Source organism: Oncorhynchus masou, chromosome 3 (assembly GCF_036934945.1).
Source record: "Oncorhynchus masou masou isolate Uvic2021 chromosome 3, UVic_Omas_1.1, whole genome shotgun sequence".
Classification (NCBI taxonomy): domain Eukaryota; kingdom Metazoa; phylum Chordata; class Actinopteri; order Salmoniformes; family Salmonidae; genus Oncorhynchus; species Oncorhynchus masou.
The window spans coordinates 22,027,703-22,099,791 of NC_088214.1; the positions used below are offsets into that span (position 1 = coordinate 22,027,703).

The window sequence follows — 72,089 nt, forward strand, 5'->3', positions numbered from 1 at the left end:
AGCGCTCTAGAGGAGGAAGGGTCTGACAGCGCTCTGGGCAGGCGGGGAGACTCGGCAGGCGGCGCGCTGGGCTGGAGGGAGGCTCTGGCAGCGCGGCGCTCTGGGCTGGAGGGAGACTCCGGCGGCGCTCTGGGCTGGAGGGAGACTCTGGCGGCGCTGGGCTGGCGGGAGACTCCAGCAGCGCAGTAGGGAAGGAGGAGACTCTGGCAGCGCTCTGGGCTGGGGGAGACTCCGGCAGCGCCTCTGGGCTGGAGGGAGACTCCGGCGGCGCCGAAGAGGCGAGGCGCATTGAGGCCTGATGCGTGGTGCCGGCACTGGGAGCAGCTGGGGAGGACACGCACAGGACAGCCTGGTGCGGGGGCTGCCACTGGAGGGCTCGTGCGTGGAGGTGGCACAGGATGGGCCGGACCGTGCAGGCGCACTGGAGATCTTGAGCACAGGGCTGGCCCAGGACGTGCCTGGTTAGGAATGCTCCAGGAGCCCTGCCAGTGCGGTGAGGCTGGCACCATCTTAGACTAACACGCACTGGGCTATGCAGGTGACCCAGGTGCCATCAAATGCGACACGCTCCTCGGGGTGCCATGCTTAAAGCACCAACACAGCAACGCATTTCTCTCTCCTGGAGATTTCCCCAGATGCTTCACAGTCTCTGCTTCATCCAACACCGGCTCTGGTGCCCACTCCTTGGCACCGCCGACAGGAGCTGGTACTCCTGACTCTGCACCGGGCTATGCACCGGCACTGGGGCTGACCGTGGGCTTCCATCAGCATAACACGGTGCCTTCATACCGCGCCTCTCTCTCGCCTCCAGTTCTTCCGGGGCACAGGATTCTCCAGGCTGTTCCCAGGGTCCTTCTCCTCAAGGATCTCGCTCCCAAGTCCATTTCTCCACCCAATACAGCCTCTTTTGCTGGGCTGACTTCTCCTGCTGTTGCTTCCATGCCACTGCCTCTGTTGATTCTCCTGATTCCAGCGCCTCTCTGCCTTTTCCGCCTCCAGTTCTTCCTTGGGGCGGCGATATTCTCCAGGCATTGCCCAGGGTCCTTCTCCGTCCAATTTCCTCCCAGTCCAGAATTCCAGTCCTCCTCCTGCTGCCGCTGTTGCTTCTCCTGCTGCTCCTGCCTGTTGACACGCCGCTTGGTCCTGTTGTGGTGGGTGATTCTGTAATGGCTTTCTAGGTGTGAAGGAGAGTCGGACCAAAATGCGGCGTGTAGATTGCGATCCATGTTTTTAAACTGAAGACAACTAAACTAAATACATAATACAAAAACAATAAAGTGGAAAACCGAAACAGCCTAATACTGGTGCAAATAAACACAGAACAAGGACATCAGGACACTAAGGACAATCACCCACAAAACACTCAAAGAATATGGCTGCCTAAATATGGTTCCCAATCAGAGACAACGATAAACACCTGCCTCTGATTGAGAACCACTTCAGACAGCCATAGACTTAACTAGAACACCCCACTAAGCTACAATCCCGATACAAACACACCACATACAAAAACCCATGCCACACCCTGGCCTGACCAAATAAATGAAGATAAACACAAAATACTTCGACCAGGGCGTGACAATTTTTTATAATTAAATAAACACTCTCTGACCCTGATTTAGCCCAGTGCAGTAGAAGGTTAAATTAATGTATTATAGTTTATGACAGTTTGTCCCAGACGGACCACTTCATCAAGCACGTTTGGATAGGTTTACAGGGTACACTGTTGAGGGGTCCAATTACCAGGCCCTATGTTTAAATGTATCCTTAACTGTCTTAACTCTGTATGAGTAGGCTAAGTGTGTGTGATGGTGTGGGAAGGATCTGACTTGATGTGTTAGTCAGAGGAGAGACACAGTATTATCATGGCTGTTACCCTTCTCCTATTTAAGCACAGAGGCTAAAGACCTTAAGCTCTTTCTCAGCCAGGGGACTACAGGCTACAATCTGAACCTTTTCTTGCTCCTTCAATGGGTGGGCGCAAGTTATAGCCGTTTCGCAGCCAGCAAAGAGCTTTCCGTAGCAGTATACAGTGCATGTGGAAGGTATTCAGACCCCTTGACTTTTTCCATATTTTGTCACATTACAGCCTTATTCTAAAATGGATTAAATATATTTTTTCCCTCATCAGGTAGCCTAGTGGTTAGAGCATTGGGCCAATAACCGAAAGTATGCTGGATCAAATCCCTGAGCTGACAAGGTAAAAATCTGTCGTCTTGCCATAGAACAACGAAGTTAACCTTTAATGGTTTTCCTCCTCTTCTGATGATGAGTATGAAAGATCGGACCAATGCGCAGCGTGTTAAGTGTTCATTTTATTTTATTGGAACAGAAACACTAAACAAAATAACAAAGAGAGTGAAACGAAAACAAACCAGTCCTGTAAGGTGCAGCAACACAAAACAGAAAACAACTACCCTCAACCCATAGTGGGAAAACAGGCTGTGTAAGTATGGTTCTCAATCAGAGACAACGATTGACAGCTGCCTCTGATTGGGAACCATTCCAGGCCAAAACCAGAAATACAAAACATAGAACAAAAACATAGAATGCCCACCCCAACTCACGCCCTGACCAAACTAAAATAGAGACATAAAAAAGGAACTAAGGTCAGGACGTGACATAACCCACTGTTACCCCGTAGGCCGTCATTGTAAATAAGAATGTGTTCTTAACTAACTTGCCTAGTTAAATACAAGTTAAATATATATATTTTTAAATCAATCTATACACAATAACGTTTTGTAATTTTTGCAAATGTATATTTTCTTGTAACCTTATTTACATAAGTATTCAGACCCTTTGCTATGAGACTTGAAATTGAGCTCAGGTGCATCCTGTTTCCATTGATCATCCTTGAGAGCACACAGCCAAGACAACACAGGAGTGGCTACGGGACAAGTCTCTGAATGTCCTTGATTGGCAAAGCCAGAGCCCGGACTTGAACCCGATCGAAAATCTCTGGAGAAACCTGAAATAGCTGTGGAGAGACGCTCCCCATCCAAGCTGATAGAGCTTGAGAGGATCTGCAGAGAATGGGAGAAACTCTCCAAATACAGGTGTGCCAGTCTTGTAGCGTCATACCCAAGAAGGCTAGAGGCCGTAATCGCTGCCAAAGGTGCTTCAACAAATCTCAAGTTATTAATTTTTTATGCATTTGCAAAAATGCATGCAAACTGTTTTTGCTTTGTTATTATGGGGTATTGTGTGTAGATTGATTAAGGAACTTTAAAAAAAGTCAATTTTAGAATAAGGATAAATGTAATAAAATGTGAAAAAGTTAAGGGGTCTGAATACTTTCCGAATGCACTGTACGACTGTCTTACATACTGAGACTCAATACTCACATGCAGTTATTTCCCTGATGTTATCACAATCATTATTTTTCCAGCCACTCGTAAACACTGCGAAGCTGTTAATTACTATGCCAGTCATTAATAAGGATCTAATTTAAAAAGTTCCTTTTTTGCAAACACAGCTGTTCTGTGAGAGTGGCACTTTTGACATGATTGTTGGATATTTTGAGTTGACTTAAAAATGTCCCTGACCGCTTATAAATAAAACAGGTCAGTGACCCCCTCTCCATCTGTGAGCACCTGTTCAGGCTAATCATGGTGAAACAACCAAGTGAGACTTAAAAGTCTATAACCATTTACATGCAAATAAAGTAAAAAACGAAACAAAGTGTCTAGCGTCGTCCCAGACAACTTTCCACTCTGCCTCAGAGAGAGGAACTGTGTACACTGGCCATTTTGACACTTGGCAGGTGGGCCAGAGACTGGCTACGGTGGTGGGCTTAACATTTAAAGGCGCTCAGATGTCTGACAGCCCCTCCAGAGCCAAACTGCTGCCCCTCACGGCCTCTCACAGCCCCCCGCCCCCCTGGCCGGTCCCCTGCTGACGTCGGCTGTGCCGTTTACATTTATGTAGACAGGCTTATTCCATTCTTAATACCACCTACAGTAAGGAGAAGAGCAGAGGTGTCAAGCAGTAGGTGAGAGACAGGGACAATCTCACGACCGGATGACTGTTAAGTCAGTACTCTGAAGGTGTTTCCACAGGTTACACTGACAGTTACTGGCTGTATTTTTCTGTTTTCACTCTTTGTGGATTTGAATTTAATTAGTTTGATTTTCTTCATTTTTGTTGTTGATAAATTAGCATTTTATTCACTTCATTAAATCAGCTTGTCTGTACAGTTGAAGAGGAGCACATAGGGATAAGGCTGGCTACGTTTTTCAAAAAAGTCCCGTCTGTCACTCGGACGTTGGTCATCAACCTTTCTGTGACCCTTTTTCTGTCTCGATTGGGTGTCCTAACGTGATTCGGTCATGAGTTCAAAGATAGTGAACTCTAACTCAACCCCTGGAAAGCCAAGCACGATGGATAACCTAACTGACTGCACTGGTGCCGGCTTGGACCTCATTCAGAATCGCATTGAGTCTCTGAGCAGTAAGATGGACAGGCTCATCAACATCCAGGAGAAGGTCCTCAATCGGCTGGACGGAATAACCCAGGACATCGATGGTATCGAAAGGGACGTGGAAACTCTGAAGGTGGACAACGAGGAGATCCATATACCTGCAAGAGCCCTAACTCTTCCCCTGGCTCAAACCCAGGGTACAGGTGTGGTGGGCGAGGTGAGAGAGATGTGTCATGAGATGAGCTCCATCATGACAGTGCTGGACCAGCGCTCGGAGAAGCAGGCTGAGAAGCTGGACGGGATGGAGAATCTGGTCCTCAGCATCCAGCAGGTCATCAGATTCATCGGGGAGACGGTGAAGAGCTCCCGGGTTATGGAGATGATGTTTATGCGTCCTGCAGCACACAAGGCCCCCAAGTCCAAAGACAGTAAGGGCAAGGTGGACGTTAAGAGGCAGTCGTCTGCAGAAAAGAGTGAGAGCTCAGTTACTAAGAAGACTGACAAGGTGAGACTGGAAGCTCAAACTGCACTAACCAAAGAGGTGTGTTTGTGCAGGTCTATGTAGACTGTATTAAGGGTTCTTTATTAAGGCACTTTATGAACTGTTTACTTAACAAAACTCTGGATTATGTTCATGTGAATTTAATTTGTGTTGACATGATTGAACTTGTGTTCAGGTGTTCATTTAGAAAGGATTGATGTTATGGATGTTTTGATGGGCAACGTAGGTTAGATGAATTGCTGGGTTCACTGTTTCCTCATGCTCCTGCAAATTACATGTCCTTCAAAAATGTGCACATTGTATTCAGGCTCGGAGACAAGGTGCTACATGTTTCCATGTTTGGTTTTTGATTTGGTTTAGTTTTATGATGTTGGCACTGCAGAGGAAAATGATCAGAGCAGCAAAGCTGGCTAGTCAAGTGGAGATCTGTTTCCTAAGGAAGGATTGTGGCTTGGCTCATGCTGTTTTTCCTCATGAAGTGGTGGAAGATGTGTCAAAGCAATATGACTTTGGGACATAGCGATCTCCACTGCTTGTATAGTGCCATGCAGAGCATGCCATATTGTATGGAAGGAGCCAAAGCCTTGACACTTATACCCAGTGTTGGAATTGGTGGGGAACATTCCACCACCTCACAATTAAGTACAGTGGTATATGAAAAACAACATCTGTTTACAATGCCCAACCAAATTTGCCCCCACCTTTCACCACCTACAGTAATACACTTATTGCTCTGCTCATACTGTACATTAGCCTACATTCTACATTCGTCCTTGGCCGATAATGTGGCCACCGGCATCTGGGGTGCTGAGTGTAATGACTCCCCCCTCTCTCTTTCTCTCGGTCACTCTCTCTATCTCTCTCTCTTGTTTTCTGTATATCTTTCTCTCTATTGCGGTATTTCTCTTTCACCCTCTCAGTCCTGTAATGGCATGTTGAGAGGTCCCAGCGTGGATATACTCTAGACGTACTATGGTTTCAGTGATGTGTGTTGATATCTGTTACCTATATATGCATTACAATTCAGAGCATCCCCCATGTACATTGTTTCAGATAAAGCTATTCATAACTCTTTATTAGAAATCCAGTCATGGCAACAGTGTCAAACAGCCATTGATTTAAAGGGTCTAGTAAATGATTGTTCTTCACACTGTGTGCTACATTTGAGGCTGGCACAGAGGCTGGCACAGAGGCTGGCACTGCTTCAGATGTGAGTGGCACAGAGGCTGGCACAGAGGCTGGAACAGAGGTTGGCACTGCTTCAGATGTGAGTGGCACAAAATAAGCAGGAGATGATTGACCTGTATAGGACAGTGTGTTTTTAATGGTGGAGTGTTTGTACCCTGTAGATGCTTTATTCAGGTGATCGGTCTTACTTGGGATGGAAGGTTGGGCCAGTAAAATAAAATATCTTAATTTGAACAGTGTCTTGTAGCAGTTAAATAATCCTGCAGCAACAGGAATGTCAATTATTATGTGGATTATAATTCAAGGACATTTTTGTAGGGGTTGAGTCTGAAATTCTAAAGTGGAAATGAAAAATGTTTTAAGCCTAGTTAAACCTTGCATGTACTATACATTTGCATTTCCTGCTAGGCAGGAAAGTTCTCTGTGACGACAGAGTGATCAAATTAAGATATTACATCTGTATGTACTAGCAAGCATGTGAAACTAGTTAACGACTCAGTGATCTTAGGGAAGTAACTCGAAGCATTTGGTACTGGACTGATTAGGTTACAGAAAGAGAAGAATTTGAATCATAATGTCAACTGTCCAGTGCACTGGGTTAAGTAGTCCAAGCACAATGAGTAGCAATGTTTTTGTTGTAGAAGGTTAACTTAAACCCAAATCCTCTAGGCTTAAGTCCCAGTCACTTCCTTCCCACTTCAACAAGCACTTCAAGTTGTTGATTCAATGTGATCAGCAGTAACACACTGAGAGTGGTCTTAGACAGAGACACTGAAGGTCAATGGCTAGTACTGTCTGTTATTAAAGCCTTAAGCGGGACTTATAGGTACCTCAGAGCCAGTTATCATCCCATTCCATTACTGGCATGAGGGTGGATGCCAGATTGGTATCTGTTTTCATGCCCAGGGTCTATTACCTGCAAGCAGAGACCAAGTCATTTAGATGGTGAATGAGATACATTGTAGTGTAAAAGTTTCCACATGTCATGGTGTATAGTAGTGTAGAGTATGTGTACAAGGAAATTAGGAAAGCGGTCCCGTAAATAGGTACTGGTGCAGTATCTGATAATTGCAATGTATTCAGACCCTTATTCGGTGAGTTAAGGGTCTTTCCATTTCAACACAGTTCTAGCACAAAACCTCGAACTACGATACAGACTTGACATTTTCAGCTTGACTTGAGGTTAGAACTCAAACAGCAACTAAGTGGTCATATAAGTCCACACGTAAGGGCATACATACCTCTGTCTATTGGCTACTGTATGACTCAGATCACCAGGAATTCTCGTTGTCGTCAGAGCTCTCGCCAGGCGGTGGCTACAGCCTCCGGCCGTCTCCATTCACCTCTAAGGTGTGAGATGACTGTCTACCGCAGACATTTGTCAATGTGGTCCCCCCCACACACACCACACAAACCACACACATATCAAACCACACACATATCGTACCACTGTGGAAATCCCCATTCTCAAAATATCTCCTCTGCCTTACTACTGATCAGTGCTTACCTCACAACCAACAACACGGCTTGAGACATTTTGTTAAGACGTTGACCTGCTCATTAAAGGACTGGAGTGTTTACTATAGTACTGGGTAGCCCCTCGGGTTTGAAGTCTGTTTGAGAAGACTTGTTTGGTTGGTTGCGGGCAATTTCTCCGCTTAGGGTCAGTATTGCATTCCATCGCTCACGGTGACAAGTGATTAACCATAAATTCACAGCCTTGCACATATGTACCAACCTATCTACACATCTGCTGTGGACAGTCAACATCATGCTTTGACTGAAACAAGTTTGGCTTTGTAGTTTGTATTAATACAGTACCAGGATGCTAACTTGAATAAAACAACTGATCAGGCTAGGCTATATGTTTTGACGGTTACATTCATGTTCATTTCATCTTTAACATCACATCACATTCAGTCATTCATTTGATTCATTTCACATATTGTAACACGTGTTTTCATTTTTCATACTGTCAAATGTTCATGTTCATTTGTAACCTACCTCTCTCACTACCACTCCCCTTCCCCCTTACCCCCTCTAACAGTGTCATAATCCATCTCATGTTGCATACCATTCACCATTGTCCAACTAGCATTGCCATGTTGTCTGTCTCCTTAACAGAAAACTACCTCTACTAAAGCCACTAAAGGGACTCAAGGGATGATAACCACTAAATGTGAACCCAAACCTAGTAGACCGGAGGCCACTCACAGTCACAAGACAACAAAGCTCCACGGACCAAAGCATTTTCTCACAATCCGCAAACTCTGCGGAAACTTAGTACGTGTAAACTTGCTCACAGAAAACATGTTTATCATGAAGTTTCTGTGCAGTGAATATTGTAATTACATAGTGGTAGCGGTTTCAGGGAAATATACATGTTTTACCTCGTTTTGAAGAATGTTGAAATGTAAACCAAATGCAGAAAGTGATGACCTTATCTTTCGTTCTTCCCTTCCTTTAGTCAAAAGATCACAAGGGGAAGGATGGGAAGGAGAAGCCCAGTCTGAGCACAACAGGTCTGAAAACACAGAAGAAGAAGCCCCCAGATACAGCAGGTGTTCACAGTACATTCAAATGTGTCAACAATAGCTCACAGCCGTACAACACACACACAGTGACCTTTACCAGTCAAAACAAACTAACTCACACACAGCAGCACTCACAACATGTAACATGTGAGATGTAAACAACATGTGTTATGAAAGCTTAGAGAGCGGGAGAAGAAAATAGACTTCCTTGAATGATACTATCTTGGAGCCACACAAAAGATAACCAACTGGCTAGTCACAGCAGTCTTCCTGTCAGATGTAAACAACAGTATTGCGCTAACAAGTACATCATGAAACCAAAACATCAAAGAGAATAAAAAGATCAGACTGACACTTCAGACAACCACCTGCCATCATCTTAGGAGGATACTGGGAGTGTGTTGACATTCTGAGATATTGTGCAATCATCTGATTATAGTTACTAAAGTGAAACTCATGCAGTTGGTTGAATTAATTATAACTGTATCCCCTTGGCCATTCTGTTTGCTCCAATGCAGACACCATCTCCCTGAGGAAGCAGGCGTTGCTGCTAAAGGAGGTTCAGAAGCTCAACAGGGAGAATGCAGAGAGATCATCATCAGGTCACCAGCACCAGCTTACCCCTGATGGCGTCTTGGACCTGGAGGCTGGATCTGGAAGGGCCTCAGAGGGGTTGGGGTCATCACAGACTGGGTCCCTCAGCCCGAACCTGCTGGACTTGATCCTCGAGGGCCCCAAGGCCCCCGTGACCGAAGAGGAGTCATTGTCTGAGGAGGAGAGGGAGGCAGCAGGAGATGGACTAAAAGTGGAGGAGAGGAAGGAGGAAGAGGAGGTCATAAAGAAGCAAGAGAAGGAAGACCACCTTAGTGAATCGAAGTTCAAGGAAGAGGAGCGAGAGGAAGAGCTGTTGAAAATCACAGAGCAGCATGAGGAGGTTAGAGGAGCAGAGGAGAGAGAGGGGAACAAAAAGAGGAGGACAGTGCAGGCCCATCAGAAGCTGCTGATATGTCAGTGAAGGATCTCCCTCCTCTCCCGCCCTCCCCTGAAGCTCCAGGAGAGACTGCCTCTATTCCAGAGAGGTAGAGTATCCCCTCTACCCTCCTCAATCCCTTCCTATTTATTTGATTTGATGTATTTCTTTGTTTCGTTCTCTGTCTCTCCCTCTCTGTCCCTCTCATTCTCTCTCTTTATTTCTCTCTCTACTTCAGTACCATTCACTCTGTGATCCCTGTCTTTCAAATACACACACTAATTTCTAAAATAAACTCAGCAAAAAAGAAACATTCCTTTTTCAGGACCATGTCTTTCAAAGATAATTCGTAAAAATCCAAATAACTTCACAGATCTTCATTGTAAAGGGTATAAACAGTGTTTGCCATGCTTGTTCAATGAACCATAAACAATTAATGAACACACACCTGTGGAGGCACTCACAGCTTACAGACGGTAGGCAATTAAGGTCACAGTTTGAAAACTTAGGACACTAAAGAGGCCTTTCTACTGACTCTACTGACCAAAAGAAAGATGCTCAGTGTCCTTGCTCATCTGTATGAACTTGCCTTATGCATGCTGCAAGGAGGCATGAGGACTGCAGATGTGGCCAGGGCAATAAATTGCAATGTCCATACTGTGAGACACCTAAGACAGCGCTACAGGGAGACAGGATGGACAGCTGATCATTCTCGCAGTGGCAGACCACGTGTAACAGCACCTGTACAGGATCGGTACATCCGAACATCACACCTGCGGGACATTTACAGGATGGCAACAACAACTGCCCGAGTTACACCAGGAACACACAATTCCTCCATCAGTGCTCAGACTGTCCACAATAGGCTGAGACAGGCTGGACTGAGGGCTTGTAGGCTTTTTGTAAGGCAGGTCCTCACCTGACATCAGTGCCTATGGGCACAAACCCACCATCGCTGGACCAGACAGGACTGGCAAAAAGTGCTCTCCATTGACGAGTCGCGGTTTTGTCTCACCAGGGGTGATGGTCGGATTCGCTTTTATCATCAAAGGAATGAGCGTTACACCGAGGCCTGTACTCTGGAGTGGGATCAATTTGGAGGTGGAGGGTCCGTCATGGTCTGGGGCGGTGTGTCACAGCATCATCAGACTGAGCTTGTTGTTTTGCAGGCAATCTCAACGCTGTGCATTACAGGGTCCTCCTCTCTCATGTGGTACCCTTCCTGCAGGCTCCTCCTGACATGACCCTCCAGCATGACAATGCCACCAGCCATACTGCTCGTTTTGTGCATGATTTCCTGCAAGACAGGAATGTCAGTGTTCTGCCATGGCCAGCAAAGAGCCCAGATCTCAATCCCATTGAGCATATCTGGGACCTGTTGGATCGGAGGGTGAGGGCTGGGGCCTGGCCCCAGAAATGTCTGGGAACTTGCAGGTGCCTTGGTGGAAGAGTGGGGTAACATCCCACAGAACTGGCAAATCTGGTGCAGTCCATGAGGAGGAGATGCACTGCAGTACTTAATGCAGTTGGTGGCCACACCAGATACTGACTGTTACTTTTGATTTTGACCCCCCCCTTTGTTCAGGGACACATTATACAATTTCTGTTAGTCACATGTCTGTGGACCTTGTTCAGTTTATGTCTCAGTGGTTGAATCTTGTTATGTTCATACAAATATTTACACATTTTACACACAGTTTGCTGAAAATAAACGCAGTTGACAGTGAGAGGACATTTATTTTTTTGCTGAGTTTATGTTTGTCTATTCCAGTTGTGACGTCCACAACAGAAGTGCCTCCTCTCAGTCTCTGGAAGCTGCAGAACAGGACCAGATTGAAGAGTGCAGCACCAGCTGTAAGCGTCGCGTGGCGGAGGAAGACCTGGGAGTGGAGGACCACAAGAAGAGTCGGGTGGAGGGAGGAGCAGGAGAGGAATATGTGGAGGGGGAGAAGGAGCAGGGGGAGAGGCAGGAGGAGGAAGAGGAAGGAGAAAGACCCGAGGATGAGGATGAGGGATGGGGCATCTTCAAGGCAGACGGGGTGGATATCCGTGTGGAACTGAAGGAGAGGATGGGAAAAGAGAAGAAGCTGGATCAGTCTACAGAAGTCAGGCAGTCTACTGGGGAACAGTTCTTCATTGGTGAGGACCAGCATTTTTATGGGGCACTGTGGCTTTAAGTCTGGGGGAAAGGTGATAAGTACTGAGGGAGGAACTTGAAATGCGCACACTCAACTCAACGATTCCATAAATCACACATTAATCTCAGTGGAAAACTGGAGTTACGCAAACGAATATTAGAAGTCCAATAGATTTTTGATATTGTGGCTATTCTTTCTCTTTTTGTAGAAAATATTCATAATCATATTGAATTATGGTATAAAAAAGCATGCTTCCTCAGAGTAACAAAGTACAAGAGTACTGTAGTCTGCATAACCAACATTGTATCTCCTTTCTCATGTTTACCACAGTGTGTTAGTTAGCACAGGATGATAACTTGATTATGAGGTACCATTAATAGAGCCGCATGCTACCTGATTAACAATACAGCTTCTATTTCCCCTCCATGCTACTGTTTGCCAGGGCTCACTTGAAAAATAGATGTCAATCTCTATGTGACTTCCATGGTTAAATGGTTAAAAATGAAATCATTTTGTATCATATCTCCTTTAAGATAAAAGCTCTCCTCCTCCGGCTCCATTCAACCATCGGATGGTGTCAGCCAAACCGAACCAGATCAGCAACTTCTACACCATCAACAGAGCAGAGGTTCTCGGAGGGTAAGTGTACCTATCCTGTTCCTAGCGATACATAATGATTTGAACCACAAGGTAAAATTTGAAATGACTTTTCAACTGTTTAACTTCAAATTCAAGAATAATTGTATCCATCCGCTGTGACCATTGTGAGGTTCCAAAGAGTAACATAAAATAGTGCCTGCTTAGGCCGATCGCTCCCCAGAGAGCACAGGCCATCAACGACTCCTCTCCATCGAGCTCTTTCCTGCATTGTACTGAGTTATTATAAATTTGTCAATTATTAGTTGATTCTCCATTGTCTTTTGGAACCAAACTCATGGAACAAATTCTATCTCACCTAAATCATAGACAGAGAGGAACAGAGGTCCTCAACAATGTTGAGTTGTGTAACCCTCCCCTCCTCTCCTCTCCTCTCTTCTCCTCTCCCCTGGTTCATAACTCCAGAGTCAGGGCAGTTATTTTTACTGAAGGCCTTTGGGGTATGTGAAACCATACCCCCACTGCCAGCTGTGAGCTAATCTCTAAGTGTTAATCTACATTTTCAAAGAGAGGACCCCTACTCTCATTTAATGAAATAAAGGAGAAATGAACAATACCTTCACAAAATGATATTACTTTCTTGTATTGGAGGAGAACTAAGGACATACTGATGAAATAGTTTTGATAGTTCAAGTAGTTCATCTTCTGACTGTGCAATCCCCCTCCATTCAGGGGACATATTACCTGGATGAGTAACATTATAGGATTTGTGACTTACAGGTGATCGTTGTGCCAACTCTTAGTCAGAGGGAGAGGGAGTAAGGTTACGTTATAAAAAAGAAAACGAGTCAGAAACTGAAGACACCTTACTTATTTTTCCGTCTCTCTCTTTAGAGGTCGTTTTGGCCAGGTGCACAAATGCATGGAAAACTCCTCGGGTCTCACCCTGGCTGCCAAGATCATCAAAGCCCGGAGTCAGAAAGAGAAGGTACTAATTCTTAATGAGTAAATGTACTTGGAATATAAACTGAATAAACTACACTTGTTAAGGTTTAAAAATGTATCTTCAAAGGTTTTGCATGCATATAAAAAACCTCTACACACCTTGCAGCTTCCTTGAGAAATTAAATTATTTTGAAATACTTTTTGAGTATTAATTTCTTTTGTTGAAAATGTGGAATTAGACATCTGAACATAACACTCTAAAAACCTTTTCACTCTAAAGAAGTGGCTGGACGGGGAACATGTTTCTTCCTCATTTTCTGATAAATTTTAAATTTGACACAGAATAGAAGAGCCGTACACTGCTTGCTAGCTGCAAGCGAACATCTGACACCTCTCATTGTGTGGTTGGTGTGTGTTTGGCATGTAGGAGGTGGTGAAGAATGAGATCACGGTCATGAACCAGCTGGACCACGCCAACCTGATCCAGCTCTACGCCGCCTACGAGTCCAGGAACGACATCATCCTGGTGCTGGAATAGTACGTTCCCTCCACAGAACTAAATACAACATATCAGCATTATATTGTACACTATATATACAGTGCCTTGCGAAAGTATTCGGCCCCCTTGAACTTTGCGACCTTTTGCCACATTTCAGGCGTCAAACATAAAGATGTAAAACTGTATTTTTTTGTGAAGAATCAACAACAAGTGGGACACAATCATGAAGTGGAACGACATTTATTGGATATTTCAAACTTTTTTAACAAATCAAAAACTGAAAAATTGGGCGTGCAAAATTATTCAGCCCCTTTACTTTCAGTGCAGCAAACTCTCTCCAGAAGTTCAGTGAGGATCACTGAATGATCCAATGTTGACCTAAATGACTAATGATGATAAATACAATCCACCTGTGTGTAATCAAGTCTCCGTATAAATGCACCTGCACTGTGATAATCTCAGAGGTCCGTTAAAAGCGCAGAGAGCATCATAAAGAACAAGGAACACACCAGGCAGGTCCGAGATACTGTTGTGAAGAAGTTTAAAGCCGGATTTGGATACAAAAAGATTTCCCAAGCTTTAAACATCCCAAGGAGCACTTTGCAAGCGATAATATTGAAATGGAAGGAGTATCAGACCACTGCAAATCTACCAAGACCTGGCCGTCCCTCTAAACTTTCAGCTCATACAAGGAGAAGACTGATCAGAGATGCAGCCAAGAGGCCCATGATCACTCTGGATGAACTGCAGAGATCTACAGCTGAGGTGGGAGACTCTGTCCATAGGACAACAATCAGTCGTATATTGCACAAATCTGGCCTTTATGGAAGAGTGGCAAGAAGAAAGCCATTTCTTAAAGATATCCATAAAAAGTGTCGTTTAAAGTTTGCCACAAGCCACTGGAGAGACACACCAAACATGTGGAAGAAGGTGCTCTGGTCAAATGAAACCAAAATTGAACTTTTTGGCGACAATGCAAAACTTTATGTTTGGAGTAAAAGCAACACAGCTCATCACCCTGACCACACCATCCCCACTGTCAAACATGGTGGTGGCAGCATCATGGTTTGGGCCTGCTTTTCTTCAGCAGGGACAGGGAAGATGGTTAAAATTGATGGGAAGATGGATGGAGCCAAATACAGGACCATTCTGGAAGAAAACCTGATGGAGTCTGCAAAAGACCTGAGACTGGGACGGAGATTTGTCTTCCAACAAGACAATGATCCAAAACATAAAGCAAAATCTACAATGGAATGGTTCAAAAATCAACATATCCAGGTGTTAGAATGGCCAAGTCAAAGTCCAGACCTGAATCCAATCGAGAATCTGTGGAAAGAACTGAAAACTGCTGTTCACAAATGCTCTCCATCCAACCTCACTGAGCTCGAGCTGTTTTGCAAGGAGGAATGGGAAAAAAATTCAGTCTCTCGATGTGCAAAACTGATAGAAACATACCCCAAGCGACTTACAGCTGTAATCGAAGCAAAAGGTGGCGCTACAAAGTATTAACTTAAGGGGGCTGAATAATTTTGCACACCCAATTTTTCAGTTTTTGATTTGTTAAAAAAGTTTGAAATATCCAATAAGTGTCGTTCCACTTCATGATTGTGTCCCACTTGTTGTTGATTCTTCACAAAAAAATACAGTTTTATATCTTTATGTTTGAAGCCTGAAATGTGGCAAAAGGTCACAAAGTTCAAGGGGGCCGAATACTTTCGCAAGGCACTGTACAAAAGTAAATGCCCCAATCTATAGTGCCAACTGTAAAGTTTGGTGGAGGAGGAATAATGGTCTGGGGCTAGCTAGCTGCATTTGCTAGCTCAGTAAGTGAAGCTTAAAGTGCTTGTCCTTCATTTTGGAAGAAATTGTTTTGTTCAAAACTGTTCAACTATTGTCTTTGATTCAACTACTCACCACATTTTATACACTGCAGTGCTAGCTAGCTGAAGCTTATGCTTTCAGTACTAGATGCAAGAGCTCTGATAGGCTGGAGGACGTCCTCCGGAAGTTGTCATAATTAGTGTGTAAGTCTATAGAAGGGGGTGAGAACCATTAGCCTCCTAGGTTTTCTATTGAAGTCAATGTACCCAGAAGAGGATGGAAGCTAGCTGTCCTCTGGCTACACCATGGTGCTACCCTACAGACAGCGGTTGAGGCTACTGTAGACCTTCTTGGCAAAGTAGTGTTTTAATCAGTTATTTGGTGATGTGATTATTTTTAGTATAGTTTTATCTAAAAAGGATAACTTTTTAAATGTTTTACAATTACATTTTTTATGAAATTTCACTGAGGATGATGGTCCTCTCCTTCCTCCTCTGAAGAGCCTCCACTGGTGGAAAGCCTTCCTACGAGAGTGGAGGTTGTTATAGCAGCAATGGAGGGACCAACTACATTTTAATGCCCATGATTTTGGAATGAGATGTTCGACAAGCAGGTGTTCACATACTTTTTGTAATGTAGTGTCTGTCTATGGTTCTCTGCCTCGCTGTCTGTTCATTCCCACAATGTTTTCTCAACCCTCATCTTTAAGCTTAAATTCATTTGACATCATTTTTATGCCATGATGCCACTGTAGATAGATAATACATGATAGGTCAGTGCACTGTCTTGTAGTATCTTTAAATCAATGGATTTTGAGGAAACTTGAATGAAATTAAATGACAGTGAATGTGTTCAGGAAAGTACAGCAGCATTTTGAGTCTACTGATTCAGACCATGGTACATACAGTCTTTACTTCCTAGCAATCCCAAGCTCAAGTCCTGTTTCTTGGGGAATTTGCTTCATACGTTTCTGCAGCATCCTAATGTGTTTTTGTGTGTGTGATTGTAGTGTGGATGGAGGGGAGCTCTTTGACAGGATCATCGATGAGAACTACACTCTGATGGAGCTGGACACGGTGCTGTTCATCAGGCAGATCTGTGAGGGCCTGCAGCACATGCACAAGATGTACATCCTCCATCTGGACCTCAAGGTAGACTACCACACTGTGTTTGACAGGGGCGGTGAGCAAAAAAATATATACTTATTGTTTCAGATCAGTGTTAATGTGCCAGAGGTCATTGTTTTCCATAGCCACTGATGTTATTGATAGCACATCAGATTGTACACAACAGGTAACAATTCTATATACTACTGTCTTGCTATTGTTTCACCTTTTTCAGCCAGAGAATATTCTATGTGTGAGCAGAGTCACGAATAAAATTAAGATCATCGACTTTGGACTTGCCAGAAAGTAGGTTTCATATTCACATGAATCGTCCACTTGAATTAGCATAATTGTATATCATATATGATGTATCAATGCATGCAGCATTAAACTATTGTATTTGTATTGATGGATTCCCAATAAAAATAAGCATGTATTCCCCCTAGATACAAGCCCAGAGAGAAGTTACGAATAAATTTCGGCACCCCAGAGTTCCTGGCCCCAGAAGTTGTCAACTACGACTTTGTGTCATTCAACACCGACATGTGGAGCCTGGGAGTGATTACATATATGCTGTGAGTACACATGCACACTCATTTATTTATTTAACCTTTATCTAACTAGGCAAGACAGTTATGAACAAATTCTTATTTACAACGACGGCCTCCCCTGGCCAAACCTGTAAATCCGTAAGGTGCTGGGCCAATTGTGCGTTGCCCTATGGAACTCCCATAGCATTGACGCTTCTAGCACTGAGATGCAGTGACTTTAGACCGCTGCGCCACTCAGGAGCCCAAACGTACACACACACACACACTCGCGCACACACACACACACACACACACACACACACACACACACACACACACACACACTCGCACACACACACACACACACACACACACACACACACACACACACACACACACACACACACACACACACACAATAAAGACTCTTCCTCTTCTTCCACAGGCTAAGCGGTCTGTGTCCCTTCCTAGGTGACGACGACAATGAGACTTTGAATAACATTCTGGCCTGCCAGTGGAATTTTGAAGAGGCAGAATTTACAGACATCTCAGAGGAGGCCAAAGACTTCATCTCCAAACTCCTCATCATCAATAAAAGGTATCATACCTCTGCTTGATTTCAAAATACTGTGCATTCGGAAAGTCTTCATGCCCCTTGACTTTTTCCACATTTTGTTACGTTACAGCCATATTCTAAAACAGATTAAATTGTTTTTTCCCTCATCAATCTACACACCATCATGACAAAACAAAAACATTATTATTATTTTTTTTGCTAATGTATTAAAAATTAAAAAACAGATATCACATTGAATGGAGCTGAAGGTTAGGACTAATAACAAATAATAACAAGATAACTAATGTAAAACATAGTGTGTTCGTAAAATGTATATGGGTTATGAACTTTTGTGAAGAGCATGGACATCATAAATAAATGGGAGGTTGAGGGTAGAGGAAAGACAGGGGTAAAAACAAACAAAATAGAACTATCGGAAAATAGATTGTGTCCATAAAATGAATATAGTATGTATACGCTGGAAGTAGAGGACTAAGCATTGTTGTTTATTACTTTAGTCCAATTAGAGGAGGGGTGGTCGGGTTGGAAAGTAATACACACACACGCACACGCACACACACACACAAAAGTTTGGACACACACATTGCTCAGTTTGGCGGGGCGGCCAGCTCTTGGAAGAGCCTTGGTGGTTCCAAACTTCTTCCATTTAAGAATGATGAAGGCCACTGGGTTCTTGGGGACCTTAAATGATGCAGAAATGTTTTGGTACCCTTCCCCAGATCTCTGCCTCGACACAACCCTGTCTCAGAGCTCTATGGACAATTCCTTTGACCTCATGGCTTGGTTTTTGCTCTGACATGCACTGTCAGATGCGTTTTTATATAGACGTGCCTTTCCAAATCAAGTTCAATCAATTTAATTTACCACAGGTGGACTCCAATCAAGTTGTAGAAACATCAAGGATGATCATGGAATCATGGAATTTCGGGTCTCATAGCAAAGGGTCTGAATACTTATGTAAATAAGGTGTTCTGTTTTTTCATTTTAAAACATTTGCCAAAATTTCGACAAAACCTGTTTTCACTTTGTCATTATGGGGTATTGTTTGTAGATTGATGAGGAAAACAATTATTGAATATATTTTAGAACAAGGCTGTAATGTAACAAAATGTGGAAAAAGTCAAGGGGTCTGAATACTTTCTTGAGGCACAGTATATTGCACCACGTATACTGTATATTTTGCAATAAAAATCTAAAATCTATTTTTCTTCTATGACATTTCACATCTGTTTGTATATATATCTGTGTGTTTGTGTGTGTAAACACTGTGTGTTTGTGTGTGTTTTTCTGCAGTTGGAGGATAGGTGCCTCTGAAGCGTTGAGACATCCTTGGCTCTCTGACGCAGTCCTCCATCACCGTCTTCATGAAAAGGTATAGGGCACCCACTCACTTCTTATAGACAGGATAGGATGGGATCACAGCTCTTATGTTGCTACCATATTATGAAGTGGTGTGGTTCTACTGATTGGTTTGCTCTCGTTAAGAAGTAAAAAAAAAAATTGTTATTGACTTATCTTTGTGTTTTGTTTTACAGAAGAACATGTGTAACCGCTCACGCAGATCTTCATGCGTACCCACCACAGATAGTTGAGGTATGTCTCTAACCCTTCCTTATCAAACCTCACACATTTTCTCCACTATGACACAATCCTACTGCATATTTGAACATTTGTGCAAATACCTCATATAATCAAAGGGGATGTTTTACCTAAAAGATATTGTTATATCCCACGTCAGGATTCAGCTCTCAATCTCAACAAAACAGTAATGTCTTCCTAGAGATCACCAGGTGTAGGCTTGTTTCAATATTTTCCCATGACAAGAAAGTCAGATCAGATTTAGCCCAGAAATGTTGACATTGCTGAAACTGAACTGTTTTCTATCCCTTTATGTTTTGAGCAGCATGCTGGCTTAACGGAGCCAGCGGTGGCCACTTGGACCAAGCCTGCTGTACACCTGTAGAACTACCAGAGCTTACCTGTATGAACACATTTAAACGGTTAAAACTCCGTAGGTGGAGGAGTGTGTTGTGTGTGGTAGTGCAAAACCAAGAGACAGGCAATTCAACACTCAAATAGGATTTCAAAAATAAGGCCAATAATCAAAATCAACAGCTGGCCCTTTATGGCAATAACTGAATGTAATCGTATTCTTCCCCAGTGATTTATTTTCTGCCAGGGCAGAGAGAGCTTCAAACCGTCATCATTGGGTGCTGACTGGTCCAAAGGTTAGGCGTGTCCTCCTCACTGCTCTCTCTCTCCCTCTCTGAACGCCACTGCCTCCCCATGTTCTGCCACTCTAATTGCAGCCAGCTGTTCAAGATGTGAGGCTGCAGTCAATTAAGTCTCTGTGGAGAGATGCCACACCTTGTAATGAGTTGTTTATCCACCAAGTGGGGCCAAAAGCCGGCCTTTCCCACCCTTACACCCCTCGGATGCTCACACACCGCCCATCCCTGCTTCCACTCATGGTTTGTACAGGCCAATGCCCCGATAGAGTCAACTCTTGACCAGGCATCTAATCCAAGGCCATGTAGGTACACCCCTGGACATCTAGGGGTCATACAACAAAGGTTGATGTTCGTCATCTCCATGGTTCACCCTCTTCATGGGTCTGGTTCTCGGCCACCTTCTGGGGCACACACGATAACTGGTTATTGAGAGGGGGAAGGCTCTCGCCTCCATGCGTCTGTGCCTCCTCACCAGCTTTCCCGTTCTCCTTTGAATGACATCGGCTCGCCTTTTTCCACTTGGGCCTCAGGGTTTCTGCAAAGTCTTGGGTTATTATCACAGAAATGTTCAGAAATGTTTGTTTTACCTCAGTTTTACCTCAAGCCCCTTTTCTTTCACAGGGCATTTCTTTTGGTCACCTCCAGCCCTTCTTGGAAAACCATGCTTCTTCAACATTTTCAAAATAGAGCACCCCGACAGCATGCCACCTGCCTCAGCTCTGGTCAAAGGACATTTGAAGGTCCATGCCAGGAGTTTGAGGTTTCTCCATTTCTGAACATCCCTTTTCATTGGTCATACTCAGCACCACAGTGCCATCTTGGACCTTTACCTCATGAGGTAAAGGTGGTGCTCGCTGTCCCCTGGTGGTGTACCTGATGGTAGTTGACCAGTTTCTGTGGAGATGGAAGACTCTCCCTGAGGCCCCCTGGTAACCAAGAGCTTGGCAAAGTCTTGGGTTACCATATAACCATCATCCATCTTAATGAACCTGCCCTCTGACTCCCTAGCCCACTCTCCAACACTCCACCACTCCTGGGGAGGATCAGTAACATAGTTGGTTTGTCAGGCTTACCCATGTCTTGTAGCTCTTCCATTCACGTTTGACTGGGTGAATGACTGGCAGAGCTCCACTGCCTCCTTGGCCTCTTCCTGTCTTTAAAGGGGATTCTTCTTCTCTGGCTTTGACTTTTTCCTCTGCGTCGTGTCAGAGGTTTGACCTGAGGGTGAGCCAGTTGCCTCAACCGCCCTGTTGGGTTCTTTGTCTCACTGCCTTCTGTGCAAGTGATCCACCTGCTGGCAGTTCTGTCTTCTGGGTTTTGGAAAGAAGACTCACGTCAACCATGGTTAGACACTTCAGACTTTAAACCTCTTCACTTCTGAATCACAATTCAACCTTCCTTCAGACCTCTTAACTCATAACGAAACTTCACTCACCAGAGTATTGGGCTGCTTCCCTCTTGGCTGGTAGTGCCCTTCTACGAGCTCACCCCAGTCTCCCCACCAGTTTTTGATTTTGGAGCACTGGAACTTCCCTGGTCTCTGCTGAATCCTTTGGACCGCCATCTCCCTGTCACCACTTCACCACCAGGGGACCTTGAAACCTCTTCTGGGGAAAACAAAGTGGGAGAGTCATCAGTGGAATGTATTTGGACTGACATTCTTGTTGGTGTGGTTGTCCTGGGAACCCTCTGTGTAACCATGCTCTGGTCCAGGTTTTCTTTTTCGGGGTTCCTTTAATCTTCTCTGGCCATGGGTTCTGGACATACAGGCTGTTTTCTCTTCGGTCAAAGGGCTGTCCAGTGGTGTGGGTAAACAACTCACACGAAGGAGCAAACATGTCCCCTGAAATGGAGAGTGGGATTTGATTCCACCAGAGCTCCGTCTCCCCCCTAGTCCAGGACTTGCCTCAGCATGGCTGTGTTGATGCTTTTCACGCAGTTGCACCTCAGGGCTACTTAGCCTCTCCTGCTCCTTTTTGAGCAACAAGAAGATCTGCTCCCACTTGGCCCTCGAGGCCATATTAGATGTCTCCAGCCTGTGAACGACATCCTGCATTTACTGAACCTCATTGCGTTTTCCACTTATGATTGCAATTCAGAGGCTTTACATGCCAGGGACATCTTCTCCTCCATCAATTCCACCACTCTCTGCTTGGCTTCCATCGCTGACTTCTTTGCCATCTCTTCATTCCTTTTCAATTCACGTATGAGGCTCTTCACTGCCTCCTGCTCAAGCCTTCTTGCTGCCTGCTCCTCTTCCAGACAGGCCTGCACATTGTTCCTCTTCATTGCTTCTCAATTACCTGGGCAGTTCCTGCTCGGTCTGCTTGCGCTTACTGCTTACTGCTTAAACTAGGCAAGTCAGTTAAGAACAAATTCTTTTTTACAATGACTGCCTACCCCGGCCAAACCCAGACGATGCTGGGCCAATTGTGTACCGCCCTTTGGGACTCCCAATCAAGGGCGGATGTGATACAGCATGGATTCGAACCAGGGACTCTAGTGATGCCTCTTGCATTGAGATGCAGTGCCTTAGAACGCTGCGCCACCCGGGAGCCGAGAGTTATTTATGGCCGGTGAGAAACTCAAGACTACCTTCAGAGCTCTTCAGTGCTCCCTTATGTGTGGTGCTTAGTCCCCTCCGTCGCCAACCAGCTCAAGGTTGAGGGACTTGACATCCATTCTTCTGCCAGCAGCATTTTCTCTTGTAAAAACCGACTTAAAAAACCCTGTCCTCACAGCCTACAGGGCACCATAACTTGTCTAAATGGTTGTCTCAGGTTTCACTACCACATGGGGACACTCACATTCTCCACCAGTGTAACAACTCCGTAGATGGAGGAGTGTGTCACATGTGTGGTAATGCAAAACCAAGAGACAGACAAGGCAATTCAGCACTCAAAGAGGATTTATTAAATAAATAAAGTTTTCACAGGTAGCTTGGGGAATCTTCATGTCCCAAAAGAATGTTCTCACAAAGAAACGAGGCCAATAATCAAAATCAACAACTGGGCCTTATGTCAGCAACTGAACATAAGTCACTGGGGAAGATAATCTTTTACCCCAGGGCAGAGAGAACATCAAACCTTCGGCATTGGGTGCAAACTGGTCCAATATTTGCGCTAAAACGTTGGTGTGTCCTCCTCACGGCTTTCTCTCTCCCTCTCTGAATGCCACTGCCTCCCCATGTTCTGCCGCCCTAATTGCAGCCAGCTGTACAAGATGTGCAGCTGCAGTCAATTAAGTCTCTGTGGAGAGATCCACGCCTTGTAATGGGTTGTTTAGCCACCAGATGGGGCCTAAAGCCGGCTTTTCCCACCCCTACACCCCTCGGATGCTCACAAAACCTACACCTATTGAACTACACCTGTAGAACTACCAGAGCTGTGTGATGAATGGACAATAAATGTTATCTTACTTTTACAAAGTAAAAGTATGATTCCCACAGGTTAGTGTGAAAGTGTAGAGCCCTTGAAGACTGGAGGGTGTCGTGAAAGATATTTTGCTAGATATGTGAATTTAATCTACAATGCAAGACAGTATAACAGAACACCAACACCTAACTGTCCTGATCTTGTAAATACTTTGGGGATTTTGTCAGACAAACTAGCTGAACTTTTATCCGAAGTGTGTTTGTTTCCCTGCTCATACAGTTTTACTGCTCTCTTCCTTCATGTGTGAATTCATTTTGATTCACACATCAGTTATCCACAATATATGCTTCGATGTGACTCTGATCTCTTTTTAATTTCATTTTCTGCTAATGTAAAAGGGTTCCATGCTGTGTACTGTACCCCACTTTTCCTCTGAATGTGAGTGTATTCATGCAAACCGAGGGATTTTTAATTTGACCGATAGATAGACCAATGTCATATGTTTGTTGTTTGTTTTGTGTTCTCGTGACATTTGGCGTAAATAGATAAAATATACAGATGTGTGCTTAAACCCTTTAATGCCAATCTGGAGTACTTAACACTTTTTCGGTGGCATTAGTCTGGGAAGGCATTGTTATCCTGTTTTCATTTTCTTAAAATCATTTGATCTGCTGTTTTAATTGCTGTTGATATATTCTATATTGTATTTTTGGAAAAGCTGTGCTTTCTCTAAGGAAAGAGTTGTACAAATGGAAATGGTAAAAGTAAAGTGGCAAAGTAAAAAAATGCCTCCCAGCATCAGGGTCTGCATCTAAGGGTTAAGTTCCAGAGACAGCTCGTTATGATTTCACACGCACGCACGCACACACACACACACACACACACACACACACACACACACACACACACACACACACACACACACACACACACACACACACACACACACACACACACACACATTCATAAACAAACAATTGGTGTGGTCTGTTTTCAAGCTCTAGTATGTCCACTTTATATTGTTATTTATTTAAATCGATGAATTCATCAAACTAATCATAGCATTGAAGGAAAAATACCTTGTTAGAAGTGACATGTTCCTATGTCTGTAGTCATGTCCTACATTATACTTGTTCATGTGTGTATAAAAAACAAACATTTTTACTTTAAATTAAAATAATCCAAGTCTTATAATTTTTTTTCTTTGTTTTATTTAAAAACCTTTGTTTAAGATTAAGCAGGTAATTTTTATTTGGCCTTTGTTGTTAATTTTAATTGATGAAAGCATGTTTTTGGCTTGCATGTGCTCAGTAAAACCAATATAGTACATATATGACACATGATGCATCATTATTTCAATGTGTAGCGTTGGGATTAATAATTTGCATTGTTAATATTATTGTTTGTTAATGCTTGTCTGCATGTTATCATATTGTAATCAAATAAAAACGACTTTATTACCTTCCATGAAGGTTGGCTATTGGAAAGTACACTACCTATTAGATTAAAATATTGCTAGTATTGAATGTTTTAACGTTTTTATAATTTCCTCTATGGTATATATATTTTCTCAGGTTTACAGATGTATAGACCCTGAAATTGCTTTCTCTTGTCCACTGAACATTGATCGTCATTGTTTTGAAGGTTAGAGTAGAATAGATTCTGTAAAATCTTTTCTATAAAAAACAATGTCCTTTTTCTGATCCAAGCAACAGAGTGAAAAGCATTTTGAATTCGATATGCATTTGGAAGTGTTGTCGCATTAAAAATGAAATAAATATTACAGAGAAAGGAAAAACACCTTTATTATCACAAGTGTCTTTTCATTGAAACGATCTGTAAAGCAAAACTGCGCTGTATTGGCAATGTTAAATTAGAATACATCTTTAGATCTGAGTTCTGTCACTCAGTGATGGTGGGTTCCTGAATGTAGCTCCTGTAGCTCAAGGCTCAACCAATTCCTATGGGTTTCTGATAATGTTGCCCACATGTCCAGCAGAGGGCAGTGAAACTAGGAAAGAAATCAGTATCCAACTCACAATTTCAATATATACTGAACAAAAATATAAAAGCAACATGCAACAATTTTAATGATTTTACTGAGTTACATGTCAAATTAGGAAAGCAGTCAATTGAATTGGAAGAATTAGGCCCTAATCTACGGATTTCCCAAGACTTGGCAGGGGCACAGCCATTGGTGGGCTTGGGAGGGCATAGGCCCACCCACTTGGGAGCCAGGCCCAGCCAATCAGAATGAGTTTTACCCCAGTAAAGGGCTTTATTACAGACAGAAACGATGGCGCCAGAGGGGAGGGCTGCCGTCTTATCGGCTCTTAACCAACCATTTTGTTATTTTGCTATTTTGTTCGTTTTTTGCGTTGTTCGTAACTTGATTTGTACATCATTTTGATGCTACCATGTCTTATGCCTGAAAAGATCTTCTGGACGTCAGAACTGTGATTGCTCACCTCAAACTGGACGGAGAGTTCTTCAATGAGTCGGACGGGAGGGATATATTACTACAGACACCCGACCAGGCCAAGATCCCCATGATTTGCTGGAGAAGGAAACTGAGATTTCGTGGAAAAAGATCAGGGTTCCTTACAAGGATCAGGTGACGAGTGAAAGCACGTACCAACGGGACATTAAAATCTTATGTTTCACCGAATCGTGGCTGAACAACAACATTTAGAACATACAGATGGCGGGTTATACACTCCATCGGCAGGACAGAACACAACCTCTGGTAAGACACGATGCAGGGGCCTATGCATATTTGTGAACAACAGCTGGTACACAATATCTAAGGATGTCTCAAGGTTTTGCTCACCTAAGGTAGAGTATCTCATGATAAGCTGTAGACCACACTATCTACCTAGAGAGTTTTCATCTGTATTTGTCATAGCTGTCTACATACCACCACAGACCAATGCTGGCACTAAAACCGAGCTCAATGAGCTGTATACCGCCATAAGCAAACAGGAAAACATTCATCCAGAGGTGGTGCTCCTAGTGGCCGGGGACTTTAATGCAGGGAAACTTAAATCAGTTTTACCTCATTTCTATCAGCATGTTAAATGTGCAACCAGAGGGAAAAACAATTCTAGACCACCTGTACTCCACACACAGAGACGCGTAAAAATCTCTCCCTCGCCCTCCATTTGGCAAATCTGACCATAATTCTATCCCCCTGATTCCTGCTTACGAGCAAAAATGAAAGCAGGAAGCACCGGTGACTCGGCCTAAAAAGAAGTGGTCAGATGAAGCAGATGCTAAACTACAGGACTCCTTTGCTAGCACAGACTGGAATATATTACGGGATTCTTCCGATGGCATTGAGGAGTACACCACATCAGTCACTGGCTTTATAAATAAGTGCATCGAGGACATCATCCCCACAGTGACTGTACGTACATACCCCTACCAGAAGCCATGGATTACAGGCAACATTCGCACTCAGCTAAAGGGTAGAGCTGCCGCTTTCAAGGAGTGGGACTCTAGATTAGATTTAGATATAGGATTACAGGAAAAGATATAGGATTACAGGAAACGGAGGAAGATATAGGATTACAGGAAAAGGAGGACCGAGCCCCTATTCTCACCGTAGTGGAGCAGGTTGAGAGTTTCAAGTTCCCTGGTGTCCACATCACGAACAAACTCTCTGAGCACCAAATTATCCAAGCACACCAAGACAGTCGTGAAGAGGGCACGAGAAAACCTATTCCCCCCAGGAGACTGAAAAGATTTGGCATGGGTCCTCAGATCCACAAAAGGTTTTACAGCTGCACCATCGAGAGCATCCTGACGGGTTGCATCACTGCCTGGTATGGCAAATGCTCGGCCTCCGACCGCAAGGCACTACAGAGGGTAGTGCGTATGGTCCCGTACATCACCGGGACCAAGCTTTCTGCCATCCAGGACCTCTATACCAGGCGGTGTCAGAGGAAGCCACCCTAGTTATAGATTGTTCTCTCTGCTACTGCACGGCAATCAGTAGTGGAGCGCCAAGTCTAGGTCCAAGAGGCTCCTAAATAGCTTCTACCCCCCAAGCCATAAGACTCCTGAACAGCTAATCAAATGGCTACCCAGACTATTTGCAGACCAACGCTTTACATGTTGCATTTATATTTTTGTTCAGTGTCCCTCAAATTCAAATCTGGACATGGAAGTCACTTCCACTGATTTTTAAAATGATTCCCCTCTAATCAAGCACTGATTAGGCCTGGGACACCAGGTGAGTGCAATTAATTATCAGATAAAACAGAAAACCAGCAGTACTTTGGACCTCATAGGGTAAGATTTGAATACCCCTGATTTAGACCATTGAAAAAGTATAGCATAGGCCTACTCTGTCATGCTCATCAGGCTCTCGTCAACAAAAGCAATCTTGAAAAGTTGCAGCAGGTACCTTAAAATCCAGGTCTGATGGTATAGGTTTGTTTACCCATTAGGGTCTCCTTTGTTTAATGGGTTGTCAATAGACATTTGTTCATGGCATGGCTATCGTTGCTATAGCATGTATCATATATCAAAGGCAACAACATGCCTCTTCATTCTTTAGTTCAGATTATGTGGCTAGGATTGCTATTTGGCTACAATTACATTCCATTGTTGGGTAACACTTTATAATAACTTTCATGAATAAGCTTTAACAAATGATATATAAACCATTAATAAACACTGTAGATATTTTATTATTTGTAAGGAATATACATGCACGCAAGCACACACACACACACACACACACACACACACACACACACACACACACACACACACACACACACACACACACACACACACACACACACACACACACACACACACACAAGCAGATTAAAGCACAGAAGATTCCAGGAGCCTAATTAAAAGCAACTGAGGAAGCCACTGTGTGATACAGTTTGTTCACCTGAAAAAATAAACAGAGGACTAGAGTGTGTGGGGTGGGGTGGGGTGGTGGAAGGGGTTTAGCTGAGCTATGCTGGGAAAAAGCGGGAATCAGGGATTTTTAACAGGGGTCAGAGGAAGGGCTTAGAAACACAGAATGAACAGAAAGAGAGAGGGAAAGAGAAAGAGAGGTGTGTGTGTGTGTTGTAAATGTCCACTTGATGTTTTATTTTCAGTACAGTTCTAGCCTTTTAAATATGTATGGCAATGTTTTTAATGTAATGAAATGCGTGTGTGTTACAGAAATTGCCTCTAGGTTGGTCTGGAGGTCGAAGGAGATCTCATGGTATCTCAGATCTCCTTCTCCGATCTGCTGCTACTTAATCTAATCCACATAACTACCTTATCCCCTTCGTCTAGTTTTGCTATCTCTCTCTCTCCATTTTCCCACAATTAGGATTTAAATTTAGCTTATAATAACCGTGCCTGAGTAGAACTGGACTTGGCACTTAGTTCAGTGTTATGTGCTATGCTCTTCGTCTCGGCCGGGCTGTAACACACAAGTAGAGTTAATCAAAGGACAACAATCAACCCTTATCAACATCAATCAACAACAATCAATCAGCTCCAACACTTAGCCTGCAAGCCCGGCCAGCTCTGATTGGCTCGTCGGTCCCGATGATGTCATGAGAAACATGATTGAATTAGGAGGACAGCCAAGGCGAGAGAAACATTAGCGTCTAGTTAACTGGGGCTGTGTCCAATTGTTGTTATGAATTGATTAGTCTGGTCTGGCCTGGCCTGTGTTTATGCTTCCTATATGAGGCATCCCCCTGGCTGGCTGCTGTCTGGACAGTGGGAAATATGCTGATAATGGCAACCATTGTTGGATTCATACTCTGGTAGCTAAGAAAGAAATAAAAAAGGTAGAGCCTTTTGTTATTGGTTATATAGTAGTTATTGTTATCATCTAAATGTTGTCTGTATTCTTAGCCATATTTTTGTGTTTGAATATCAGTGCCTTGACATTGGGTGAGTTCCTCTGCCCAGGCGTTGCTGACACATGCCAGATCTTTCAACACCCGGATAGGTATTTTCCGTCGTATCAGCTAACCACATCATATGATATAGCAATCTGGTACCCAACGGCACAGTCGATGATGTGGCACCCAATCATTGGTTGATGCATGCAACGTCTGAGCAGGGGAATGGGACCATTGTAGCGATGTTATGCTGCGTTCAAGACAACTCCGAACTCCAAAAACTCATTGTAGAATGATGAGGTACGGGTTTCCCACTTGGAAAGTTTCAGAATCAACCAACAGGAAGCTCTACTCAAAAAAACATACGCAAAAAAGCATACCTGCTGCTAGCCACCTGCTAGCCTAGCTACCTTCTACCTGCTAGCCAGCTAGCCCCTAGTGGCGAACATCTTTGCCATTCATCCAGTGTGAATTTTCCTACCAAGACAGAGTGAGGCCCTCAGGTAATGGTGGTCTTCCCAGTATGACTGCTCTCTCTCCAGAACCATAACATTATGTAGTTGAATGTTAAATTGTGATAACGACTTGGAAAGTTCTGCCTGATTGAAATCAAAGACGAGATCATAAGTATAATTTAACAAATATCAATATATATCTCATTGTCTTCCCCGCTAGCTGACAACTGAAAACCTAATTTAACTTGTTTTCATATTTGTTGATTATTTCACCACAAGACAGGGAGGGTTCAGAAAGAGTTCAGATATGCAAACCAGAGCGAATCCAATCTGGATAATAGGTCATATTACTTTGAACATGCAGTCATTTGGATAAACAGGTGAAACTGATTTCTGTCCAGGTTTTTTTTGTTCTAGTTGCATTTGAGAGCCTGAGGGCTGGGAGCAAGCTAAACAGAGAGTTCTGTGTGACAGGCTCAAGAAGCCCTAGATCCCTGGTCCAAGGCCCAGCTTGGGATGGTGAGAAATTCAATTTAAGACTGAGGAGTAAAAAGCCCCCCACTCCCACCCCAGAAATCCCCCTCCCATCCACTCTCCCCCTCCCCTTCGTCCCCTCCATCCCCCCATCCACATCTCCAGGGGCGATGTGGAGGAGCCAAACCAGAACCAGATGTGCTTATTGGGCCTAAAGATAACAAATAGTGCCTGAGTTCCTGTCAGTTACAGACCACCGGAGCAAAGACACAAAGAGTGAAACAAGCAGCTTTACTTACATGATATATTCCTCTTTGTCTTTGTTTGTTAAATAAGAGATGTCTTCCTGTGAATAAGTCTGAATGTCTTCACTGGAGCAGAGTGAGGGAGGGGGTATAATATAAGTGGCTCATTCTGTCGAATCCCCTGATCTCCTGGTGGGTGTTGGGGGCCAGCTCCACTGGTAGCGTGTGTGTTATTGTGTGTGTAGACTGGTTGCTGTTTGAAGAGGCTGGAGGGTGTTTGTTATGTCAGGGCAGGGGATGGTGGTGGTGAGGGTGCAGGTTGAAGGTGGAGGTGGAGGGGAGGCACTGAGAGGCCCAAGTGCCATTTTGGCTCTGAGAAAGCAGGCTGTCAGCAGTGACCCAAGGCCCCTGGGTGGTACGGTCCACAGTCTGTTGGCCAATATGCCTATACCACCTGCCCACACACACAGAGAGGAAAGATAGGGAGTGGAGGAAAGGGCAGAGGGAGGGGAAAGGTGAAGAGAGAGAAAGAAAATGGGAGAGATAAAGATATGGAGGGAATGAGAGAGAGGAGAGAAAGAGTAAAAGAGCAAAAGAGAGAGAGGACAAGTCTCAACCCACACAGCCTTCCCACGGATATGCTAAGTGTCCTTTGTAACAGGAGTTTCCTGTACGTAATTAAACAATATTGTCTCTCTTCATAAGGGAGGAGAGACTGGGAGGCCAGGGCAGGTTGAATGTGAGTGGGAACATTCTCTTTCCCTCCCCCTGTTCAGTTCATAGAAGAGCCCTGGAGGTAGCCCCCGACGTTTGTCCAAGCAAGTCTCTCTCAATTCAATTTCAATTTAAATGGGCTTTATTGGCATGGAGGAAACATATATTTACATTGCCAAAGCAAGTGAAATACATAATAAACAAAAGTGAAATAAACAAGAAAAAATGAACAGTAAACATTACACTCACAGAAGCTCCAAAAGAATAAAGACATTTCAAATGTCATGTTATGTCTATATACAGTGTTGTAATGATGTGCAAATAGTTAAAGTACAAAAAGGAAAATAAATAAACATAAATATAGATTGTATTTACAATGGTGTTTGTTCTTCACTGGTTGCCATTTTCTTGTGGCAACAGGTCACAAATCTTGCTGCTGTGATTGTTGACTGTGATATTTCACCCAATAGATATGGGAGTTTATCAAAATTGGATTTGTTTTCGAATTCTTTGTGGGTCTGTAATCTGAGGGAAATACAGTGCCTTGCGAAAGTATTCGGCCCCCTTGAACTTTCCAGAATGGTCCTGTATTTGGCTCCATCCATCTTCCCATCAATTTTAACCATCTTCCCTGTCCCTGCTGAAGAAAAGCAGGCCCAAACCATGATGCTGCCACCACCATGTTTGACAGTGGGTATGGTGTGTTCAGGGTGATGAGCTGTGTTGCTTTTACCCCAAACATAACGTTTTGCATTGTTGCCAAAAAGTTCAATTTTGGTTTCATCTGACCAGAGCACCTTCTTCCACATGTTTGGTGTGTCTCCCAGGTGGCTTGTGGCAAACTTTAAACAACACTTTTTATGGATATCTTTAAGAAATGGCTTTCTTCTTGCCACTCTTCCATAAAGGCCAGATTTGTGCAATATACGACTGATTGTTGTCCTATGGACAGAGTCTCCCAACTCAGCTGTAGATCTCTGCAGTCCATCCAGAGTGATCATGGGCATCTTGGCTGCATCTCTGATCAGTCTTCTCCTTGTATGAGCTGAAAGTTTAGAGGGACGGCCAGGTCTTGGTAGATTTGCAGTGGTCTGATACTCCTTCCATTTCAATATTATCGCTTGCACAGTGCTCCTTGGGATGTTTAAAGCTTGGGAAATCTTTTTGTATCCAAATCCGGCTTTAAACTTCTTCACAACAGTATCTCGGACCTGCCTGGTGTGTTCCTTGTTCTTCATGATGCTCTCTGCGCTTTTAACAGACCTCTGAGACTATCACAGTGCAGGTGCATTTATACAGAGCCTTGATTACACACAGGTGGATTGTATTTATCATCATTAGTCATTTAGGTCAACATTGGATCATTCAGAGATCCTCACTGAACTTCTGGAGAGAGTTTGCTGCACTGAAAGTAAAGGGGCTGAATAATTTTGCACGCCCAATTTTTCAGTTTTGATTTGTTAAAAAAGTTTGAAATATCCAATAAATGTCGTTCCACTTCATGATTGTGTCCCACTTGTTGTTGATTCTTCACAAAAAAATACAGTTTTATATCTTTATGTTTGAAGCCTGAAATGTGGCAAAAGGTCGCAAAGTTCAAGGGGCCCGAATACTTTCGCAAGGCACTGTATAATCTGTCTGTAAACTATTGTTGGAAAAATGACTTGTGTCATGCACAAAGTAGATGTCCTAACAGACTTTTAACGAGTTTTAATGACTCCAATCTAAGTGTATGTAAACTTCCGACTTCAACTGTATGGTGCTTAGAAATCCGAAGCGGGTGGCCAGCAGAGAGAGGTGGGATGAGCGGAGGGAAGCTGAGGGTTGGGATGTGGAATTGGAGACGAGTGGGAGTTGCTGGGCGGGGGATAAAATGACGGTCAAAGATAAAAGTAATAAAATAAAGTCACAATAAAACAGAACAAGAAGTAAGTTTGTGACACTGTGTCAAGTAATTATCTTTTTGTTTTCTCATGATTTGGTTGGGTCAAATTGTGTTGCTGGGGCTCTGTGGGGTCTGTTTGTGTTTGTGAACAGAGATTCAGGGCCAGCTTAGGGCGCTCTTCTCCAGGTTAATTTCTCTGTAGGTGATGGCTTTGTTATGGAAGGTTTGGTAATCGCTTCCTTTTAGATGGTTGTGGAATTTGTTTTCTGGATTTTGATAATTAGCGGGTATCGGCCTAATTCTGCTCTGCATGCATTATTTGGTGTTTTACGTTGTACACTGAGGATATTTTAACAGAATTCTGCTTGCGGAGTCTCAATTTGGAGTTTGTCCCATTTTGTGAATTCTTGGTTGGTGAGCGGACCCCAGACCTCACAACCATAAAGGGCAAAGGGTTCTATAACTGAATGAAGCATTTCCTAATATGTATGTCGAATTTCCTGTTCCTTTTGATGGCATAGGAGGCCCTTCTTGCCTTATCTCTCAGATCATTCACAGCTTTGTGGAAGTTACCTGTGGCGCTGATGTTTAGGCCGAGGTATGTAGAGTTTTTTTGTGTGCTCTAGGGCAACGGTGTCTAGATGGAATTTGGATTTGTGGTCCTGGCAACTGGACCTTTGTTGGAGCACCATTATTTTAGTCTTACTGAGATTTACAGTCAGGGCCCAGGTCTGACAGAATCTGTGCTAGGCCAATTGTGCGGTCGCGGCCGGTTACGACAGAGCCTGGGCGCAAACCCAGGGACTCTGATGGCGCAGCTGGCGCTGCAGTACAGCACCCTTAACCGCTGCGCCACCCGGGAGGCTAAAGGGAACACTTAAACAACACAATGTAACTCCAAGTCAATCACACTTCTGTGAAATCAAACTGTCCACTTAGGAAGCAACACTGATTGACAATAAATTTCACATGCTGTTGTGCAAATGGAATAGACAACAGGTGGAAATTACAGGCAATTAGCAAGACACCCCGAATAAAGGAGTGGTTCTGCAGGTGGTACCACAGACCACTTCACAGTTCCTATGCTTCCTGGCTGATGTTTTGGTCACTTTTGAATGCTGGCGGTGCTTTCACTCTAGTGGTAGCATGAGACGGAGTCTACAACCCACACAAGTGGCTCAGGTAGTGCAGCTCATCCAGGATGGCACATCAATGCGGGCTGTGGCAAGAAGGTTTGCTGTGTCTGTCAGCGTAGAGTCCAGAGCATGGAGGCTCTACCTGGAGACAGGCCAGTACATCAGGAGACATGGAGGAGGCCGTAGGAGGGCAACAACCCAGCAGCAGGACCGCTACCTCCGCCTTTGTGCAAGGAGGAGCAGGAGGAGCACTGCCAGAGCCCTGCAAAATGACCTCCTGCAGGCCACAAATGTGCATGTGTCTGCTCAAACGGTCAGAAACAGACTCCATGAGGGTGGTATGAGGGCCCGACGTCCACAGGTGGGGGTTGTGCTTACAGCCCAACTCCATGCAGGACGTTTGGCATTTGCCAGAGAACAACAAGATTGTCAAATTCGCCACTGGCGCACTGTGTTCTTCACAGATGAAAGCAGGTTCACACTGAGCACATGTGACAGATGTGACAGTGTCTGGAGATGCCGTGGAGAACGTTCTGCTGCCTGCAACATCCTCCAGCATGACCGGTTTGGCGGTGGGTCAGTCATGGTGAGGGGTGGCATGTCTTTGGGGGGCCGCACAGCCCTGGGTTCCTCCTAATGCAATACAATGCTAGACCTCATGTGGCAGGAGTGTGTCAGCAGTTCCTGCAAGAGGAAGGCATTGATGCTATGGACCGCCCGTTCCCCAGACCTGAATCCAATTGAGCACATCTGGGACATCAGGTCTCGCTCCATCCTCCAACGCCACGTTGCACCACAGACTGTCCAGAAGTTGGCGGATGCTTTAGTCCAGGTCTGGGAGGAGATCCCTCAGGAGGCCATCCGCCACCTCATCAGGAGCATGCCCAGGCATTGTAGGGAGGTCATACAGGCACGTGGAGGCCACACACACTACTGAGCCTCATTTTGACTTGTTTTAAGGACATTACATCAAAGTTGGATCAGCCTGTAGTGTGGTGTGACTCCAAATCCAGACCTCCATGGGTTGATAAATTTGATTTCCATTGAACATTTTTGTGTGATTTTGTTGTCAGCACATTCAACTATGTAAAGAAAAAAGTATTTAATAAGAATATTTCATTCATTCAGATCTAGGATGTGTTATTTTAGTGTTACCTTTATTTTTTTGAGCAGTGTATATATGTATGTATATATATATATATATATGTTGAAGAAGGTGGGGCTTAAGCTGCATCCCTGTCTCACCCCCAACTGTTAAAGTAAATGTGTGTTTTTGTTGCCAATTTTAACTGCACACTTGTTGTGTAGGGTGAATACGTAGTCTGTTGTACGGTAATTTGGTAAAATGCCAATTTTACATTTGCTCAGTACATTGTTTTCGCTGAGGAAATGTACGAGTTTGCTGTTAATGATAATGCAGAGAATTTTCCCAAGGTTGCTGTTGACGCATATCCCACTGTAGTTATTGTTTCCACTTTTGTGGATTGGGGTGATCAGTCCTTGGTTCCAAATATTGTGGAAGATGCCAGAGCTGAGGACGATGTTAAAGAGTTTAAGTATAGCCAAATGTCATTTGTGGTCTGTATATTTTATCATTTCATTTAAGGATACCATCAACCAGAGGTGTGGACTCGAGTCACATGACTTGGACTCGAGTCACAAATATGATGACTTGCAACTCGACTTTGACTTTAACACCAATGACTCGTGTCTTGACTTGGACTTGAAACTTATGACTTGACCTGACTTGATACCTTCCCCAACGTGATACCCTCAATGGTTTTAGGAACTGCTGTTCCTTAACCTCCAGTGTCGAGCAATCCCGTATCCGGGAGCGTAATCATAGCCTCAAGCTCATTAGCATAACGCAACGTTAACTATTTTTGAAAATCGCAAATGAAATGAAATAAATATATTGGCTCACATGCTTAGCCTTTTGTTAACAACACTGTCATCTCAGATTTTCAAAATATGCTTTTCAACCATAGCTACACAAGCATTTGTGTAAGAGTATTGATAGCTAGCATAGCATTAAGCCTAGCATTCAGCAGGCAACATTTTCACAAAAACAAGAAAAGCATTCAAATAAAATAATTTACCTTTGAAGAACTTCAGATGTTTTCAATGAGGAGACTCTCAGTTAGATAGCAAATGTTCAGTTTTTCCAAAAAGATTATTTGTGTAGGAGAAATCACTCCGTTTTGTTCATCACGTTTGGCTAAGAAAAAAAAAGAAAATTCAGTCATTACAACGCCAAACTTTTTTCCAAATTAACTCCATAATATCGACAGAAACATGGCAAACGTTGTTTAGAATCAATCCTCAAGGTGTTTTTCACATATCCTTTTGATGATAAATCATTTGTGGCAGTTGCCTTTCTCTTCTGAACCAAATGAAAACGTGCATGCAGCTGGAGATTACGCAATAATTTTGACAGAGGACACCAGGCGGACACCTGGTAAATGTAGTCTCTTATGGTCAATCTTCCAATGATATGCCTACAAATACGCCACAATGCTGCAGACACCTTGGGAAAACGACAGAAAGTGTAGGCTCATTCCTTGCGCATTCACAGCCATATAAGGAGACATTGGAACACAGCGCATTCAAAATCTGGGGCATTTCCTGTATGAAATTTCATCTTGGTTTCGCCTGTAGCATTAGTTCTGTGGCACTCACAGACAATATCTTTGCAGTTTTGGAAACGTCAGAGTGTTTTCTTTCCAAAGCTGTCAATTATATGCATAGTCGAGCATCTTTTCGTGACAAAATATCTTGTTTTAAACAGGAACGTTTTTTTTATCCAAAAATTAAAAGAGCGCCCCCTATATCGAAGAGGTTAAACCATTGACATACATTAGTGTACTGTAACCACACAGAGAGAGTGTGTGTGTGTGTATGTGTGTAAGGTTGAGCGATTGTATACAAGCCTACATTGCCCGATTGCTCCCCATAGCCATCCTCGATAGTTGATCTCTATTGGGGGGGGGGGGGGGGGGTGGAATCTTATTTATGTATTTCCATGGAAATATAAAGTTTATTTGGAAATAAATAAATATATAGATGTTTGTAAAAGCATTCATGATTTGCATACATGTAATATACTATCTATTACTCTTGTTAAAAATATGAAATGGTATTACATTTGGTGAAGAGCACACTTGTTTAGGACTCGAAACTCAAAGTTTAGGACTTGAGACTTGACTTTATACTTGAAGGTCTTGACTTGAGACTTGACTCGGACTTGCTTGTCTTGACTTGGGACTTGACTTGGGACTTGAGTGCTAAGACTTGAGACTTACTTGTGACTTGTAAAACAATGACTTGGTCCCACCTCTGCCATCAACCCCACAGGCCTTTTTGGGTTCGAGGATTGGTATTTTGTCTTGTAGTTAATTTAATGTGATTGGAGAATAGTTGATTCTAAGTTTGTATTTGATCATGTATATGTTTTTGCTGTTTATCCTTTGCTATATAGCCAAAAAGATTGGCGAAGTGGTTTATCCATACGTCTCCATTTTGGATAGATAACTCTTTGTGTTGTTGTTTGTTTAGGGTTTTCCAATTTTCCCAGAAGTGGTTAGATCTATGGATTCTTCAATTACAATGAGCTGGTTTCTGACGTGCTTTACCGTCTCTTTCCGTAGTGTATTTCTGTGTTGTTTTAGTGATTCACCATAGGGAAGGCGTAGGCTCAGGTTTTCTGGGTCTCTATGTTTTTGGTGGATAGGTTTCTCAATTTCTTTCTTTTTGAATTCTTCATCAAAACATTTGTCATTGTTGGTAATTTTCTTATGTTTTCTGCTTGAAATTTTTAGATTTGATAGGGAAGCTGAGAGGTCAAATATACTGTTTAGGTTTTCTACTGCCAAGTTTACAGCTCCACTATTACTGTGAAACATGTTGTCCAGGAAATTGTCGAGAAGGGATTGAATTTGTTGTTTGCTAATTGATTTTTGGTATATTTCCACACTACTTTCCTTCCATCTAAAGCATTTCTTAATATTATTCAGTTGCTTAATATTATTCAGATTATTCATGATTGAGAATAGCTCTGTTCAAGAAGAGTGGGATTTTGCTGTGATCTGATAGGGATGTCAATGGACTGACTGTGAATGAACTCAGAGACTTGAAGCCTACCATTGACTATGTACATACCCAGCATCCAACAGAGCTGCAGGAGTTGTGACCCATTTTTGTTTGTTATGTTGTTGTAGTTGTGTCAAGGGGGGAATATGGGGAGGGAATGCTGTCACCTTCAGGTAGGTGTTTGTCCACCTGTTTGCTGAGGGTGTCAGGTTATTGTCCAGTTCTGACATTTATGTCACCACAGACTAGTACATGTCACTGGGCCTGGAAATTATTGATCTCCCCCTCTAGGATGGACAAGCTGTCATCTTTATAGTATGGGGATTCTATTGGGGGATATAAGTAGTATACATGAGGAGATTTTTCTCTGTTGAGATCATTTCCTTATTATTGTCTAGCCAGATGTAAAATGTTCCTGTTTTGACGAATTTAATAGAGTGGGTCAGGTCTGCTCTATACCAAATTAGCATACCCCCTGAGTCTCTTTCCTGTTTCACACCTGGTAGTTTGGTGGATGGAACTACCAGCTTTCTGTAACCTAGAGGGCAAAGAGTGGGTCCATCTCCTTTATACCATGTTTCTTGTAGGATGACAATGCCTGTATTTCCTATTTATTTGATGAAGTCTGGGTTCCTGCTCTTTAGGCCAAAGGCAGATGACCTCAGATCTTGTGTATTCCAGGGTGAGATAGTATAAGCTTTGTGTTCCATCTTGTATAGTGTTGTTTTTGTGTGGTTTATGCCCGGACCATCACAGTAGGTGCGAGCAGAGCATGTTGAGCATCTGATATATACCTCTTAGGTCACAGGACGGGGCTTGGCGGGTGTAATAGTGGGGGTTTGGCATATTGCTCTGCTGATGGACATATGTCCTTCTGTCATGTTAAGGTCCTTGCCACAGGGGTGGGCAGAAGGTGGGCATGGGGTGGGCAGAAGGGGTATAGGTCTGATATGGGAGGGGTCTATATAGGGTGTTGCCAGGGTTTGCTTTGGGTTGGTCTTAGCGAGTTGGGGTGTGGCTGGTGATGCTGTGGTCTGGGTGTAAGTCCTCTTAGCGCGGGTTCAGGTCCTTCAGGAGGGGGTCTTGCAGGTCTGGGAGGATGTCTCGCTGGTCTGGGTGGCGTGTCCATTGCTCTATTGCTCCTGTGTGAGGTTCTGGGACTACGGTTGAGGGTGACGTCCTTCAGGATCTTTCTCTCTCTCTCTCTGTCACCTTTTCTTTTTTTCTTGCTCTCTCGCTCTCGCTCTCTTTCTATCACCCCTCTCTCTGTCTCTGTCTCTGTCTCTGTCTCTCTCTCTCTCTCTCTCTCTCTCTCTCTCTCTCTCTCTCTCTCTCTCTTTCTGTGTGTGTGTGTGTCTGTCTCTCTCTCTCTCTTTCTCTTTCTCTCTCTTTCTGCTCTGTTCTCAGGGCCCTAGGGAAGGTGGTTCTGATTTGCGTGGGGGGAGCAGGAACAGACAGAGCAGCATTTATGTTCAGTTAATGGCAGTACACGTGTCCCGTCCAGCGCTGGGTACACGCTGGGTGACTGATCTGTTTTTAACATTGCTGAGGTTTGCCACCAATGAGAGAGCACTGTCCAATTATCCCTTTCAGACCACAACCTCATTTATCACCTTTCACCTGGATATCTCCCAGTGACAATGTCTGCACTGTTGTAGCACGTTGTTCTAATAACGATATCACTGTTGGAATTATGGCATTCTATACATTGCTCAGTGAATTGAGATATTGCATGACAGCAGAAGTTAAAATTAGGCCAACCTTTGAACTTGGAATGATTGCTGTTGATTATATTTGTTTAACCATCATTAGCAAGATGGATTTAAAAAAAATCATACTTTGCCCATACCCTCGATGTTGTTAGTACATGGCGTTACTTTTATGTATGAGCAAGCCGCCTTTCAAGAATGGTTGAAACATGACATGAAATGAAAACATCCGCCTCCCCACACCCACACACAGATTGATTTGCATTCCTAGGGGAAACACAGTGGCTTGCTGTGTCCAGTGTTTTCAGAGCGCTAATCAAATGGTCGAGACAAGGTTCCCTTTAATGATCTGGGAGGGTCGCTGCTGCTGGGTCACTCACCATTGTGGCTCCATATCATCTCTAAGCTGGGCCCTACCTCTTGTTAGGGGCTCCTTTCAATGTTTACCCGTCCCTCTGTCTAACCCCTAGGCCTGTCCGGGGTCTCTGTTCTGCCAGCCATGTTGAGAGGCCTCTGAGCAGCACGACAGAAGGGAGAGCTGGTTCCATCCATCATGGGCTGTTATGTGGGCTGAGGTTCAGGCATTGGTCTGCTCTGTTATGGGTCTGGTTGCTTCATCAAAAGAGCCCAGGCTGCAGGATGCTAGTGGAGGCCAATCCTCAAACTCAAGGCAGTCCAGAGGATTGTGTGTGTGTCAAATCAAATTTTATTGGTCGCATACACATATTTAGCATATTTATTACGGGTGTAGCGAAACGCTTGTAATATGTGTGTTCGTGTGTATTCAGCTCAGAACTACTGAACCAGACATATAAAGTAGCCATCTCTCATCTCTCTGACCCCCTACCCATGTCCACTTATCCTGGCCACGAACATACCCCTCTGTTGTGTTTGGTAGAATCACACACACACACACACACACACACGCACGCACACACGCACACACGCACTCACACACACACACACACACACACACACACACACACACACACACACACACACACACACACACACACACACACACACACACACACACACACACACACACACACACACACACACACACACACACACACACACACTGGTACATAGGCTACATAAATACAGTACATATACATACATCTCTCTGCAATATCCTCCCATCCCACCCACGGAGGCTGTTCTCCCTCCCAGTGCTGAGTGATCAATGAGCTGAAGCCCTCTGCTGCCGGGACCGTAAGTACGGAGGGAAAAACCTCTAGCTCCAGCCTGTTTTCTGTCTGCATGACTCACAAAAACATCTCCCCCAGCCAACACAAACACCATGTACTGTAAGGCACCCAATGTCAAGCCCAAGCCGACTGGCCTGACCGGCCGCTGCTATTGTGCCGTAAAAGGTTCCTCACGAAAAAGTCAGACAGGAGAGGAGGGTCCTCCAAATTTCTAGACAGCCAGACAGACAGACAGACAGACAGACAGACAGACAGACAGACAGACAGGAGACATGGTGATTGGTATCCCTTTCATACACAGACCAATATCACACTATTTGACCATGCCTGCTTTTTATACCAGCTTTTTTTCTGAAAGGGGATTGCGGGTAAAAAACATGGCAAATTAAAAACCACGAATACCTAATTCACATAGGATTTACCGTATGTTGTTTGAAAAAAATATTGAGCAATGTTCATGGTCCCCTTTCAAAATCTTGCTGGCATTCACCTTTTATATCACCATTATTTTTGCCAGGAAGGAGCAAGAGACATTCAACTTGGACCCTGTTGCTGTGACTGTTGTCATGGAAACCTGAGTGACAACAAGTTCTTGACAGACAGCAAATTCCTCTTACAGAAATACCGCCCTGCTTTCATTTCTTCACATTCACAACAGTAAGTTAGAAGCTGCCATAATTGTAAATAATTTGTAAATAATTACCTGTTAAGTTGAATAAAAAGTTGGCCACAGTTAAACTGAAAATGTTGTCAGATATATTCTGGTAATTATATGATCTGGTTAGCAAACTAACGACAGCAAGAACAAGCAAGAAAGTTGAATGTTTAGAAAGTTGTTTTTAGTTGTCTTGCTTGCTAGATTGACATATCCATAATACATTTTTAAACAGAAAATGCCACGTCAGCATTAGGGCTGCATTTATATTAAGCCGTAGGCAGAACTTTACCCGAAATAATTACTAGGTTCTTTGCCGGAAATAAAAGTTTGGGCTTTGATACTGACAATAACTTTTAGATATAAAGAAAAGGTGGAAAATAGTTGGCGGTATGGTGAAGTTAGCAGAAAAACGTCTTAGTATGAAAGGGACCTAGTCATGACCACAAAATGTAAAAACCTCAAAAGTTTCGACATCACTATGTCAACAGAGTTCAGAGCTTATTATTGGATGTATGATTCAGATCATAATCATATTTTGGGGGGTAAAATGTATTTTATAACATAAGGAATGCAATTTCATCCCCCAAAAATTTCACCCTACCCTGTCCCCAAAATACAGGTATGGGTATGTGTGAATGGTTCTCTGCTTTTTTTTGCAGGTAAGTGTATTAACACTTCCATTGTTTAAAATCTCTCTAATTTGAAATCCAAACAGCCCCCATGGTTTAAAAAGACCCCCCACCCCTACCAAATTGCCAGTTACCAACTAATATGCAAGAAAGTGGTAAATAAGGGTCTGTTTGAAAGGGGGTCATATAAAACATAGCATAACATATAAACAGTCACAGGTAATATACCACATGTTCTGTCTGAAATGGGTATGAGACAAGTTGAGACAGGGTCAGAGTGAGAATGGGTTGAGGTGGTGGAGAGATGTCACGGCCTTATTCTTTTGTGTTCCAGATGCCAAACAGAATATCGAACGTTTACCATGTTGGATGTCTATTTGTAGTGATGGACACACACACACACACACACACACACACACACACACACACACACACACACACACACACACACACACACACACACACACACACACACACACACACACACACACACACACACACACACACAGTGCGGGTAGAGGGGTTAGTGTGGGTCGTGGGAAAGGGACAGGGGGACACCTACTGTAGTAAGTTGTACAACTGAATGCATTCAACTGAAATGTGTCTTCTGCATTTAACCCAACTCCTCTGAGTCGGAGAGGTGCTGGGGACTGCCTTAATCGACATCCACGTCATCAGTGTCCGTGGGTTAACAGTGGGTTAACTGCCTTGCTCAGGGACAGAACGACAGATTTTACCTTGTCAGCTCGTGGATTGGGCTCTTGGGTGGGATCACTGATCTTTGGCCATACCCTCCTGTCAGAGTGAAAGCAGGTTCACAATTCATAGCTGGTCTTTTCTTGGATTGGCATTTCTGGTCAGACCAGGGTCCACCCTGCTTTTATACAAGGAAAACAGGAAAAGAGCCACACAGTTCTGCGGTTCATTCTTTCGACCATATTCACTTGACCACACAAAGGCAGCCTGTGTGAGAGAGACATTTATGTGTTGTGTGTGTGTGGCAGAACAGACATAAAGATGTAGTGTTCTGTGTGTCTGTTCTGTGGCAGTTGTAGATGATGATCTTACTGTTATTTATACATAATGGGGATGAGGGGTTTAGTACTATTGGGAAATACTGTTTTTATTACTACATGCTAGTGGTGTGTGAGTCAGCTGTTTGTTCACCCGCAATTGCTAATAACCCATTTGCAACGGCCCTACTATGGGCCTATGTGATAAAATGAAAATCTAACCCGTCTTCCATGTTGACACAAGACTAAATAAACCCTTATTCACCAGAATAATGTAATTCTACATTTTTTTATATACAGGGTACTAGGACAGAGTCAATGTGTGGGGGCACAGGTTAGTTGAGGTGATCGAGGTAATGTATAACATGTAGGTAGAGTTAAAGTGACTATGCATAGATAATTAACAGGGAGTAGCAGCAGCGTAAAAGGGGGAGGGGGGCAATGCAAATAGTCTTGGTAGCCATTTGATTAGCTTTTCAGGATTCTTATGGCTTGGGGGTAGAAGATGCTAAGAAGCCTTTTGGAAGCTAGACTTGGCACTCCAGTACCGCTTGCCATGTCGTAGCAGAGAGAACAGTCTATGACTAGGGTGGCTGGAGTCCTTGACAATTTTTAGGGCCTTCCTCTGATACCACCTGGTATAGAGGTCCTGGATGGCAGGAAACTTGGCCCCAGTAATGTATTGGGCTGTACGCAGTACCCTCTGTAGTCTACACTAAGTAGTGCCTTGCTGTCGGAGGCCGAGAAGTTGCCATACCAGGCAGTGATGCAACCAGTCAGGATGCTCTCGATGGTGCAGCTGTAGAACTTTTTGAGGATCTGAGGACCCATGCCAAATCTTTTCAGTCTCCTGAGGGTGAATAGGCTTTGTCGTGCCCTCTTCACGAGTGTCTTGGTGTGTTTTGACTACGATAGTTTGTTGCTGATGTGGACACCAAGGAACTTGAAGCTCTCAACCTGCTCCTCTACAGCGCCGTTGATGTGAATGGGGGCATGGTGATGATCACTGCGCTGTAGTAAATTAATAGCATTCTCACATAGGTGTTTGTCCAGGTGGGAAAGGGCAGTGTGGAGTGCAATAGAGATAGCGTCATCTGTGGATCTGTTGGGGCAGTATGCAAATTGGAGTGGGTCTAGGGTTTCTGCGATAATGGTGTTGATGTGAGCCATGACTAGCCTTTCAAAGCATTTCATGGCTACAGACGTGAGTGCTACGGGTCGGTATTATTTAGGCATGTTACCTTAGTGGTCTTGGGCACAGGGACTTTGGTGGTCTGCTTGAAACATGTTGGTATTACAGACTCGGCCAGAGACAGGTTGAAAATGTCAGTGAAGACAGTTGGTCAGCGAATGCTCGTAGTACACATCCTGGTAATCCGTCTCGCCCTGTGAATGTTGAACTGTTTGAACTCAGTCATCCAGAACAGCTGACGCTCTCATACATTCAGTGTTGTTTGCCTCGAAGCGAGCATAGAAGTAGTTTAGCTTGTCTTGTAGGCTCATGTCACTGGGTAGCTCGCGGCTGTGCTTCCCTTTGTATGTGACCAATAAAATGTCATTTGATTTGAATTAATGCTTCAATCTAGTTGGATTACCAGGACGTGTACTACGAGCATTAATTTCTCTGTCATCTATGCTTCTTTTGAGGAGGGACCGGGTAGAAAATGCATAAATTCAACAACAATTTTGTGCAAAATGTTCAAATGACATCAGTTTTACATGTTGTAAGGAAATAGAAAGATGTGAAAATTACCCATCATGTTTCTGATAATATTTCAGTTGAGTCTGGATGCAATATCTGGTTGAAATAGCTTTCTATGAGCTTTCATGATGATGATAAAGATACAGTTGAAATCGGAAGTTTACATGCACTTAGGTTGGAGTCATTCAAATATGTTTTTCAACCACTCCACAAATTTCTTGTTAACAAACTATAGTTTTGGCAAGTCGGTTAGGACATCTACTTTGTGCATGACACAAGTCATTTTTCCAACAATTGTTTACAGACAGATTATTTCACTTATAATTCACTGTATCACAATTCCAGTGGGTCAAGAAGTTAACATACACTAAGTTGACTGTGCCTTTAAACAGCTTGGAAAATTCCAGAAAATGATGTCATGGCTTTAGAAGCTTCTGATAGGGTAATTGACATCATTTTAGTCAATTTGAGTTGTACCTGTGGATGTATTTCAAGACCTACCTTCAAACTCAGTGCCTCTTTGCTTGACATCATGGGAAAATCAAAAGAAATCAGCCAAGACCTCAAAAAAAATGTAGACCTCCACAAGTCTGGTTCGTCCTTGGGAGCAACTTCCAAACGCCTGAAGGTACCACGTTCATCTGTACAAACAATAGTACGCAAGTATAATCACCATGGGACCATGCAGCCGTCATACCGCTCAGGAAGGAGAAAGATGTCTCCTAGAGATGAACCTACTTTGGTGCGAAAAGTGCAAAACAAGCCCAGAACAACAGCAAAGGACCTTGTGAAGATGCTGGAGGAAACAGGTCCAAAAGTATCTATATCCACAGTAAAACGAGTCCTACAATGACACAACCTGAAAGGCTGCTCAGCAAGGAAGAAGCCACTGCTCTAAAACAGCCATAAAAAAGCCAGACTACAGTTTGCAACTGCACATGGGGACAAAGATTGTACTTTTTGGAGAAATGTCCACTGGTCTGATGAAACAAAAATAGAAATGTTTGGCCATAATGACCATCGTTATGTTTGGAGGAAAAAGGGGGAGGCTTGCAAGCCGAAGAACACCATCCAACCGTGAAACACGGGGGGGGGGGCAGCATCATGTTGTGGGGGTGCTTTGCTGCAGGAGGGACTGGTGCACTTCACAAACATATGGCATCATGAGGAGGAAAAGTATGTATATTATATATTGAAGCAACATCTCAAGACATCAGTCAGGAAGTTAAAGCTTGGCCTCAAATGGGTCTTCCAAATGGACAATGACCTCAAGCATACTTCCAAAGTTGTGGCAAAATGGCTTAAGGACAACAAAGCCAAGCCCGGACCTCAAGCCTCCAGAAAATTTGTGGGCAGAACTGAAAAAGCGTGTGAGAGCAAGGCCGACAAACCTGACTCAGTTACACCAGCTCTGTCAGGAGGAATGGGCCAAAATTCACCCAACTTATTATGGAAGTTTGTGGAAGGCTACCCAAAACATTTGACCTAAGTTAAACAATTTAAAGGCAATGCTAGCAAATACTAATTGAGTGTATGTAAACTTCTGACCCACTGGGATTGTGATGAAAGAAATAAAAGCTGAAATAAATCATTCTCTCTACTATTATTCAGGTATTTCACATTCTTAAAATAAAGTGGTGATCCTAACTGACAGGGAATTTTTTACTAGGATTAAATGTCAGGAATTGTGGAAAACTGAGGTTAAATGTAGTTAGCTAAGGTGAATGTATACTTCCGATTTCAACTGTAGCACCTCTATAGACAGTCCCTAACTGCACATTCACATTCTCCTAAGATGCTGAAAGAAAGAAATCATATTTCTCCATTTGTTACGTTGGTATAAAGGGATCGGGAGACAGGCACAGGAATGCGTAACAGGGTTTTTTATTGACCCAAATTACAGAGTGCCATGTAAAGGCACAGACCTCACAAACATGTATACAAAACACAGGGTTGAAACCCAAACAAAAGAGTGAGGAGTACCTTGAATAAATACACCGGGGTGAGACCCGTAACATACACACACACAATGATTCTACACGGGACGAGACCCGTAATCATCTGCGCAATACAATCGGCACGAAAGCCAAAAATAACACAGCACAGGTATTCACACGAACAATGGACATTGTAACAATAATCGACAGGACAATGGTGAACAATGGGCACACTTATACAATTACTAATCAATGGGAATAGGGACCAGGTGTGCGTAATGACAGTTCCGGAGAGATCCGTGACACCAATCCTGTTCCCAAGTCAAAAATGTGCCTCTATTTAGTGTATAATTTTACTGCAAGAAACGCTTAGTTCTGCAGGAGTTAAAATCAGAACCTTCTAAAGCAGTGGGCTAAATCAGGGTCACTCAGAGTGTTTCTTGGTAGTCTTAAACAAATCTCTTTGAAAAACAAAAGTTTACACCTCACACACATACATGGTTATGGACTTAAAAAATGAAGACAACTGTACCATGTCAGATTTTGAGTTGAAATGTATTCAATTTTGAGGTTGCACTTTATACACATTACAGAAACTGAAATATAACAAAACCACTTCACCAAATCTTTCCCAATTTCTCAGGTTTTCTCTCATTGAATGAAACTCCGATATTGTCCTTTTTGCCTCTGTGGACTGGATCAACAGTAACGTTTTCTGCCCATTCCCAAAAGCATTTGGTGACTGGCATGTAGGCTAGGCTATTTGGCGTGCATACAGTTAGGCCCACAGTTTATGCTTATGCACTACAATATTGAAAGAAAACCTCAATGTTGCATAAATTGCACAAGAACTATGCATTTATGGATTTTTTAAAGTATTGTTTTCTCTTTATTCAACCTGCCCACGACCCACCCGCTCTTCATCCACACAATATTTCATGACCCTCAACCCGCCCGCCTCTGACTGCAGGTTATGAGTCAACCTGTGCATCACCACTAAGTGCCTTATGCATGACAGCTGTTGTAATTTACATGCGTGACCTTTTTTTCCCCCCGTGACATGAAAATGTAACATATATAAATATAAATCATAAATCTGTTGTTTATTTTAATTATTAGATCTGAATAAAATTAGGCCTATTTAGTGCTATTTTAATAGAGGGGCCTATTCAACCGGTGTTGGAGAAGATACTCTGAAAATATAGTTTAGCAAGCAACCAATTACTTCACAATAAAATAAGTTAAGCTACACTACATAACTAAAAGCTACTTAAAAAAGTATTTAGCTACATAAAAACTACTTTGTGAAAAACTGTCATATCTAAATAAAACATTTCATAGAATACAAATTGCAAGAACAGTTCACTCTGGAGTCAGATGTTTTAACAGAAGTTGTAATTTAGCCTATTAAACAAACAAAAAAATGTTTCAAGTGAGATTTAGGCAGGTCTGATGCTGAAAAAGAAAGACAATTGTTGCCTCCTTCACCTATATTTTATTTTAAGTAAAAACAAAAAGTAGTGTGCAGTTCCAATAGATACACCACTACATGGCAAAAATGTATTTAACTACTGAAAACACTACCTAGATTTGAATTTATTTGAACTACCACCAAGCTACTACAAAATGTAGTTTAATTACTAATTGAACAATACAGAACAAAAATATAAACGCAACATGTAAAGTGTTGGTCCTATGTTTCATGAGCTGAAATAAAAGATCACAGTAATGTTCCATTATTTCTCACACATTTGGTGCACAAATTTGTTTACATCCCAGTAAGTGAGCATTTCTCCTTTGTCAAGATAATCCATCCACCTGACAGGTGTGGCATATCAGCAGGATCATTACACAGGTGCATCTTGTGCTGGGGACAATAAAAGGGCACTCTAAAATGTGCAGTTTTGTCACACAACCCAATGACACAGATGTTTCAAGTTTTGAGGGAGGGTGCAATTGGCATGCTGACCACAGGAATGTCCACCAGACGTGTTGCCAGAGAATTGAATGTTCATTTCTCTACCATAAGCTGCCTCCAATGTCATTTTAGAGAATTTGGCAGTATGTCCAACCAGCCTCACAACCGCAGATCATGTGTAACCACGCTAGCTCAGGACCTGCACATCTGGCTTCTTCACTTGCAATACCATCTGAGACTAGCCACCCGGAGAGCTAATGAAACTGAGGAGTATTTCTGTCTGTAATAAAACCCTTTTGTGGGGAAAAGCTAATTCTGATTGTCTGGGCCTAGGCCCTCCCAAGCCCACCCATGGCTGCACCCCTGCCCATTCATGTGAAATGCATAGATTAGGGCATAATGTATTTATTTCAGTTGACTGATTTCCTTAAATTAACTGTAACTCAGTATAATTGTTGAAATTGTTACATCCTTGTGTTCATATATTTAGTAAATACAGTAAATACATTTGATTAAAATGACCTATCATCATCTATAAATCATAAACAACAGGTGTTTCATGTATCTTACTTAATTATATGCTTAATAAACCATGCAATTGTGTTTTTGACTATTTAATAAGCAGTTTATAAGAAAGTATTCCTTAATGCCATTACAAATCATTAATTGTGGGTAGTTTGAAAATGTCAAACAAGTTGGAACACACGGCAGTGCATGTGTGTGTGTTGTGGGCTGGGAGGTATACCACGCGACCCCTGGGAGAGGAGGAAGTGAAGCAGTAGCACTGAGGTGAAGTGAGGAACAATGGCCCACACACATCCTGATCCCGTGGCTGTCACACTCACAGTCACCCTACACACACACTTGTGAGTCAGGAGACACAATTCCCCCCTTCTCCCACTGTTCCAGGTTTTTGTTTCAGGCTCTGTTACTGGCTGGGCTTGTCTCTTTGGCTCAAATGCTTTTCTTTCCCTGAAAAGTATCTTGTTTATTTTTTGTAGCTTTTTAAAATGTCTTGTGTCCCCCTAATTTGTCAGAGTCGGGGTGAAAGCATCCAGGCTGCGTAGAGAACAACCACAATGACAGGTAAAAGTAGTAGAAGCTTCCTGTCTGGAATCTCAGGCTATTTGGAGTCGAATGGAATGTTGAATATTCTCAGAACATAAAAAATGGGAATACAGTCCACTTGTACAGACAGGCGGACCAATTTGGGACACTTTCAGAGTCAGTTGGTGTGAACACTGTACTCCCAGAAAGTATGTAAAAACACCAGCAGCATTTGTAAGTTGTAAAACAAGCTCCAGCTGCTTCTGACCTCCACCCTCCATGCTCTCCACTCCTGTGGCACTTGCCTTCCCCCTCACCCCCAACCCCCTAAAACCCCAGCGCTGTCTCAGCAGACCCCTCTCTCTCCCCTGCCCAATCTGGCAGACCATCAGGAGGACATCAGGACCTGCGGGCCCACGCAGCGGTGCACCAATCAGCAGAGAGGGGGAACTTTCTGCTGGTTACCTCTCTCTCTCTCCCTCTCTGAAACCCACTTTACATAAACTCAGCAGAAATGAGTGCAGAGTTAGGGGTTAATGTACCCACACATGTATCCTTCCCTCAAACCCTTTATCCTCCTGCAACCTTCCCACCACCATCCCTGTCTGTTTGGATATCTGGCTCCTCTTCCTATACCTAGCTACAAACACCCTGATATCCAGGACAACTCATTCCAATACAAAAAGCTAAACACCCCCCTATTCTAGCAGCACCATTCATTCATCAGTTCCTCAATGGCAGCATAACTTCTGGTTGAGAATAGAATGTTCTGGCAATGAATCGTTGTGAGGAAAGTCCTCAACATTTTCATGCTCCGTTTGCTTTGCCCAGGCCAGGGCTGTTTTCTTTGATGAGTCCTTGACAGACTGACCCCAGTGGAACTCTTTTCACTGCAGAAGACTGAAATGCAGACTCAGAAGACTGAACTGGAGCTTTGCTGCTGTCAGGAGTTCAACAATGTAAAGAGGCGCCAGGACCACCCATGACTTCGGCCATATAGGCACAAATAGATAGGCTGCGATGGAGCTAGCTGTGGTCCCATTTGCGGTAGCTCACTGAACAAACACACTAAAATGCTGACAGACTGAGAAGGGAACACACAACACTGCTACTCTTACTTCTACCAGGAGAGGGTGACAAAGGCTCTGGAAAAATAACAGCCAACATGACCTCCTGTTTTCCCCTAGTGTCAAACATAACATCTTCAATTACATTCATAACTAAATAGGAAATTTAAGCAGGGAGTTATGAACACTTTCTGCCAACCAAGCAGAGAGCTGTAACAAAATTTTATGGGAGAGGTCGGGGATAAAATCTGCTCATATTGAAGGATTGTGTGAGAGAGAGAACCACTAAATGTTAGATTGACAGGAAAGTGGCATATCTTTCAATAATTGAATTTTTAACTTATGTCTTGGATTTCAACAATAAATTCCAGAACTGGCCATTGTGTGTTTGCCACGTGATGAAGACAATGAACCCATAGTGAAGCCGTATAGTTCTACCAAGAGGTCACCCCACCACATGCTCTACTCCCATACCATCCCCAATGTTTTATGGACTTCAGGGACTGGTCTTAGTTTAATCATACCTTTCCTTCCTCCCTGGTCCTCGCCCCGGTCCAAAACGTAAAACAACCTCACCACTAAGCGACCATCAGCGCCACTCCTCCGCCCACTCCGGCACCTCTCCCTGCCATTCCCATGGCGACGGCAGCTAAGCCGGCCAATCCCACGCAGCTGTTAGGACCTTGGCGGTCTTGAGTGACTCCGAGGTGGCATGGCCGCAGGGCTGCACAGAGTAAACAGGACGCTGGGGGATGGAGGGATGAGAGTGTGGAGTCAGCAGCCTGCCAGAGGTATAGAGGAAAGAAGGCAAAGCCCACAGATTCAGTGCTCACAAACAGAGAGGGCCGCACTGAGCTTTGTGAGGAGGAGAGGAGAAGGCTTTGGCCTGAGGTGGGTGAAGGGGGAAGCAGTTAGTCTTAGTGCTGGGGAATTAACTCCAGAAGTGTTACAGTACATTACACTATATCATAGTGTAAAATTTAGTGTGTTTGAATGACTGATCAATAAATGTATTTCTAGCTAACTGTGTGTTGGGTTCCCGTCAGGGGTGCACATACTGTACCTCATAATAGTGACATATACTTGCCAAACCCAAGACTGTAACAAAAAACCTTTTTCTCATTACTGTCCCCTAAATGATGTAGATACAGTGCATCAGGTCAGACCAACCAACTGGAATCCTAGAAGACTCTTTTGTGTCCAGGATTCTCCAGGGTTAGATGGATGCTAAACGGCCCTGTCATTTTACTATGTCATTTTTTTGATATCTTTGATACTGTCCTCCACCAAATAAAATACACTTTATATCTATAAAGAAGTCTTGAATTCACCCATTCTCCTGCCTAGAGGGACTGGTTGAAGAGAATGAGTAGCCAGTATTCACATGTTAAACACACCGCCTGTTTCCAATAATATGACCCTCGTGGGTGACGACAGGTTGAAAAGTGATTTACCGGAGCAGACTTTTATTACAAATCTTTTTTTGCACCATTCCCTATGCTGCTTTAAGGCATCTATCCTGGCTGTTCCAGACTGGTGCTGGAGTCCTATACTAAATAGACCTGTTGGCTTCCGACTGCTTTCTCTCTGACACCAGTGATAGAGATAGATGAGGTGGAATGAGATGGAGGATTAGGACTAAAACTATCCCTGGGATGAAGTGCTTATAAACTGGTTTATAAAAACGTTGGGGTCAGTTTAGTTTAGCCTCACTGACTTTAGGTGATTATAATGATTTCTCATAACATTCAGTACTTAGTCATACCTGACTTGCCTAGTTAAATAAAGGTTAAATCAAAACAAAAAAATACATGATTTTGAAAACATTAACAATGTATACTTCAATTGATTTATAAAGGGGTTTCTGGGTAATTTATAAACCATAAATTATTTGTTTATAGATAATTTTGACTGTAAAAAAACATTGGTTAAAATAACCTTTTTATAAACCACATTATAGAAGTATTTTGAAGTATACGTTATTGTCGTGTTACCCTTTTAGTAGCGAACGCTCTAAGACGAATAATGTGGTTTCTAAGCAAATAATCTATTATTGCACAGTACCACAAATTGGTGACAACTCAGAAAATACAAGAATAAAACAGTTCTAAAATGAATAATAGATATTAATGGAAAAACACAAGAAGACAACCAAATCACAATTCGACAGAGCAGAGCATGACAGCAAAACCGTTTCTTCTCAGTTTTAATGTCTTTCGAGAAACCATTTTCCACCAGTGGTTTTTTATTATTTTCTTTCAGAATCCACATCCAAAGCAGTGTACTTACTCTGTGTTTTGATAGATTTTGAACCAGTCATTTGGCTCTTGTCTCTGTGTTAAATACGCCAAGGGGAGAGACGAGAGAAGGAACCAGTTCAACCAGGAAATAAAGACATACTCTGTACGTCTGTAATATCCAGCCTGATGAACTAATGACCCACCTGTCTGTCTCGTCCAGCTGGAGGAAGAAATGCATCACGACGGGGGTTGCCTGTGTGCTGCTCTTCCAATAGGCAGTTGAGCTAGAAGACATAGAGACATAATGTAAACTGTTTCAGTGGACACTACCTTGTAAAGAAAACATCTGATGTATATATAACATGTGTAAAGTACAGTTATGCTATTAAAAACCAGGAGAGAGTTGTTTGATTAACCGAAAGTGAATTAGTTGATTCATGAATTACTTATATATTTTACCTCAGTGTGCCTCAGTGTAGAAAGTACAGTCACGATATTATACTGTATGTGAATCAGGAGAGAGTTACTGTAGTTGTGTGAGTGTTTCATAGAAACGTTTAAAGGATGGATGGAGAAACGATCCGTTCGAGTTCATCTGAAATCGATCTTATTTCACCCGGACATGTGCTTCCCCTTTCCAGGATTACTGATGCGTGTCATAAAAGGCACACTGTTAGAGTGGCTTCCTCTGAACCCCACAGCCCCAGAAACAGCCTGTAATATGATGGGAATGCTTTTATGAATTCCATATTTCAGTCAAGGGCAGAGAACCGTAGCAGGACATGTAGACAGGTAGAGGGGCCAGGAGATCTGGGGATTACAGCGTGGCTACAGTATATCAGTGTGGCTGATATCCTCTCAGAAATGACAGGGATTCATATTCCTAATAATACTTATATTATCAGTAGTAATATAATATAGGCTTTTATGTGATCTATGGCATTATTGTCCATAATAAAAAGTTGTTCAAAAGGGGTATTTATTGAGATGAAAAAACGAACTGGATTAAAAAGCATGTAATAAAATTATTGGTAACACTTTACAATAGGTTACATGAATTAGGGAAAGGGGATACCTAGACAGTTGCACAACTGAATTCATTCAAACGAAATGTGTCTCCCACATTTAGCCCAACCCCTCTGAATCAGAAGGCTTATGTAACATGAATGTGTCTAGTTCACCTTATAGCAACTGCTCCAGATGGCTTTATGGTCCACAAGACTGCATGTCTGTAAGTGGGGGGAGCTTCAGGTTTTCATAATCACTAACAGTCCAGTTTGGGAGCATAATTAACATAATGGATGCAAGCGTCATTAAGATTGTGATTTGGGCAATCTATTTAATGAAACAGTGCTCTGGCTTGTGTCCAGTGGGTTTATGACTCTGGAGAGTTGATGGTGGGGTAATTCAGAAGACACTGACTTGGATAGCATAGAAAAGGTAGGCCTTCCTACCTACATCAATGGTATGGATACGTCCTAGGTTTATATTGTCTTTAAAGCAAATTATACACTGAGATACTTTTCCCCTTAGGGCAACCGTACTGACCACTGGATCTGATTAGTGTAATAAGTCCACTTTAATCCCCCCGTAAATACTATAACATGTTTCAACTGAATTGATTTCCGTTATGCACAGTGTGCAACAATCACTGATAGTGGTACGTATTCCCATAATAAGCACAGACATCCAACCATTGTTCCAGATAAGCATGCAGTTGCAGTTAAGGTGTGTTAGTACCTTCTGTCGAGATCATTTCCAGTTAACAATTGTCTTTGCTTCATCCATTTGTCTCAGGAAAGAGGAAGGAGAGGAAGGGTTGGTGGGGTGAGGGGAGTAGGCTTGAGAGCCAGGGAAAATTAACAGCTGTGTTTCATAGGAAAAAGAGCAGAATTTGAGGCATGCCTGATTAGAGAGCACATCAATTACTTCTCTTTCTGGTGTGTGGGGTCTGTGCTGGACTGGCCCCTGGTGTACATGCTGAAGCAGTGAGCATGAAATGACTCTAAATTGGCCGTGTTTGCCCTCAGAGGAGCGCTCTTTTAGATGGTATCACGGTCCCACAGGGAGGTGGTCCACAGGGTCACTGCTTATTCAATTAGTCCTGAACCCACGGCTCCACAGCTCCCAAAACTGGCTACAAACTGAACAGAACAGGGGAGGGGAGACCGGGAAAGAGTGTGAGAGAGAGAGGAGAGATAGTGTTGAGAAATTGGCGGGTTGGGAAGTGGTGGGTGGGCAGTTTGAAAATTATGTTCAGTGTGGTTTTATTTATATTTTTACTAAAGAGCGATGAGTGAACAGAGGAGCCGAGAGCAGAGACAATGCTGGGGATGTGTATAACTAAGCTGGTATTACCTACAAACTACAGAGAAAACATACTTTTTTCTGGCAATAATTTAGGTCAACGACATGATAATATTTACTAGAGTCTTCTGTATATCATGCCATTGTCATACACTGCAGCACTGGATTTCAGCTATGTGCTATTGTCTCATATCAGTCATTACCCAGTGCAGGTTGGGCCTGTAACCAGAGGGTGGCGCTTTGATGACACATGTTAACTGGCTGTTTATGACTTCAAAGCCCAGATGATGAGAGGTGCACTGATTCCAAGAACCAAAACATTATTCTTCCTTCTGCGAAGTCCACCAGATTATAAAGAACATGTGAAGACAATTATATAATTATATACACAGACATTGCAGTTTACAATATTCGTCATCTGTGATTCAGAATTAGAAGTTTCAAATGCAGTAATCCCATTTATACTGTACCCCTGAGAATCTAATATAGTTTGGTTAGAGATGGTTCCAGAGAGGTTCCATTTTTTCTCAGGGGAAGACCTCGACTTCACCCTGAAACACCAAATAGGATGTGAATAGCAAGATATAAAAACAATGCTTTCCCATCCCACCTCAGCCAACAGCCAATCTCACATCCCAACTATAACACACAGACTGACTCAGTCTGGATGTCATTGCCAAAGGTCTGCTCTTTCGCTGCCTGTAGGAAAAATATGAATATTCTTGTGCAACGGACGATGAATTTATAGACATTGACACTTAGACTAAACAAGGTGGCGGTGATGACAGGGTCTGTAGAATCTGACCGTAGATGGTCATGGTTCATCCTGCCTGCCACCGGTCTATGTCACTGTATGGGTAAATAAATGCCTATGGCCGTGGCATTCTCGCTGTCCTGTGCCACGTATACCTACCTCTGCTATAGCACAAAATATGTCGTGGACAGACGCACAAAATGTTTCGTAGACAGACGCACGTACAATCAATGGCATCGTAGCACCTGTCAATAGACTGTGAGATGCGACGACGAACAAGGAACTTTGTTCTGGTACTCAGTCTTTAGAATTTTGGAAGCGGAGGGAACATTTGGCCCGAAGACTTGCCTGAAACTTGCATAGACATGAGAGCAAAATTGCCAAAATTGCCAAAATTGTTTCCGCTCTTCATTCTAATATATTGTCAAACGGTCCTGCCCACAGAACAGTGCAGTCAAAATTCATTTTTTTAAAGTGTGATTTTTATATTCAGTGTTATTTCCGTACAGCTGTTGGTTGAAAATACAATTTACACAGAATGTTTGCCTGGGCGGGAGTTTCGGCTTGCCTGGTAAATTGGTTAATAGACCAATAACAGCTAATTTTACGTTTTCCTTTCTGCACTCAGACCACTCCCAGACATTCATGTTTTGCTTGAGAAATAGTTTTTTTTGCTAAAAAGCTATTTTTTCCATTTTATTGGAAAACTATTACAGTAGGTACTTAATAGATGGGTTAGCTGACAACGTCACAGAAACTATGCACACATTTCAATGGGGCAGTAGTCTGTACAAATAGCTAGAAAGACAAAATCATTTATAACTAAATTTTTCCAGTACAATAAAGATTCAGCAAATCCCCTTAATGTTTGGGATACCTTTAAATTTACCTTCAGAGGTCATTCAATTCAATATTCATCAATACTAAAAAGCAGTTTCTGTCTAAAGAGACAAGACTAACAAGGGAAATACATTAACTAATAGTACAGGTAGATTGCAATAAAAATTATACTACAGAGATACAAAATAAGTTAGAGGAAAAACAAAAGGAACTGGAGGACCCTATTCAAGAATGATCTAATGTAATCTATTACAGAAATAAAGCAAACTGGATGGAATATGGAGAAAAATGTACAAAATTCTTCCTGAATCTCCAACACAGGAACGTTACCAAAAATAATTTGTAGAAATAATTTGTCATCTATGATTCTCCGAATTATATTTTAAAAGAAAAGCTAAATATTTTCCTTCTCATCTTCACCGACTGAGTGACGATTACTGTAAGGAATTATTTCCTAATAATAAAAAAAGGAAAGTTAACAAATGTACAAAAAGATCCGTGCGAAATACAAATTACAGAGGAATAACTTTTTGAGGCTATTATATACTTTTATATACTTTTTTATATGCTCCATTGTTAGGATTGTTTTAACTACTCCTATAGAAATGGTAGTCTGTCAGGTACTCAGCAGGAAGGTCTGATTTCTGGCAAATATAGAGACCTGGTCTATCTAAAAACTGGAGGCCCCTTACACTTCAATGTTGTGATGCAAAAATACTAGCGAAATCTATAGCTCTCCAGGTATTGTTCATCCTTATCAGACAGGTTTCTTACATGGACGATACATTGGAGATAATATACGACAACTACTAGAAATAATAGAACAACATGAATCAGCTAAGAAGCCAGGCCTGGTATTTATAGTGGATTTTGAAAATACCTTTGATAAAGTAAGACTGGATTTTATTTATAAATGCTTGGATTTTTTCAATTTTGTAAAATGGGTAAAAGTCATGTATAGCAACCCCAGGTGTAAAATAGTAAGTAGCGACTATTTCTCAGAGAGAAATGTCAAGAGGAATTAAACAAGGATGTCTGCTGTCACCATATCTATTCGTTATGGCCATCGAAATGTTACATTCAGATCCAATAACAACATTAGAGGATTAGAAATGCAAGGCTTAAAAACAAAGCTGTCCATGTATGCCAAAGACTCAAGTTTTATAAAAGTCTGCAAGCTAGATCCCTGCAATGTCTCATTGAAGATCGAGATAACTTTTCTGTTCTCTCTGGACTAAAACCTAATTATGAGAACCGTACAATATTACTTTTGGATCTTTCAAAAATACTTTTACATTACCCTGCAGTTTGCCTATAAAATGGGCATACTTGGAATTCATATCCCAATAATATATAAATGAGTACTCCACAATGAATTTTAATTGAAAACTTTAAAAATAGTCAAGATCCTGCAACCATGGAGGGGTAAATACCTGTATATTTATGGAAAAATTGGCCTGATTAACTCCTTAGTCATATCTCAGATTACCCACTTACTTATGGCGTTGCCTACTTCTGATGATTCATTTTTCAAATCATATGAGCAAAAAGATTTAGCTTTATCTTGGATGCTAAACCAGACAAAATAAAGCATGCCTATCTATATAATGAATATGAATTGGGTGGGTTGAGATTATTAAATATAAAAGCACTAAACTTCTCTCTAAAAGCTTTGCTTATCCAAAAGTTTTACTTGAACCCTAAATGGTTCTCAAGTAGATTACTAAGAAAAGCTCATCCATTGTTTAAAAATAGCCTTTTTACCTTTGTGTAGATTGCCATGTCTCATTTTTGATTAATTGAAAATGTTTTTTTTTCAAAGTATCTCTCTTATTATCATACAGAATTGTTGCCACCAACAAAATGTTGAATATTTAGAGCGTACATTCATTGCTGCTCTGCAGATTTTGATACAGGATGCAGAATCAATAGACCATTTTTTTCTGGTCTCAGGTTCAGGAATGGCTGAAAATGCATAACATTGATCTAAAATTGACCCTATAAATAGTTTTGTTGGGAGATCTGGAGAGACCTGGTCAGTCAATGTCTAATAAACTAATACTCTTAGTAAAAGTATTTATCTTCAACTCACAATCTGTGTATTATTTTCAATTAGATAGATTCAAATTGTATGTTAAACATCACAGTATAATTGAAAGATACAGTTGAAGTCGGAAGTTTACATACACCTTAGCCAAATAGATTTAAACTCAGTTTTCCACAATTCCTGACATTTAATCCTAGTAAAAAATCCCTGTTTTAGGTCAGATAGGATCACCACTTTATTTTAAGAATGTGAAATGTCAGAAAAATAGCAGAGAGAATGATTTATTTCAGCTTTTATTTATTTCAGCACATTCCCAGTGGGTCAGAAGTTTACATACACTCAATTAGTATTTGCTAGCATTGCCTTTAAATAGTTTAACTTGGGTGAAACGTTTCGGGTAGCCTTCCACAAGCTTCCCACAATAAGTTGGGTGAATTTTGGGCCATCCCTCCTGACAGAGCTGGTGTAACTGAGTCTGGTTTGTAGGCCTCCTTGCTCTCACATGCTTTTTCAGTTCTGCCCACACATTTTCTATAGGATTGAGGTCGGGGCTTTGTGATGGCCACTCCAATACCTTGACTTTGTTGTCCTTAAGCAATTTTGCCACAACTTTGGAAGTATGCTTGGGGTCATTGTCCATTCGGAAGACCCATTTGCGACCAAGCTTGAACTTCCTGACTGATGTCTTGAGATGTTGCTTCAATATAGCCACATAATTTTCCTGCCTCATGAAGCCATCTATTTTGTAAAGTGCACCAGTCCCTCCTGCAGCGAATCACCCCCACACCATGATACTGCCACACCCGTTCTTCACGGTTGGGATGGTGTTCTTCGGCTTGCAAGCCTCCCCCTTTTTCCTCCAAACATAATGATGGTCATTATGGCCAAACAGTTCTATTTTTGTTTCATCAGACCAGAGGACATTTCTCCAAAAAGTACGATCTTTGTCCCCATGTGCAGTTGCATACCATAGTCTGGCTTTTTTATGGCTGTTTTGGAGCAGAGGCTTCTTCCTTGCTGAGCGGCCTTTCAGGTTATGTTGATATAGGATTCGTTTTACTGTGGATATAGATCATTTTGTACCTGTTTTATCCAGCATCTTCACAAGGTCCTTTGCTGTTGTTCTGGGATTGATTCGCACTTTTCACACCAAAGTACGTTCATCTCCAGGAGACACAATCCGTCTCCTTCCTGAGCAGTATGACGGCTGCGTGGTTCCATGGTGTTTATACTTGCGTTCTATTGTTTGTACAAATTAATGTGGCACCAATTTTTCAGTTTTTGATCTGTTAAAAGTTTGAAATATCCAATAAATGTCGTTCCACTTCATGATTGTGTCCCACTTGTTGTTGATTCTTCACAAAAAAATACAGTTTTATATCTTTATGTTTGAAGCCTGAAATGTGGCAAAAGGTCGCAAAGTTCAAGGGGGCCGAATACTTTCGCAAGGCACTGTATAATCTGTCTGTAAACAATTGTTGGAAAAATGACTTGTGTCATGCACAAAGTAGATGTCCTAACAGACTTTTAACGAGTTTTAATGACTCCAACCTAAGTGTATGTAAACTTCCGACTTCAACTGTATGGTGCTTAGAAATCCGAAGCGGGTGGCCAGCAGAGAGAGATGGGATGAGCGGAGGGAAGCTGAGGGTTGGGATGTGGAATTGGAGACGAGTGGGAGTTGCTGGGCGGGGGATAAAATGACAAAGATAAAAGTAATAAAATAAAGTCACAATAAAACAGAACAAGAAGTAAGTTTGAGTGACACTGAGGGACAGTGTTCTTACAGATAATACCTGTTTGCCTGAGGCTGATGCAGTGCAGTTGTTTGTACACATGCATATACACACACTCTCATTCAAAATCACACATGTGCACATACAAGGACACACACACATGTAAATAGTGCTATACATGTATTCAGACATATTCAGTTGGCCTTGATGTCTTTTTTTTTTGCATGGTTGTTTTCCGTTTTTTCCTTTGTCTTTCTCTTTTTTCTCTTTTGTTCATTTTGTTATTTGTTGGTGCATTGGAGGACAGGGGTGTCTCGGATGGTTAATGGGCAGCTCTTGGGGAACTGTGGGGGGGATCTTGGAGGGCTGGTGGCCTGGTGGTTGGGATTGTGGTTCGGTGGCTGATAGGTTGCTGGTGTCGGGTCCACATTTCTGACCTTGTGGGAGATCTGTTGAAGTGCCCTTGAGCAGGATGCTGACCCTGGTTGCTTCTGTGTGTCGCTCTGGATGGGAGTCTGTTAGATGACTTACGTGATGTAGTTGTTGAGCTGCTTCACTGCAAGTAGATTGTACGTTTAAATATTCAATAACAAAAAATAACAAGAATGACAAGAAACTGCCACGTGGGGAATCGAAAGTGACTCGTTTCAACTAGTTTCATCTTGTTCTTGATACCATGTCTTGTTTTAAGATGTTTTGACCGATTTCATGTCAATGCTAATATGGATAAAATTCACTAGCTAGCTAACCAACAACTTTAACGATGTATTTGAGAGACGACAAGTGCTCATTGTGCAAATGTATGTATGTTTTCAATAAAAATTGCAGACAAAATATAGTTCACATGTTATCAACAAACTAAGCCAACACAGTTTGTTTTGCCCCATAGTTGCACACGCGTCAGTTTGGTTGCTAAACAACTGACCTGTCAATTGTTACGCAGAAGTGATTTGACATTGATATAAAAATGGCTGCATTGGGCCTTTAATCAATTATCTGATGCAATTATGCAAGATTTTTGTTCTGTGTTTCCAAGATTAGGTGCTGTGACAGGCAGAGTGCATCTGTTTACTTTCCCAAGCATTTGAGTCCATCAAGAAACAGTGATGTCTAGCTCTAGACTCAATCTATGATAAATTCTCAAAAGTATGAGATAATGAGATCAAAACCCTGCGTGTGTCTGCTCTGTTTTTAATAATATTCTATTTTTATCACTGCAAGTGTCTGGAAAACAAGCTTCGAAAATCAAAAATCCACTTTGGGTTACATTAACCTGCCTGCACTGTTGGAACACTGTACTTTCTATGGGAAAATGTTGAGCTGTTACTTTGCTGCAAGCAGCTGAATCATCTGAATAAGAAGACTAGAGAAACCCCATCAGAATGATGTACAAATGACTGTGGTCCCGGAGAGCCAAGTTTGAGGTTTCATTCAGTGGGGGAGGCCAGAGTCCAGCCAAGCAGCCAGACTGTGTCAGAGGCAGACTGGGCAGTCCAGAATGCAGTACTTACCGGAAATCATGGCAGTTATGATTGAGTTCCTGTTGTTGACAGCTTTTTTTTCTCCAGTAGAGCAGGTTTCTGCCAGGTTTCTTTTTTTTCTCTGTCAGCATTTAGAACACAGAGCACAGAACGACCACAGTGGACGCGTTTAGTAGTGTGCTGTGGGCCACTAGAGCACTGGGCTTCGCACCAATCCTCTCAACCCCAATGTTATATTGTATTCTTTACCGAACAGGGTTCATATCATATTTTGTCCCTAACAGTTCTGTGGTAAATCAGTCTTGTTTGCTGCTAAGGTTCTGTGACATCTGTGAACACAGCATCATTCACATCACAAGTTCCATCACACTTCCTTATAGTACAAACAGGGGAAACATCTCCCTTTGGCCCCACCATCTGTACTCTGAGGATCTCTACAGTAGAGCCCCACCAGCTGTACTCTGAGGATCTCTACAGTAGAGCCCCACCAGCTGTACTCTGAGGATCCCTACAGTAGAGCCCTCCTGATTGTATCGGATCCTGAAGGCCTTGCAGTACTATACGAGGAGATCTCCCTAAGCCCTGCTAGCCCCTGCTGTGGCTTCTGTTCATAGTGGAGCTGGCCGGCCGCAGAGCCCAGAGGATAGTAAATCATCCAATAGAGATGGAAACATTGCAGTTGGGAGGAGGAAGGCTAACTATGTGGGATGGGGGGTTAGAGGGTGAGAGGTACTCTACTGTAGTAGGCGTATGCTGTTGGCTACTCTCCCAGCGACATACACACACACAGTCCAGACGGTGCTGGTGCCTGAAATGAAATATGTTTGTGTGTGTGTTTGTGTGTGTACGCCAATGGCCTGAAAGTTGTGTTTGTTGTACCGTATATTGTAGCTAGCGCAAGCTGTTGCCGTCTGGGTATAGTCCCCTGGTCACAGCTGCACAGAAGTGTGTGTGGCCCTCCCTGCCAGAAATAATAATAATAGGCCTTTCCATAAACTGTACTCCCTCCTCTCCTAAGATGAATTCTGTGGAGAAATTATATTTCAAGTTCTGAAAAAGTTTAGATAAGTAGCAGTTTTTTTCTTCAAAATGTCACTTTCGAAAGCATCTGACATATTTAGTCCATTTGTTGGGACCCCTGGGGGTTTGTTGGGACCCCTGGGGGTTTGTTGGGACCCCTGGGGGTTTGAGCTGAAATGCAATGCATCTTATTTTTTTGGGTTGTTCAAGCTGGGTGGGAGGAGGCTACATACAGTGGGGCAAAAAATGATTTAGTCAGCCACCAATTGTGCAAGTTCTCCCACTTAAAAAGATGAGAGAGGCCCGTCATTTTCATCATAGATACACTTCAACTATGACAGACAAAATGAGAAAAAAAAATCCAGAAAATCACATTGTAGGATTTTTAATGAATTTATTTGCAAATTATGGTGGAAAATAAGTATTTGGTCACCTACAAACAAACAAGATTTCTGGCTCTCACAGACCTGTAACTTCTTCTTTAACCTCTTGATGCTATGGGGGCGCTATTTCATTTTTGGATAAAAAGACGTGCCCGTTTTAAGCGCAATATTTTGTCACAAAAAGATGCTCGACTATGCATATAATTGATAGCTTTGGAAAGAAAACACTCTGACGTTTCCAGAACTGCAAAGATATTCTCTGTGGGTGCACTAGAACGGGAGCTACAGGCAAAACCAAGATGAAACGGCATCCAGGAAACCAGCAGGATTTTTGAGGCTCCGTTTTCCATTGTCTCCTTATATGGCTGTGAATGCGAGAGGAATGAGCCTGCCCTTTCTGTCGTTTCCCCAAGGTGTCTGCAGCATTGTGACGTATTTGTAGGCATATCATTGGAAGATTGACCATAAGAGACTACATTTTCCAGGTGTCCGCCCGGTGTCCTCCGTCGAAATTGGTGCGTCTTTTTCAGCTGCTGGTATTTTTCCATGCGATTCTGAGGGGAAAGCAGGCTTCCACGAACTGCATATCAATGAAGAGATATGTGAAAAAACACCTTGAGGATTGATTCTAAACAACGTTTGCCATGTTTCGGTCGATATTATGGAGTTAATTCGGAAAAAGTTTGACGTTTTGGTGACTGAATTTTCGGTTCGTTTCAGTAGCCAAATGTGATGTACAAAACGGAGCGATTTCTCCTACACAAAGATTCTTTCAGGAAAAACTGAACATTTGCTATGCAACTGAGAGTCTCCTCATTGAAAACATCCGAAGCTCTTCAAAGGTAAATGATTTCATTTATTTGGTTATCTGGTTTTTGTGAAAATGTTGCGTGCTAAATGCTACTCAAAATGCTAAGCTAGCTTAGCATTCTCTTACACAAATTAGTGATTTGCTATGGTTCAAAAGCATATTTTGAAAATCTGAGATGACCGTGTTGTTAAGAAAAGGCTAAGCTTGAGAGCAGGTGCATAATTTTCATTTTATTTGCGATTTTCAGAAATCGTTAACGTTGCGTTATGCTAATGAGCCTGAGGCTTTATTCACGATCCAAGATCCGGAGTGGGGAGTATCAAGAGGAAGAGGCTCCTCTGTCCTCCACTCCTTACCTGTATTAATGGCACCTGTTTGAACTTGTTATCAGTATAAAAGACACCTATCCACAACCTCAAACAGTCACACTCCAAACTCCACTATGGCCAAGACCAATTGAGCTGTCAAAGGACACCAGAAACAAAATTGTAGACCTGCACCAGGCTGGGAAGACTGAATCTGCAATAGGTAAGCAACTTGGTTTGAAGAAATCAACTGTGGGAACAATTATTAGGAAATGGAAGACATACAAGGTCACTGATAATCTCCCTCGATCTGGGGCTCCACGCAAGATCTCACCCTGTGGGGTCAAAATGATCACAAGAACGGTGAGCAAAAATCCCAGAACCACACGGGGGGACCTAGTGAATGACCTGCAGAGAGCTGGGACCAAAGTAACAAAGCCTACCATCAGTAACACACTACGCCGCCAGGGACTCAAATCCTGCAGTACCAGACGTCTGCAGTACCAGGCCCGTCTGAAGTTTGCTAGAGAGCATTTGGATGATCCAGAAGAAGATTGGGAGAATGTCATATGGTCAGATGAAACCAAAATATAACTTTTTGGTAAAAACTCAACTCGTCGTGTTTGGAGGACAAAGAATGCTGAGTTGCATCCAAAGAACACCATACATACTGTGAAGCATGGGGGTGGAAACATCATGTTTTGGGGCTGTTTTTCTGCAAAGGAACGAGGATGACTGATCCGTGTAAAGGAAAGAAAGAATGGGGCCATGTATCCTGAGATTTTGAGTGAAAACCTCCTTCCATCAGCAAGGGCATTAAAGATGAAATGTGGCTGGGTCTTTCAGCATGACAATGATCCCAAACACACCGCCAGGGCAACGAAGGAGTGGCTTCGTAAGAAGCATTTCAAGGTCCTGGAGTGGCCTAGCCAGTCTCCAGATCTCAACCCCATAGAAAGTCTTTGGAGGGAGTTGAAAGTCCGTGTTGCCCAGCAACAGCCCCAAAACATCACTGCTCTAGAGGAGATCTGCATGGAGGAATGGGCCAAAATACCAGCAACAGTGTGTGAAAACCTTGTGAAGACTTACAGAAAACCTTTGACCTCTGTCATTGCCAACAAAGGGTATATAACAAAGTATTGAGATAAACTTTTGTTATTGACCAAATACTTATTTTCTACCATAATTAGCAAATCAATTAATAAAAAAATCCTACAATGTGATTTTCTGGATTTTTTCTTCTCATTTTATCTGTTATAGTTGAAGTGTACCTATGATGAAAATGTTTGCCTAGAGACAAGAAGAGTTTCTGTACAGGGCTTCACTCCCCTGACTCCAGCTGCTCTGAGGCTGCTGACTGCCGCCCGGCCCGAGTCAAATATTGTCCCAGTAATCCAATCCCCCCTTACCCCCTTCACCTTTCTCCCTTCCCCCATTTCCTCTCCGTCCACTCCCCCTCCCCTCCCCTCAACACCCTACAGGCCTGATAATGGGACACTATAAACACCATATCTGCTCTCATTATCATCCACAGGCCAGATGGTGCACGTGTTTCTGCTATTCAGATTAACTATCTAGACAAACTACCTCATCCTCCCCACCCATATCCTCATCCCCTTTCCCCTTCCAAACACCTTCCCGGTCCATTCCAGCGCTGTCTGGCTTCGTATGGAGGAAGTGGGACAGATACAGTATGGGTAGTACATTACTGGACTCTCAGGTGGGGCCAGCTACAGAGATTGTGTGGTGATTGCAGAGAGGCAGTTGGTGGCTGGTTGACAACATAGGGCTCTGTTCAATTGGTATCGCGGAAGTTCAGCGATATAGAGTGATTGCAATTTAAAGGCAATGTTGCCTTGTTAGCGCAGATGGCGTTCATGGTAAAATGACCCTTCCATTTCTAACGCTTTAGTGATGCAGATTGAATAGAGCCCATAGAGTTGTCATTGTGATGTGGGAGCCACTGTGTTCTTTTAACTGTATTCTGTCTGTCCAGCCTGACCTGTGGTCTACAGGGGCAGGGTTTCATGGCATAGCAGGGCACAATACATTTTTATGACAGTTACAGTAGTCCTCAGTGTAAAGAATATACAGTACATCGTCATTTTCTGACACTTGTTGGAGGTGAATGAAATTCTGAAGCTAAATAGCAATTAATCCAATTGATACAATTCAATAGACTTTTCGACTCAACCATACCCATCAGTATGATCAGTGTCATCATTAGGTCCTATCATGCCTACTGATTTCCCCACCATCCTGGTGAAGCATGAAGCCACCTGTTTCTGCAAACACAGCTATCCATTAAGCCTTAGCCACTGGTGCTGATTGCTTTGCCCCTGACCCCAGGTGCTTGTTTTTTCAGGGCATGTGTGTGTGTGTGTGTGTGTGTGTGTGTGTGTGTGTGTGTGTGTGTGTGTGTGTGTGTGTGTGTGTGTGTGAGCGTGCTTGTTGTTTCAGGGCATGGTTGCCAGTGGGGTCCATGGAGTGGAGGGGAATAATTAGAATTCCATTGAGTTGGGTTGTGGTAGAGGTGCGCACGCACGCACACACACACACACACACACACACACACACACACACACACACACACACACACACACACACACACACACACACACACACACACACACACACACACACACACACACACACACACTAACACACACACACTAACACACTAACAAATTCACAGTCAGTCTGTGTAATGGGATGAGGCCAGGCCAGGCTCTTGACACACCATCGGCTCAGTGCCTGGGTAGAGCTTGGATGTGTTGTTACAGCTGGGGCAGGCAGAGGTGGCGAGAAGTCAAGTGACTTAACTGGGGTCAAAGCACCTCTCTCTCTCCGACACAAACGTACATGCATACATGCGCACACACACACACACACACACACACACACACACACACACACACACACACACACACACACACACACACACACACACACACACACACACACACACACACACACACACACACACACACACACACACACACACACCTTAATTATCACACTGTTTAATCACTGCTTCAGATTTCTCTCCAGACAGACTAACTTATTGTCTGCCTTGTTTCTTTAACCGACAGTTCTGGTTGGCAATCTGAATATGGAACACCCTGAGTTTGCCTCGCTGGCTTCCTTAACACGTTAAACCATAATTTCAACGAAGCCATAAATAAAGGCTGCCTCTTGTCCTCTCTATAGTTTCACCTCTCTTGTTTCTTTAGTGGACGTAGTCTTTGTGGGAGCCAAGAGCTGCTCAGGAAGTCAAACAGGGTCCAGAGGAAGCCAATATTCTGTGGTCTGTCAGTAACATTCTGGTTGGAGGTACCACTGTCAACCAGTAGGGGGCATTCTGCCAGGGATGGCAGTGGCACTCATCGGCATTGTCACTACAGTGTCGCTCTTTCTCTCTCTCTCTTTCTCTCTCCCTCTTTCTCTCTCTATCTCTCTCTCTCTCTATGTTCACAATGTTTAACCTTAGTGACGTACTACTTCTGTCTTAGTACCCCAATCCCCATCATGCTATTCATATAAAATCGCTGTCTGTCTCTGTCTGTCGGTCTCTGTCTGTCTTTCTCCCTGCAGAGGGACCAGCCGAGGTTGGGTTTCAGATTCAGACAGCTCACAGAGCAGCCAGGCTCATATTGTACAGACTCTGGTTCTCCATCTCTGTCTGTCTGTCTGGGGCTGTGTGTGTGTCTGGCTTCTGCCAGTGTGTCACAGAGCCCACCTGTTTTTAATCCCAGGTCTGAATAGTCCCAGAAGAAGATTGATGAGCCCAGTTATGTGTCCAGATGAATAGGAACAGGAACTGCAGTCAGTCATACCAGAGGCAGTGTGTGTGTGTGTGTGTGTGTGTTTACCAATCAAAGCCTTAGTTTACAGGTGAACACTCCAGCCCTCTCTCTCCAGTCTGCAGTGAAACATTTTCACAAACATTCATCTAGATATTACATCCCCTTGACAAATACCGCTGTACTTATTCTGCAGTTATTCTCCTCCTGGTGTGGCAGACAGTGGGTCAAATAATTCTTACCACACATTCATGGCAGGCCATTGTCTGGTTTCAGTGCCTTGACCTGTTTTTGATCACCTACTCCATCAGGGACACAGCACGTCTGGTCTGACTGTGTGTGAGAGGGAAATGCTGGCATTGGTCCCTGGGTAGTACTGGGCACTGAGTGAAATCTGGTTTTATCAGTAGCCAGGTCACAAGGCAGGCTGGTGGGGCATGGTGGGGGCAGGGGAGGTGTGTGTGTGTGTGTGTGTGTGTGTGTGTGTGTGTGTGTGTGTGTGTGTGTGTGTGTGTGTGTGTGTGTGTGTGTGTGAGCGTGGGACTGCTCTGTGCTCACCGCCGGTTGGTTTGTTCTCTGGAGCCCCCGCTGTGCTGAGCAGGCATGCTGAGGCCAGATAACCGCTGGATGAATGGAAGTGAAAAATAAAATAAAAAGAGAACGAGAGGAGAACAACAACATGGAGCGGTGGACTAATCTCCACCCAGCATGATTCGAAACAGAGTCTTGAAAAAAATTGGGTCCTCATTGTTTTTTGGGCGGTGGTGGGGCCAGTGGTGTTTTTGAGGGTGACGCCTTATTCAAAACATGCCGATCCAGACTCTCTTTCACTAATTAGAACATTTGACAAGGACCAATTGAAGAGTTTATTTCCAAACGCTATATCCAACAATTTTTCGCATTGGTATTTTTTTCAGGAGAAATGATTGCTTATGGGTACCTTCATGTGTGTGTCAAATATTATGGTTCTCAGATTTTTGATTTCTATATTTTAAACTGAGCGATGCTATTTATCTGAGTGAGGCAGAGACAGTTGAAGTCGGAAGTTTACATACACTTAGGTCAGAGTCATTAAAACTCATTTTTCAACCACTCCACAAATTTCTTGTTATCAGACTATAGTTTTGGTAAGTTGGTTAGGACATCTACTCGGTGCATGACACAAGTAATTTGTCCAACAATTGTTTACAGACAGATTGTTTCACTTATAATTCACTGTGTCACAATTCCAGTGGGTCAGAAGTTTACATACACTAAAATGACTGTGCCTTTAAACAGCTTGGAAAATTCCAGAAAATGATGTCATGGCTTTAGAAGCTTCTGATAGGCTAATTTAAATATTTTTAGTCAATTGGAGGTGTACCTGTGGATGTATTTCAAGGCCTACCTTCAATCTCAGTGCCTCATGGGAAATCAAGAGAAATCAGCCTAGACCTCAGAAATACAATTGTAGACCTCCACAATTCTGGTTCATCCTTGAGAGCAATTTCCAAGCGTCTGAAGGTACCATGTTCATCTGTACAAACAATAGTATGCAAGTATAAACACCATGGGACCACACAGCCGTCAAACCGCTCAGGAGGAGACACGTTCTGTCTCCTAGAGATTAACATACTTTGGTGCGAAAAGAGCAAATCAATCCCAGAACAACAGCAAAGGACCTTGTGAAGATGCTGGAGGAAACAGGTACAAAAGTATCTATATCCACAGTAAAACGAGTCCTATATCTACATAACCTGAAAGGCCGCTCAGCAAGGAAGAAGCCAAAACAGCCATAAAAAAGCCAGACTATGGTTTGCAACTGCACATGGGGACAAAGATCGCACTTTTTGGAGAAATGTCCTCTGGTCTGATAAAACAAAAATAGAACTGTTTGGCCATAATGACCATCATTATGTTTGGAGGAAAAAGGGGGATGCTTGCAAGCCGAAGAACACCATCCCAACCGTGAAGCACGGTGATGGCAGCATCATGTTGTGGGGGTGCTTTGCTGCAGGAGGGACTGGTGCACTTCACAAAACAGATGGCATCATGAGGAGGAAAATTATGTGGATATATTGAAGCAACATTTCAAGACATCAGTCAGGAAGTTAAAGCTTGGTTGCAAATGGGTCTTCCAAATGGACAGTGACCCCAAGCATACTTCCAAAGTGGCAAAATGGCTTCAGGACAACAAAGTCAAGGTATTGGAGTGGCCATCACAAAGCCCTGACCTTAATCCTATAGAAAATCTGTGGGCAGAACTGAAAAGTGTGTGCGAGCAAGGAGGCCTACAAACCTGACCCAGTTACTCCAGCTCTGTTAGGAGGAATGGGCCAAAACTTATTGTGGAAGCTTGTGGAAGCCTATACGAAAAGTTTGACCCAAGTTAAACAATTTAAAGGCAATGCTACCAAATATGAATTGAGTGTATGTAAACTTCTGACCCACTGTGAATGTGATGAATGACATAAAAGCTGAAATAAGTAATTCTCTCTGCTATTTTAAACATGAATATTTGTCTTTCTGAAATGAAATCATCAAGTGATAATCCATGTCTGTCATTGAACAACCCCACGCCATGATTAGAAAGAGAAAAAAACACCAATCTCTTTCATAATTTCTTTAAACAATAAAAGCTAAGGTCTCCCGAGTGGTGTAGTGGTCTAAGGCACTGCATCTCAGTGCTTGAGGCGTCACTACAGACACCCTGGTTTGATTCCAGGCTGTATCGCAACCGGCCATGATTGGCAGTCCCATAGGGCGGCGCACAATTGACCCAGAGTCGTCCGGGTTTGGCCGGTGTACTGTAGGCCATCATTGTAAGTAAGAATGTGTTCTTAACTGACTTGCCTAAATAAAGGATAAATAAATAAAAAAACGATTTACCAACATTTCTGCGCAACGCTGACATCCTTCCTCCCATAGATGGTCTGCCTGTACAAGCACCTCCTGGACTGGACACAGCTAGACAAATGTATATTTTCGAGAAGATCAGGCAGTTTTGCGACGAATAGGCTATGGACATAACATGTGAAGCACCAAAGTCAAGGGCAAGACAGAAACAGGGTCTCCGAATGTAGATTCCCTTCTTGCGTGGTTCAGACGGACCAGTCATCAGCACTATCTGCAGTGCCTCTATTCAAATGACTCTCTCCTAACACACACGCCATACGTTGCTATTACTAT

General features: G+C 42.9%; 1 pseudogene; it reads left to right on the forward strand.

Annotated features, from left to right (window-relative positions):
* Nucleotides 1–4,210: 4,210 nt before the first annotated feature.
* LOC135507894 (myosin light chain kinase 2, skeletal/cardiac muscle-like) lies at nt 4,211–19,422 on the forward strand (annotated as a pseudogene).
* The last annotated feature ends 52,667 nt before the right edge of the window (nt 19,423–72,089 follow it).